This window comes from Saccopteryx leptura, chromosome 2, assembly GCF_036850995.1.
Source record: "Saccopteryx leptura isolate mSacLep1 chromosome 2, mSacLep1_pri_phased_curated, whole genome shotgun sequence".
NCBI classification, from domain to species: domain Eukaryota; kingdom Metazoa; phylum Chordata; class Mammalia; order Chiroptera; family Emballonuridae; genus Saccopteryx; species Saccopteryx leptura.
In genome coordinates, this window is record NC_089504.1 from 355,828,239 (window position 1) to 355,898,877 (window position 70,639).

The following is a 70,639-nucleotide window of genomic DNA, read 5'->3' on the forward strand; positions in this document are numbered from 1 at the left end:
AACAGAAGCTCCAGTTTACTGTCCGCATCCGACAGCTGCATCTGGGATTGCAAGCAGTGGGAAATACATTTACATTTTGCGTGGCGATGCAGCCCACAGAGCCGTGTGTAAACTGTTCCAGGAAGCAAACTTCGATGGACTGGAGGTGCTGCACTATCTACTTTTCTATTCTTTTGTATTTCATTTTCCTAAAGGCAGGTCATGACCCCCTAAAGTGACCCTTCTAGGAGACTGCTATTCATAGTCTGAAAGACAGCACTATTGAGGAAAAAGGTGACTCACAAACTGATTATGATTTGAAGAAAACACACCCTGAGGTCACACTTGCTTTTTTTTAGGTATAATTGACACATTACATTAGCTTCAGCTATACAACATAATTGATGTTTGTACACATTGCACAATGATCACCGCAGTAAGTCTACTTGACATCTGTCATCACACTTAGTTATGAAATTGTGATGAGAACTTTTCAGATCTACTCCCTTTGCAATTCTCAAATATGAAACACAGTATTCTTATTTATAGTTACCATGCCATAATTACATCCCCATGACCTGTTTATTTTATAATAAACTGGAAGTTTGAACCATTGACCTTTGACCTCATTCACTCATTTTACCCAGACCCCCACCCCGTGGCTCTGACAACCACTGATCTATTCTCTGTATCTATGAGTTCAGGTTTACTTTATGTTCTTTTTTTAGATTTCCACATGTAAGTGAGATCGTATGGTATTTGCCATTCTGTCTGATTTGTTTCACTTAGCACAATGCCCTCAAGGTCCACCTATAATGTCACAAATGGCAAGATGTCTTTTTATTTTTATGGCTATGTAATAACTATATTTTATACACACACACACACACACACGTCAATTTTTTTTATCCACTAATCCATCAATTGATAGGTTGTTTCTCTATCTTGGCTATTGTAAATAATGCTGCAATAAACATATGAGTACATGTAGATTTTCAAGTTAAGTGTTTTAGTTTTGAGTAAATACCCAGATGTGGGATTGCTGGGTCACACAGTTTTAATATTTTGAGGAACCCCCACGAGTTTTCCACAGGGGCTGCACCAGTTTACATTCCCACCAATGGTGTGCAAGGTTCCCTTTCCTCCACATCTTCCGTGTTCGTTATTTCTTGCCTTTTTGATAAAATCCATTCTAACAGGTGTGAGGTAAAATCTCAACGAGGTTCTGACTTGCATTTCCCTGACCATTAGTGATGTTGGACATTTTTTTCATGTACTCGTTGGCGTTTGCTAGCTGTCTTGTTTCTCAGCCCCTGGAAAGTGTGCTAGCTCAGAACCCAAGCCACGATGCTATCACTCTGGAGCAATACTTCTCATTACAAATCACTAAATCCGTATTTCGATATACACCACTATCACGCAAATTAAAATCGAATAGCATCTTCATGGGTCCAGCAGCTCCCAGATCTGACAAACTCTGTTTGACTAAACTTGGCAACCCCAGACTCTTCGGTCAAGGCCAGCCTTTGGGTTCCGGAACACTCTCATCTCTCGCAGTACTGTAAAGTAGCACGCTGGTCTGCCACACTCAACTAAATGTAACGAGTCAGCAAGGAAGTTTAGTTCAACATGACTTTATTTAAAAATCTGCAATGCTGAAGGAGGGATCTGACCTTTTGTTAAAAGAAAACAATTTTCACAGTATATATTTAGCTATTTTAGCTTTGTGTGGAATAATAACAGGAAACAAAGTTTCTGTTCAAGATCCTCACTCACACCAACTCACTCAGCCAGATGCTTGAAAACTGACAGCGGGGTAACACACCCCTGGTCAGAACTCACAGCGAGTCCTCTTGCCCAAGTGAAACAGTTCTTCCCCGGCACACACGCCAGCCCCACGTCCCCAGCTCCACACGGGACCCCAAGAATCCTTCACTTTAAAGTGGAGAAAACCGTAAAAGGATGTCTTAGCTCACTGCCTTCAACAAACCCCACTATTTGCTAATTCTTAACAATTACAAGTATTGTAATTGAAACTTGGAAGATGTTCCACATGTAGTAGAACAACTCAAATATAAAAAAATTAGGTCAAGTAACATGCTTTCATGTTTTAAAACGTTACTGAGTAAAACTTACTGAGACAAGATATGCAGCACTTTCTCGTACTTGGAATCATAAACTGCTTCTGATAATGGCTACTTGATGGTCAAAAAATAAAAGAGAAGAAACCATATATACTGGTGAGTAACCGCACCCACGGGGAATGCCATGTTTTAGATTTTGTTACTAAGATTAAACCTTAAAAAAGAAAGACCTAGAAGACAACACACCCATGTTATTTTAACTGACGAGGTAGATCTTTGTCCTATGCCACAAAGTGAAGGTGATTTTTAAAAATGCATATAACTTTCGAATCTTTTTTTTTAAAGTTCAGGTTCTGGTCACCTTCATGAGCAAAGCGTTTATAAACAAGGGCGTGGAGAGGTCACGCTCGGGCCAGCTCGGTACTTGATGAGTTGGTACTCGGAGAGTCAACAATCAGTCTCGGATCAATCAGCTCTCTCCACAAAACAGTGATCTGAGGGAAAAGACACAACAGTCAGTTTAGAGACTTCACTTTGAGGTCGTACAGGTTTTAGTGAGTGAACAAACTCATTCAGTCAAGTAAATTCCCATCTGTGCAGAACGGCTGCAGACCAGGAGTGACAGCAGTCCCAATACACCGAGTTGAAGTAGGGTATAAGAACGTTCACCTCAAACGCAGCTAAATTTGACATCAAGTGTATTGGTTTAAAGCAGGCGTTGCATGGGGGGGGGGGGTGACGGAGGTGGTGACAAGGGTCAGGAGGACTTGCCTAACAAGCTTCTGTGGACACGCAGCCCACAGACCTCTGGGGAGACAGAAGTGCCCAAAAGGGTTGTCCCTAAACTGCAGATGCCCTTCTGTGCAGCTCTCTGGTTCTCACGCTGTGCTGCCTGAAATAGACGGTATTTCCATTTTCCCAAAAGAAAGCAAACTCCACCACTTGGCCATGGGGCTGAGTGATGAGGGCCATCTAGTGTCCAGAAGTGGTGATGACAGGCTTGGCTTCCAGCCTCTGTTTCAAAAAGGCACAGAGAGGAAAGCTTCCAAGGTTTAATTTTCCAACATAGTGGCCAACAATACAATTCAACAACAACAACAACAAATGGTGATGCGTATATTGCAAATAAAGAAGAACAGAAGACTGGGCCACATCTGCTGATACTACCCAGATCCTAAAACTGTGTTTTTGGAGAAATCTTAGAGCCAAATCAAAGCATAAAGTCTGGTCAGGGTTTCTCCATTTCAGAAAAAAATGTGTGTTTCCAATACTGAAACTTACAGGATAATATTCATAACATTTCAAGTACCTATAGATGTGGTAGACTGCAAGTGGCAAAAAGCCTTTGTAAATTGGAGGCTTAGCAAAGGCTAAGTTCTCCCCCTTCCACTTCCATATTGGCTGTGATGCTGAGTATTTGTATCCACTTCACTTGCTTGCTTAAGTTACTGGAAGCAATTTACACGCCCTTCCTCTCACTCTTTGTTCAGATGTTGGTTGATTTCACTTATGCATGGTGGAGCTATTCCTGTTTATGCCTTGAGAGAGTTCCTGTTTTTGCCTCAGATGTGTAACTTTGTATCAAGGACTTCCTTGTTTTGCATATGGCTATATAATAAAGCAAACTGGGGCTATGGGGTGCTGGGATATTGCCATCAGCATTGAAGAGGCCTCCCGATCCCATCCTCTTTTCTTAATGAGTCCGTTTCCTTAATTCTGCACAGTTCTCCCTCAAGACCCAGAATTATGAGCCACACTGGTCCGCAGCGTACAGATACTTTAATAGGAAGCATTTTCTTAAATACAAATTTTCTTTATCTTAATGCTAGCATACCCTAATGAGCTATTGCCAACAACTAGTCTGGCTGCCAAAAACCTCTAAAACATACGCTTCCTAAAATGGCAATTTAAGGCTTTAAACAGCCTGACCTGTGGTGGCACAGTGGACAAAGCATGGACCTGGCACGCTGAGGTTGCTGGTTTGAAACCCAAGGCTTGCCCGGTCCATGCACATACGAGAAGCAACTACAAGGTGACACTTCCCTTTCCTCCCCCCACACCTGTCTCTCTATCCTCAATACAATCTTTAAAAAAAAAAGGATTTTATCAAGGTCAAAAGACGGACTTCTCATTTTGTTTGATTCCTCAAAACTATCTGTGTTTTAAATCAGAATCATGGTGACATCCAAGGGGCAGCAGTGACCACAGGAGACATGGTGGAGGTTTCCGGAGAGAGCTGTTCATGTTCCTGCTCTGGGTGCTGGTCACACGAGTATGTTCGTGTCACCAACATATGTAAGTTCCACCAGTACTTATATGTCCTTTCTGAATCTAAGTCAATAAAAGGCTTTTAAAGTATGCTGGTCTCTTCTACTGAAACCCTTAGGTAACCGTGTACACTATGATTTTATGCAAATCTATACTCTAGGAGTGTTATCTTGTCACGTAGGCTCTTTAAGGTCCAGGAACAGTGCCCTAACTTGACACTTGGCATGTATATACCACCCCGGAGGCAGGACAGACCTCCCCAAGCCCCAGGTCCCTTATGATGTGCATACAGGCAGTTCAGGAAGCTGCGTGACACCTCCCAGACGGACCCCCAGTGACCAGCTGGGAGAGAACAGACGACTAGGCAATCCCAGAAGAGCGGCACGCCTACCCTTGGGTCCTGTGTCACAGCGTACTCCACTACCTCGGCTCCGTTTTCGTTGTGATAAACCAAATCAAATTTCCCAGGCTCCTTCACAGCTGAAACCAGATGGTAGGGGGAGAGAGAACAAGTCATTCCCCAGCAGTGAAGACGTTCCTCGACAGGGAATTCCCCTCATTAGAAAAACCACCACAAACAAACTGCCCACCGGTGTGGAGGCTGGGTACGCACATGCAGGTGTGGAGTGCCCCGTGACAGGAGACCCTGAGAAAACCCTGCACCAGCAGACCTGAATTTCGTGGCCATTTATCAGAGACTATCTTTCATCAAAAAGAAACAAGCTTGATACACTAGCAGTGGCGTTTCCAGAGAAGAACGGATAACCACAAAATAATCCCAAAAGGTAACTGATGTTTCAACAAGGGAAGGTCATCGGAATTCTGCAAAGTACTTTCATCTTGCTCAGTCCTCGGAAATTGCACCTGCGTACTACATGGGGATACAGCAGTCCTCACTTTGCACGGTCGCGCGGGACGATAAAAATGACCGTGCATGCTGAAAGCACGCAAAACAAGCCTAATAATCGACAGGCAAGATTAGGATTGCTTCACGGTCTTTAAAACATTGTGTCCAAACATTAAAACCTCTACTGTATAAGGGAATACAAGTAAAGCTAAGATTTACGTAGCACACTTCAAGACACTAGAAACACTGAGAACTGAAGCGTTCTATTTCTTCGCAGAATCCCGGCAGGGTAGTCTGAACAGTACTCGCCTTCTTGCCCGGCAACAACGAGGCAGAGTGAGCAGCCTTCTGAGGCCCTGCAGAACTGTCCAGGCGGGGTAGTCTGAACAGTACTCGCCTTCTCGCCGGGCAACCACGATGCAGAGTGAGCGCCTTCTGAGGCCTTGCAGAACTGTCCTACTCATTTTAAAGGTTGGATCAGCTTGCAGTATTTTATCCTTTGAGCTTTTAGTGTCATGATATAGCCCTACGAGTTCCTTTTTCACAGTCCTGTGAAATTTTTGGCTGGTATCATTTCTGGGACATTTCATCTTTTTTCGTCACAACTACCCTCCTCTTTTATGTCCAGAAGTCCATCTCAACCACATTATTCATGTTCCCAAGTTTGCTATTCTTTTCTATAGTGTCACTTAAACTTGATTTGGATGTCACTTTTTGCTTCTTTGTTGTGCTTTCATCTTTGTTGGCCGGTTTCCTATTTCAAGTATCTACTTTGTGAATGTCACGTGGGTTATCACCAAGGGACAAGGAAGCAGCAGAATGACACATTTCGTTGCGTGTACGGAAACCGAGAGACAGAAGCACAGTGACCTGCTACCAAGACTTCGCGTGGCCGGTCGCCCACCACGATGGCCATCTGTTACTAATGTGATTTGTGGACTCCAGAACTGCCAGTACTTCAGGCAACCACTCTTGGTAAACATGCCTAGTGTCACTAGGGAGCTGGTGTTATCTAAATAAACCATGGTAACAGAGGTACGTGAACATCAGAACCATGCAAAGCGAGGACTGCTTGTATTTCTACTAGAAAATAAGATACTGCTGTTCCTTAATGCCCCAAGGAAAAAGGCTCTAATGAGATGCCATCACATTCGGTCATCTGACAAGCAATGATCAGGCTACATCCACAGAATTTGACAATGGACAACCTTCTCAACCCAACATTCCTAAGAAGGGGAATTTCTTCAAACAAAATCATAAAGAGACTTTGTTGAAAAACCCTTTTGACTAACTTCTGTATACTGGAGCTTTGATTATTTTACTCACTGCCTTATTTAAACACAAACAAAAACTAATTAATTGTCTTAGGGTCAAAGAAAAAGGGGTCTCTTGGGTGCTGAAGATGGCTCCATAGCTTCTGTCTCAGGTGCTTAAAAAGAGCTCGGTTGCTGAGCAACAGAGCAACACCCTAGATGAGCATGACATCGCCCCCTAGTGGGCTTGTTGCGTGAATCCCAGTTGGGGCAGGGCAAATGCAAGAGTCTGTCTCTCTGCCTCCCCTCCTCTCACTGAATAATAAAAAAAAAAAGGGGGTCTCCCCTGGCCTCTGACCAGGGACCCTACAACACAAGTTAAGTTAAGCCATCTACAGGAAAAACCCTCCCATCCCAGGATTTCAGAACCAGCAATGAATGTGGTGAATCAGGGATAAAGCAGAATAATGTGTGGAGTGTGCATACACAAATACTTTGGACACTATTTTGACCCGACACAAAGATATGTCCATCTGTCAATCTTTTGAAATAGAGCTGAAGAGCTCTCTCTTCCAAGCCTGCTGACTAGCACCGCCTCTTATAAATCATAAGATATACATTAAGTATGTCTGCAATTTCCGCAATTTCCAGTCTTGAGGGTGTGTTTTTTTTAATTATGCAAGAATGCAAAAACTAGCAAGGCAATTTAAGTGCAAAATCTTCCAGATTTTTACCAAATCCCTCCCCATCTCCTATGTAGCTGACCCACCGACACAAACTCAATGGCAAGTGTTTCAGTGACAGAGTCAGCATTCGACTTAGGATTCATAGAAATAATTCTCTTTGAAATCCATTTTCATCGGTTTATGTAATTTTTGTGAAATCACATAATTATAGTAATAAGAACGGCTTGCCCAACGGCTTTGGGAACAAGCCCAAGAACTCTGAGCAGAAAAACTGCCTCCCAGTGGAGCACAGCCCCCCCCCCCCCCCCCCCCCCCCGCCCCTGGTGGCTCTGTGGTGGTGGTGACAGACGCGCTGGAGCCTGCCAGTTAACCATGGAGATCAATGAAGACAGCGGCTCCTATACACACAAGCTATTAGAGAACGATGCAGATATGAAAAGCCTAAACTTTCAAATTCTTTTCTTGAAGACTCACCAGGTAAGGATGAAAGGATTTCTATATCTACTTGCTGGGTCTCTGGATTGTGGCTTAATATTTTTCCTTCCTTTGAAAAATAAAAGTCCCAGTCAAAAATCAACACATGAAACATTATGAATATATAATACTTAAACCACTGAATTATATACTTTAAAATGGTTAAAATGGTAAATTTTATGTTATGTAAATTTTATCCCAATAAAAACTTTTTTTAAAACAAATAAAAAAAGAAAAATAAAAAACCCCACAAAAAACAAATCAGCATGGAGGGGAAGTGAAAGTCCCACACTCCAAGCCAGTATTTCCCCTGATCTTAATCAGCCCGGCGTCAGGCACCACCAAGGAACAGCCTCTGTAGACCAAAGCCTATCCTTACTGAAACTGGTGGATCCTAACTGCTTCCGGCACCCTGCCGCGCCTGTCCCCAGGAGACCTTCTCCTGCCCTGGCTCCTGCCTCCTGATCACATCCGGGTGCTTCCCCCTGCAGCACTGCGGGACGTGAGATCACCCCTCCTCAAGGGAAACTTAAGTAACAAATTCCTTTCAACAGCACTGGCTTCTCTGTGTCCTCACCCAGTCACCTCCATGAATTAAATCCCATGGGTACAGCCTGGCCAGGCAGTGGTGAAGTGGATGGAGCGTCCGACTGGGACGCGGAGACTCATCTGGTTTGAGCAAGACTGACCAGCTTGAACCCAGGGTTGCTGGCTCGAGCAGGGGGTCACTCGGTCTGCTGTAGCCCCCCGCCCCCCAGTCAAGGCACATATGAAAAAGCAATCAATGAGAAATTAAGGTGCCGCAACGAAGAGTTGATGCTTCTCGTACCTCTCTTCCTGTCTGTCTGTCCCTATCTATCCCTCTGTCTCTCTCTCTCTCTCTCTCTCTCTCTCACACACACACACACACACACACAAATCCCATGAGTGTAAATGCAACAGGGTCCAGGGCTGAGATGCACTCTTTGAAGAGAGATCTGACATTCGAAGACAAGCTTCATGAATAAAGCCAGAGATAAACAAGGTAACAGCATTTGTGGTCAAAGCAAATGAGTGGAACCAATTTTCTCTCTCAAAATGGTTTTGAAAGCAATTTCAGAAGTTTTGAAACCACGGGGAAATAAAGGAAGCAGACAGCTTTCCAAGGTAATAACAATGATGGCCAACATCCACTTAATGTGAATTTTAAGAAATTAGTATCATCTAGAATCACAGTCTGTAAAGGTTGTGGGGAGTATCAACTCTGTATTTATTTCCACTTCCTCATATAGCACAGCATTTAATAAGTTATTAATTACATAGGGCAACAAAACATCCTGATTTTCCCAAGACAGGTCTGTTTATATATGTTTCTGTCCAGTATCATTATCAATATGCTATTAATTCTTTTTACTCGCAGTATCCTGATTTATATGATAAAGTATATGATCATTTATAGCAAGGGCTAAGAAGATGAAAAATATCATAGAACACCAAATACCCAGAACAATAACCCACCTCATCCCTTGTGAACTGATTCTTCTTCGGCTCTAGCCTGCTTTTAATTTTATTTGTTTATTTATTTCAGAGACAGAGTAAGAGTCAGAGAGGGATAGACAGGGACAGACAGACAGGAACTGAAAGAGATGAGAAGCATCATCAGCTTTTCGTTGCAACACCTTAGTTGTTCATTGATTGCTCTCTCATATGTGCCTTGACCATGGGCCTTCAGCAGACCGAGTAACCCCTTGCTTGAGTCAGCGACCCTGGGTCTAAGCTGGTGAGCTTTTTGCTCACACCAGATGAGCCTGCACTCAAGCTGGCGACCTCGGGGTCTCGAACCTGGGTCCTCCGCATCCCAGTGCGATGCTCTATCCACTGTGCCACCGCCTGGTCAGGCACTAGCCTGCTTTTGAGGAAAACTTCTTACCAAGAATTTAAGTCTTCTAAGATATGAACTCAGATTAAATCAAATCTCCTTGTATTTTATCTTTAATACTACATTAAAATTATCAAGTATTTATTACCTTTAGAAAATGAACCTACATTCTGTTATTACATCAAAATAAGAAAGTATGCATTTTAACCGGATTTTCAACCACAAGGTGACTGGGTGAAAAAGAGAAGGAAACATAGTATCCGGAACCCACTGGCTGAGTCAAGTCTGTAGTGAACTGGGACACAGCTCATATGCCAAAAGGAAGTCCCAAACAAGTATCGAGTAAACTCCAAGGATAATACTTGCAAATTATGTCGTTAACCGATAATTAAAAAAACAAAAAAAACCATTAGACTATAATAAGCAGTAGTAATTCACAAATATATAAAATATATTCCTATGGCCTGGCCGGTGGTGGCGCAGTGGATAAAGTGTAGACCCAGCACGCTGAGGTCACCGGTTCAAAACCCCAGGCTTGCCCGGTTCGAGGCACATATGAGAACCAACTACTACAAGCTGATGCGTCCTGCTCTTCCGCCCCTTCTCTCTCTCTCTAAAATAAGTAAACAAAAGCTTTAAAGAATAATAAAAAATTAAATAAATATGTTATGATGAATACAATCAAATATTTAATCTGATAGCTATTTATTATTTTCCTTCAAAGTTTAGGATCATGGGGGAAGGGTACTCAGATAAATCTGTGTGTCTAAGCTGATTAGGAAAAATATGAGTATCAAATTGAAATCTCTCATTTTCTTCTATATTCTTCCCAAGCGGAAGGACAGTCTCACTGGGAGACTTCACAGTGATGCTATCACAGCTTACGTTTCGATCATGTTCTCATTTTCTACTCTATGGCATTATTTACTCAAAAAAATCTGCATCACCCACAACAGCAATAGTAAACATGACGTCAGCGTCTTTAATATGCTGCCAATTATTTTTAAATAAAGTCTTACCTTGTAGTCAGAGACATCAGGTGAATAATCAGATGTTAGTTCCAAAAGCTAAAAAAAAGAAAAGAAAAATCCATAAATGCACAGGCTGTGGCCCCTTCCCCCACCCCCGAGAGAACATGCACAGCCCGACCATTAACCTGCAGCAAAGCAGAGGCTCCAAGGCTTGGGGGGTGGGGGTGCTGAGATCTATAGCTCTCTTTTATTGAGCACTTGCTATGTTCCAGGCACCACCAGGCTAAGCCATTTTTATTCATTTAGGAAACAATTGCTGGGCACCTACTACACACTGGAAGAGAGGTGTGTGTGTGTGTGTAAAAAATAGACTTCTAATGAGTAAATTGGAGGGGGAATAATCTTTTTGTTGTAATTGTTGTTTGAAAATATACCTTAAACGCAATCTTTTCCCCCACTTGGGGGGCAGCTGCTAACAGCGGTAACAGACTGTAGTCCTTCTTGAGTGTCTCTACTGGGTTCTGGAAAAAAAGTATCTGTTAGTCACGTGACTCTGTCACTGGTGAGAAAATGTGCCCACGACTTCAGCTCCAGACCCACCACAGGGGGAAGGGGAAGAGGGAGACTCACAAGAAAGACTACTTGCCTGGATGATAGTAGATGAGTTTGTGAGCATTTCATTTAAATGCTGCTGCTTTTGAGAGTCGGTGTTTCTATTCAAAACACAGGGAAGGGCAAGCCCCCGTCCTTGGCCTCTTCCCCGCATGCCTCGGCCCCTAGCTCCCCTCCAAGAAGGAAGGTCCTCTCCTCTACCCCAACCTCTTCCCAAACTGCTGGGGAGAGTCACGTTGGGAGGGCCAGGAGCCTGTCGGCCACCATCCGAGTCAGCATGCTTCCAGCCAGTGGCTTTGGGAACCTGTGATGATGGCCCGGGACCTGGACAACCGCTTCCTGCAAACAGGCCGGCTGTCTCTAAGGGACGTGGGGCCTTCTCCAGGCTGTTCTTTGACACCATGTATTGGTCATCTGACTCTGAACTAGAGTCTGAACTAGAAGATGATGTTCTGGTTGCTTTGTCCTCGATGGGGGTCGAGTTAAAGCCAGTTTTTGTAGCTACTTTGTTTGCAGTTGGGTTTTTTATAGAGGGCCCTTCCTTTGACAACGCAGCTATTATTTTCTCTGAGGACTTTCTGACCTCCAAGGTGACATTGCTGAGATCATCGCTAGTTGATTCCTGATAAGACTCCGACTCGGAGGAGGAGCTGGGACTAGCCTTTGTGTGAATGTCCACGCCCCCTTTCCGTCTGGCTTTAACAAGGCTGTTTCTAGCGGGAGGACCCTTCGGAGGACCACACTTCTGCACAGTCCACTCTTTCGCTGTCTGCGCTTTAGAAGACTTGGGACTCTTTGTCTGTTTTTTATACACGCACTTCTCCTTTTTCTTTGGTGACTTCCTCTCAGTCTCTCTGTCGTCACCGTTGACTATACTACACGTGGCTTTGCTCTTCCTCTTGCTCTTCTTCCTCACACTCTCGTCTGCGACAGCTTTTGGTTCTGGATCCCAGGCGTCCTTCTTGTTGTCTTGCCTCTTCCAATGCTTCCTCGGATTTCTGTAATCGGTTTCTTCATCCTCCTCCAACTTAAATGACCGCTTCTTTGCTTTTCTAGGTAAGAAATGAGTACTGTCACCATTAGTGACTGTTACGGGGTTCTCGGAGACTTCTCTCTCTTCTAATTTAACTCTATCAAAAGAACAAGAGAGAAAACTAGTGAGTAACTATGTCTTCAGGACATTATATATATACTGAGAGAACTGCAAATTGTTGCTGCTGGCAATGAAAAAAATATCAAATCCTTTAAGGACAAAAGACTTCTTTTTGACAAAATGGCTTCTATGGCATTACTTATGGTCAATTCTCAAACAGCACGACCCGCTATTCCTGAAGAGAATAATGTCAGTATGGGACATATTAAGACTGAGACAAAATGCTACGCAGAGACTAAGAAACAGTTCACCTAGGTCTGTTCCCATTCCTTTCAAGGTGTACACTTTCCCTGGCCATGTTCTTTCTTTCTCCACCTGGATCTCTCTCTCTCTCTCTCTCTCTCTCTCTCACACACACACACACACACACACACACACTAAAGATGGAGTAATTGTCCCAAATGACATTCCCTGATGATCTCAAGAAATCTTATGAATCTGCCTGACCAGGTGGTGGCGCAGTGGATAGAGCATCAAACTGGGATGCCGAGGACCCAGGTACGAGACCCTGAGGTCACCAGCTTGAGTGCGGGCTCATCTGGTTTGAGGAAAGCTCACCAGCTTGGACCCAAGGTCGCTGGCTCGAGCAAGAGGTTACTCGGTCTGCTGTAGCCCCGCGGTCAAGGCACATATGAGAAAGCAATCAATGAACAACTAAGGTGCTGCAATGCGCAATGAAAAACTAATGATTGATGCTTCTCATCTCTCCGTTCCTGTCTGTCTGTCCCTGTCTATGACATGCTCTGGGGAAAGGAATATTCAACAAGGGGCAAGCAAGAGGAAGTACCCTGGTTCACGACTCCAGAATTATTTCCCCGCAGCTGGAGCAGAAGCCCTGAATAAGTCCGAGCTAGGAATCCGAATTGAAAATGATCATCACATCTTACCATTTTATTGAGACAAACCAACCACGCACGTGGACGAGTCATACCACCATTGCTGCTTGATCCTCCTCATCTCAGTATCAGTTTTGAAAATTTCCAAAGGCATATTTAAAAACTTTTGTTTCCCAAGTCACAATCCAGAAGGTCCCAACTACCTATTAAGCGAACCACAAAACGCCCCATGAGACCCCGAATGGCACCCATCAGAGGTCTCAGGGGCTATCGCAGGAGCCCTGAGGCTGGACAAGCTGCCCCTCAGGAAGGGAACACGACGGTTCTTCTGCACGGACCCTCGCACCGGACCCTGCGAGCAGCCCGGCCATGCCCGGGTCTCGGGCACGTGCCATCCTGCGCGCAACACAGGGCGACGCGCACCGCGCCGGCCAGGGCGGAGAGGCCCTCGGGCCCTGCCCACCCGCGCAGTCGGGGTTTCCCCGAGCTTGCTCCACGAACCACCTACATCAGAAGCATCCGGGGAGGGATGCCCACTCCCGTGCAGATTCCTGAACCTCAGACCCGAGTATCAGACTCTCTGCGGGTCACGAATGCGCACTTTGACAGCCCCACCTCCCCGCCACTCAGCCTCGCCCCACCCGGGGTCTCCCCAGGCCTGAGGCCTCCCCGCCCCCGGCGTGCCAGGCGCGTCCCCGGGGCCCCGCGACCCTCAGCGCCGCCTCCCACGGCCGCCCGGCGCGCACCTGAGGCAATCGTTGTCTCGTACCAGGCGCGCGCTCTCGCCGTGCGGCAGGAGCCCCCCCTCCAAGTAGAGGCCGAGGGGGGCCCCAGAACTGTAGCCGAAGCGCTGGCGGATGAGACTAATGAGATCCGTGACTACTCGGCATCGGTTCAACTCGACCAGAAGCCAGAAGTCCGTGCAGTGCGGGGTGGCTGGCGGCGGGTAATCGAATTGAAGCCGTAGCCTAACCGTCTCGAAGGCTGCCATCTTGCTCAGTGCTCTACGGAAGCCGAGAGACACTACAGCGCCACCGCGAGGGGGCCCGCCCCCTGGAGCCTGTTAACCTGCGCCACCTATTGGTGGTGAGCGGCTACTACATGCTTCATGGATCGCAAGGCGGAGCGGGGGTTGATTCAATTCAATCCTGTTCACGAGTGGTCTAGGCAAGAGGATGTATAAATAAAATAAATCCCTTTATTCCTTTCCTACTGAGCACTATGTAGGATGCGTATTTAGGCTATTCTATGGATAAACTCTCTGATAAAGCAATTCTCAGCAGTTGTCTTCTAAGATATTAGCTTGTATACGCAGAAGAATTTCTAAAAACTCCCAATAATTTAGTTGACAAAGTTTTTCATCGTAAAGAGTTGTAAGAGATGTCTTTTCTAATGTAGTGTAAATATTAACGTTGAAAAATTAATCACTCTCTCCCTGGCCGGTTGGCCCAGTGGTAGAGCGTCAGCCCAGTGTGTGGAAGTCCCGGGTTCAATTTCCCGCCAGGGCACACAGGAGAAGCGCCCATCTGTTTCTCCACCCCTCCCCCTCTCCTTTCTCTCTGTCTCTCTCTTCCCCTCCCGCAGCCAAAGCTCCATTGGAACAAAAGTTGGCCTGTGCACTGAGGATGGCTCCATGGCCTCTGTCTCAGGTGCTAGAATGGCTCCAGTTGTAACAGAGCGACGCCCCAGATGGGCAGAGCATCGCCCCCTAGTGGGCATGCCGGATGGAACCCGGTCGGGTGCATGTGGGAGTCTGTCTGACTGCCTCCCCACTTCTAACTTCAGAAAAATACAAATAAATAAATAAAATAAAAATTAATCACTCTCATGGCCTGACCAGGCAGTGGTGCAGTGGATAGAGTGTTGGACTGGGATGCAGAGGACCCAGGTTTGAAACTCCAAGGTTGCCGACTTGAGCCCAAAGGTCACTGGTTGGAAGCCCAAAGGTCGCTGGCTTGAGCAAAGAGTCACTCACTCTGGTATAGTCCCCTCTCATCCCCATCAAGGCACCTATGAGAAAGCAATCAGTGAACAACTAAGATGCTACTACAAGAAAGAGTTGAGGCTTCTCATCTCTCTCCATTCCTGTCTGTCTATTTCTATCTGTCCCTCTCTCTGTCAAAAAAAAAAAAAAAAAAAAAATTAATCACTCTCTTAAATGTATCCAGTGGTATTTAAATACCTTAGCAGCTTAATACCTTACCACCATCCACATTAACCTCTAAATCAGAAATTTTACATCATTTGAATCTCCATTCCACATATACATATATATATCCTTTAATTTTCATAAACAAAGATATAAATTATGAACCATTATTTTCCCCATTTTGAAGATAAAAAAAAAAAGTCAGAAAGGTTAAGTAGCTTCTGCAAGATCACTGGTCCAGTCAGTGGCTGATACCTTGCAGTCAAGTCGGCAGTGCTGGGAAAGGCTTCCTTGGGGAGGGACATGTGAACTGCCAGGTTCAGCAGTAACTAGCCAGGTGCCGGGGGGAGGAAAGGTGTGAGAGCGTTCCATGAAGGTGAAAAGCGCACATGCATGTGCAGAGAAAGGCTCATGCAGAGGGGAAATGATGTGGAGACACATGGAGGAGACGGCCATGTACCACCAACCACCTGCACCCAGAATTCACTGGAATGGCCTCTTAGGAGCCCCCCTAACCAATCTCCATGAGCTTTTCAAACCCTTCCCAAAATAAACATAATTTAAAATAATGAACTTTTGCAAGTACAGTATTGAGATGGGTTCCCAATATCTTTTTTCCAAGCCATTTGCCTCCACTAAAGCCCTAGTGTACTTTTTTTTTTTCCTAGTGTACTTTTGACCTGCCCCCAAGAGGACAGGTTTACAACACAAAGAATACAAGCACCCCCCAAGCATCACCTTCTCCTGTTCTGCGGCCACTCCCTCGCCGGAGGAGATTCCACTGGCTCTTCAGCCTTCACTCTTTGGCTGGTCTTTCTCTGCACGGCACCCCTTCTTTTCAGCTGCCTCTATCCTCTCCTCTCCTAGGAGCAAAACAAATTCTTCTCATAGTCTTGCGCAGCACAGTTTAGCAATTTGGGGAAAAGGTTTCCATTAACAGTAATCGTGCCTCTGGTAAACTTCATTGTCTAGGGCAGGGGTCTGGGAACCTTTTTGGCTGAGAGAGCCATGAACGCCAAATATTTTAAAATGTAATTCCGTGAGAGCCATACAATATGTTTAACACTAAATACAAGTAAATGTGTGCATTTTATGTAAGACCAACATTTTTAAAGTACAATAAGTCTCTGAATTCTTTTTAATAACATTGTTATGCTGTTGCTAACCAATGATGAATAAAGTACTTCTTACCATTAATACGACTTCTGGTGCTGCATGGTTTTGCTGATGGCTTTGTAGTCTGGTTGATACGTGGTGAGGTTAAGCTTCATGCAGGCGTTGAGACTTCCATCCATTAAACGTGATCGTAGGTTGGCCTTAATGTTCTTTAGATGTGAGAAAGACTACTCACATGCATACGTAGAGCCAAACATTGTCAGTACAGCAATACTCACATGCTGCAGTGTGTGGTATGTGATGAGAAGTGCGTTCCAAGTTTTGACAATCAGCTGGTCCATGGGTTGAAGGTTTTTCATTTCTCCCCACTTGTGTTTGCTTGCCAACTCTGCTTGCTGTCGTGCAAGTCCTTCCAAATCTTCATTCAGTGACTTGAACTTATTCACCCACATGTCTGAGGCCTTCAGGTCAGCAGCTTATAGCTCAAAATCCCTGATGGAGATACTGGGGATGTAACTCAGGTCGGTGCTGTGCACTGCACACTCATGTGGATGGGTGATGAACTTAAAAAGACAAGTGCGCTCATGAAATTCTCCAAAACACACTTTGAACAACTGCAGATTAGATGTGAAGCCCGCTAGCTGCTGGAGATCAAGATGTTGAGCAGGGTCATTTGCTGTGCATGCATCTTAAACTCTCCCAGTTTTTCAAAGTGTAGTAAACAACCTGTTTCAATGTCAGCGATGAAGAGTTCCAGCTTGTTTTCAAATGCAAACACTGCTTTTGGGATAAGACTGTATTTCCAACGCCTTGCATTTTCACATTGAGCTGGTTCATATGTTTCGTCATGTCCACGAGATAGTAGAACTTCAGGAGCCACTCAGTGTTAGATAACTCAGGATGCTCGACATTTTTCATTTCAAGAGAAGTCCTGATTTTGCTCAGACAAGCCGAAAAATGGCTGAGCACCTTCCCTCTTGATAACCAATGCACATTGCTGTGCAGAAGCAGACCAGGATAATTATTCCCAACTTCATCCAACAGTGTTTTAAACTGGAGATCATTTAAAGCTTGGGCAACAATAAAGTTGACCACCCAAATGACCAGCGACATCACCTCACCAAGCTGCTCGCCACACATCTGAGCACAAAGCACCTCCTGATGTAGGATGCAGTGAAAACTTAGGATGGATCTCTTTTCATGTTCACGAAGAAGCGCTATAAATCCTGTTTTCTCCCACCATGCATGGAGCACCATCAGTACACACTGAAGTAAGTTTATCCATTGGTAGATTTTTCTCGTTAGCGAACTCAGTGAAAGACTTGAATAAATCCTCCCCTCTTGTTTCTTTCATAGGCAAAACAGTAAGACTTTTATCATGGAGTGTGTCACCGACAGCATACCTTGCAATCACGCTGAACTGGGATAAATGGCTTATGTCTGTTGACTCATCCAAAGCAAGAGAAAAGAATGGTGCTGCATTTATGGTCCTTCACTTGTGTTGCTTCAATTTGATTTGCCATCATGATGGTATGATCGTGAACAGTTCTTGCCAACAGAGGCATGTCTTTTATTCGTTTGATTATCTTGTCTTTATCCAAAAAGTCGTCAAAAAAGTTCATTGGCAACATCAAGCATGAATGTTTTGGCATACTCCCCATCTGTGAATGGCTTTCTGTTTCTCACAATTGCTAAAGCACCAGCAAAGCTAGCCAAATTCCAGTCACCTTGTTGGGTCTAAACACGGAATTACTGCTAACTAGCTTGCACTCTGCACAGTAACTCTTGACATGCTTTCTACCAGCTTTCCTCCACTGGATATTTCGATGCAAATGTAGTATGGCGTGTGTCAAAGTGCCACATTATATTTGACCGTTTCATCGATGCAATTTTATCATTGCATATTGGACACACTGCATAACCTGCTCTCTCCACAAAGACAAATTCCTTTGTCCATTCCTGCTGAAAAGTACGATACTCCTCGTCTTTTTTCTTTTAGCCATCTTCTTCTTCAAAAGGGTTTCTGCATTTAGCTAGCTGACTACTTGATTAAAAGGAGGGAAGTTTACTTCCTGACCTCACAACGACCCATGTACATTACGCATTATCCAATAAAAATTTGGTGTCCTGGAGGACAGCTGTGATTGGCTCCAGCCACCTGCAACCATGAACATGAGTGATAGGAAATGAATAGATTGTAATACATGAGAATGTTTTATATTTTTAACGTTATTTTTTTTTATTAAAGATTTGTCTGTGAGCCAGATGTAGTCATCAAAAGAGCCACAGCTGGTCTTTTGGTTCCCGACCCCTGGTCTAGGGTACTGCCATTGCGCAAAGCTATATACAGTTTAGCAATCGTGCTACCTAGCTAATGCTCTATACTCAGTGCTCATCTCCTAACCTCAAGGAACTAATAAGGTATCTTTCCTAAACAATGACCATTCCAAACTTTAAGAGGAACTTAGCTATTAGAATAATCAGGTGTGTGTGTGTGTGTGTGTGTGTGTGTGTGTGTTTGGTTTAGTTCCTGTGATTATAAGCTATATGAAAAAGAGAAATTTAGTCGTTGCCCTCATGAAAGACCAGGTTGTGTTGACACCTTGATTATAATGGAGATTGTAGGGAATTTACTGCTTGTCACACGCCACACTTGTCAACACTTAGAGCCACCAAAGTGATCCATTGTTTGATAATTCTAGCATCACAAGAACATTTTTTTGGGGGGGACTCCCTAACTTGGTTAGCTTTTGCTTATATGGTCAAAAACTTCCACTCTGGAAATAATACTGGCTTAGAAAATAGATGAGACAGTATGTACTTTATGTATATTATGGGGTTTTATGCATTTGGGACCACCCACCACGTTAAGCTGGTGCCCTATTTCTTTTCTCTGGCCCAAATCTCAGTGCCCTCTCCCTTCACCAGGGGGACTCTGCCATTTCCCAAGGCTTCAGATAAAAACATCTGTCCGTTTATGAGGGGGCGGGTGGAGGGTTAGGGATGGGCACAGGACAGAGAGAGGCCTTGTCACACGTTGTTTTTCTGTTTTGCTTTTTTTCATCATGTGCTTTTGGAACAGTATCTGTGGCAGGCAGTTAGACAGACGGGAGCAGAGCAAGGGTGCCGGGCCAGGTACAGGTCACCAGGGTGGAAAGCCCGGCATGCCTAGCAATGGGCACAGCTGGGAGAACAGGGACCCCACCCCTAGGGTAAACTTTCCGCCCCTAGCATATTGCTAGGCATGCAGGTTAGACCCCGTGTTGTGACCTGAATCAAATACACACAGGCCTAGTTGTGTTTCAACTCCAGACCTGAATAAACAGCAAAATCAAACAAGTGACACAGCCAGCAACTCCATGGCTAACATCCGGACAGACGCATTGACTGATGTCCCCCTGCCCGGAACCCGATCAATCAGTTGAGACCACAACCCTGGAAAGACACACCTGGAAAACTGATAAAGTTTCTGTTGGGGTCCTTACCCCCCCCCCCATCCCAGACCTCCAGGTAATTAGCCCTCAGGGCAGAGGATCTGTCTCTCCAGGGAGCACCCAGTGCCTGTCCCCACCCCTTCTCCCAGGGGATGTTCCTGGCCTCTCTCTCTCCTAAGCTCCAAGGGCCCTTCTTTGGCCTCTGTAACTTGTTTCCTGAGCCCATTTCTTCTACAGCTCACATCTTCTACCCGTGTGACTCTCTAAATAAACTTTCTGTTAGGTTGAGTCTTGGTTCTGAATTCTTTCTTAGCCAGAACTCGGTACAGAGGTTGCTGAAACGAGGTCGGGTCCCACTCCGCGGATCTAACACCTGGTGTCTCCTTCACCACCAACGTAGTTAGACGTGTAACGCAAACATCATGTAGCCCAGGCGTATTCTTGTTTCCTGGTTCCCCTAAGATAAACATGACCTTTAGAGAGAGAGACACACACACACACACCCGTCATCCTTTTCCTCTCTTCTTACAAAACTCCCAATACCCTCTTTAAAACGACAGTTGTGGAAGAGAGAAGAACACGAGGGCTCGGAGCGGCAGCAGCAGGGGCAGCCGCGCTGCTGTAGCAGATTTAAAACGACAGTTGTGGAAGAGAGAAGAACACGAGGGGAGCGGCAGCAGCAGGGGGTAGCCGCGCTGCTGTAGCAGATTTAAAACGACAGTTGTGAAAGAGAGAAGAACACGAGGGGAGCGGCAGCAGCAGGGACAGCCGCGCTGCTGTAGCAGATTTAAAACGACAGTTGTGGAAGAGAGAAGAACACGAGGGGAGCGGCAGCGGCAGGGGCAGCCGCGCTGCTGTAGCAGATTTAAAACGACAGTTGTGAAAGAGAGAAGAACACGAGGGGGGCGGCAGCAGCAGGGGCGGCCGCGCTGCTGTAGCAGATCGCCAGCCGGAAGCTCATGCTGGAGGTCGGGGCAAAAGCACCACTGTGCCCCACCCCACTCCTTTCTGCTCCTCCCAGAGCTGTGCTCTGCTGTGTTCCTGTGGGCACTGGCGTCCCCTCTCTTCTTGCAGGTCCCCACTGGATTACTGGCCCTTCAGACATTACAAATATGGGAGGTTCGTGTCTGTGAGCATCCTGCTGAAGGGCATCTGGGACCAATTACTGCTGGAATCTTGACAAGTGCAGCAATTGCTGGAATGTACCAAACAGCAGGAAACGGTACCATTTGAAGCCCTCGCCTTGGGCGCTGGACAGAAGTGTTGTGTAGTGATGTTCTCCTTTTTTTTATGGGTTTTAGCTATTCTATAGCATACACCTTTATGCTATGATGTCAAACCTAAGTTTTATAGAATTCTCAGAATGCTTTACAATATGGAGTGTGGGACGTAGTGTTTTCTTAGTTCTTCGAATGGAAGCAACTTGAATGAAAAAGTATGTGAGAAGCTCAGCCCTTTCTTCAATCGGGAGCTCAGAAATCGAAGATCGTTTTTTAGACTCCCATTGTTCTCACCCAAAACAGATCAAGTTTTGTTGTGTTTTTGTTTTGATATTTAATTTAAGCAGTTTTATAGCTGCAGCTTTACCCAAAGCCAGGTCAACAGTGCTTCTGGGTTAGCAGCCTGTGCACTGAAATGTACAATATTCTGTAAGAAAAGGCAATGTTGCATACTTCAAAGAAACTATGGAAAACATTGGTCTATTTCTGAGCAGAGTATACTGTACTAAAATCTTATTTGATGTAAAAAATAAAATAAAAAATTATGAAATGTTAACATAGAATAATGCTGATGACAAATTATCAAGAGGGAAATAATCCAAAAATTTTTATCGTTGTAGTGAAAAAGATGAAGCAAAAGACTAGCAAAAAAATAATCCCAAAATGTCAAGAATGGTTACATAGAACCTAACATTTTTTCTTAAATTTCCAAAAATGCCCATGGTATATGTAACTTCTTAAGAAAAATAATTAAAAATATCTCTGAAGGGGTAGAGGGAAGGATGTAAAGAGGGACAAATAGAAGGTGACAGAAAATGATTTGACTTTGGGTGACGGACATACAACATATGTAATCAGCAGTTCAAAGGCTATAGAGACGTTTACTTGAAACCTATGTACTCTTATTGATCAATGTCACCCTATTAAAGTTAACTTTCAAAATAAAATTTAAAAATTAAAAAAAAAACCCTCTAAAAATGAAATCCGACAGTTTTCACGGGCCAGCTGGTCCAGGCTTCATCTGATTTGTGGCAGATGCAGCGGTTTTTGAAATGTTAGGGCTTTGCTGGGGAAGGAAGAGATGGGCAGGGCAGGAACGATGGTCCTCACGGTTATTTCTCTGTTGCGTCTCAGTCCTGTCACACAACTTAAGTCAAAAGCATCGAAGGTCTCTTCCCTCCTGCTATGTTCCCAAAACAGCAAAGAATGACCTAGTGGGACTAACAGAACACTCCCCCCACCCCCTCCCCAGGAGTCGTTGCAGGGGTTTTGGTTGACCCATCCGGCAGAGGGCGCTCCGGACACGACCAGTCGCCACTCCGCCCAAGCCCCGCCCCCAGGCTGGCCAAGGCCGCCCCTCCCCCAGGCCAGTCCAGGCTCCGCCTGTCACCGTCACGTGGTGGGGCACCGGGGCCAGCCTATTGCTGATGCTGCAGCGCGGTATTCATCATGGAGCTGGCGCCGCGGACTTGTCTGGTGCCGCCGCTGCTGCTGCTGCTGCTGCTTCTCGGCCCGAGTACGGGTAGGTTCGGGCAAAAGGTGTATCAGTGACCGGTGCCTCCTTCTGTCTCCAGAGTTGAGAGTCTCTTAGTGCGTTTGTGTTTCTTAAAGCCAATCTCTTTTCCTCTGTGCGTTTGAACCTCACCAGGATTTTGATTGTTGTTTCGTTTTTTTAATTGAAAGTACTTTTTCTACCCATCTTTGGCTCCGGGTGGTCTGATGCTCCCTTCTTCCCTAGGTAGAAAGAAGGGTGGTCCTTCCACGCCTAGGTAAAAGCAGTTATGCAAAATGTATGAAGCAGTTATGCAAAATATATGGTTTGTAGAAACTGGTGATCAATCAGGTTCCTACGATCTTAAGGCCACCTCCCTTTTCCTGCCGTCATTAGCTGCTAAGTGGGATTAGGAGGTTTTTGTATTTTGAGCGAAAATACGCAGTTTTAAAGACCCAGAAATATCCTACCTCGAATGGGACGTTGATTGAATCAAGGCCTTTTCCCCTTCTACTTGATCAGAACAGACAAGATCATGCCTCCCCTCACCGAAGTCCTTTTTGGCAACAACAAATTCGTGTTTAAGGGGTGACTTGCAAATTGATTTTCAGTCTCCTCCCTCACCGCCCCCCCCCCCCAGCAAAATATTTCCTGGTCTGAATCAACTGCGAATTCGAACTGGCCACAAACTTGCCTTGTGATCTTAGGCAAGTTGCTTAACAGTTGTTTTTCCCCTTTTGTAAATGGATCATATGCCCTTCAGTGTCTGTCTGGGAAAAGGTGTCAAATATGTGCCCCCACCACCCCAAATTTTAACATGGTCACTGCCAAGGAAGAGAGGAGTGACAGCGGTTAGGTCAAAAGTGACCCAGGCCTCATCTGTCATTGTCAAGGAGATCATACCCTTCCTTGTGTGACTTGTCTATAGACTTGTTTTTGTTTTTTGTATACAGACTCTTCTAGCCACATCTATAATATGCTAGCATTCTCTTTTTCTCCCCAAGCCGCTTTTGGGCTTTCTTAATCGCCAGCTTTATCAGTTACAAACAGACCATCTCCTCATCTATTCCCTTCTCTTCTTGAGACCAGATTTTGTTTTTCTATTTGCTGCAGAGGCTTGAAATTTCAGAAAAGAGGAAGTAAAAGGCAGAAAACTCCAGTGAGCACGGGTAATCCCTAATTTACCCTTTAACTCAGCCTTGTTTCCCCAAAGTGGTATTAAAGAAAAAAAAGATACTGTAACTGGAAAGGTGTGAGCAAAGGTGAAGTAGAAAATGTACTTAACCTGCTCTTTTCTGATACATATTTTGCAGGTGCTAAAAAAGTTAATTAAGGAAATTGGAGTAGTGGCAGTGAAGGACACACACACACACACACACACACACACACACACATACACACACACACAGCTTTTCATACATTTTTTGGCCAAATTGCCTTCCCAGAAAGTTATGCTAGCGTGTTCTCTTGCCAACGGTGCTAAGGGCTAGTCTCCTGTCCCCTTGTGGACATCGAACAAATACCATCTTTGCTTTCTTCTTTTTTTAAAATTTTTTGGTTTATTAAATAAGCAGAGATTTTTTTAGTGACCTCATTATTACCTTAAGTTTCCTGTCCTTGAATATGAGTGATGTTAAACATTCTTTCACATAGTTATCAGACGTTCATATTTCCCTTTTCATAAGTTATTTCCTCAAGACCTTTATCCATTTAACTATCAGGATCTCCCCCCCTTTTTTTAAGTGAAAGGAGGGGAGCTAATAAGACAGACTCACGCATGTACCACAATTGGTATTCCCCCAGCAACCCCTGACTAGGGCCGATGCTCAAATAAACTGAGCTATCCTCAGCGCCTGAGACTGACACACTCAGACCATCCGAGCCATCCTCAGTGCCCAGGGCCGATGCTTGAACCAATTGAGCCATGGCTGCGGGAGGAGAAGAGGGAGAAAAAGGGGAAGAGGGAGACAGATAGAAGTAGATGGGTGTATCCTGTGTGCCCTGACTGGGAATAAAACCCAGGATGTCCATATGCCGGGCTGATGCTCTATCCATTGAGCCAACCAGCCAGGGCCCAGATCTTTCATTTTTAATTGATCTACATGAGTGAAGAAAATTACCCACTTTCATATTTGTCGCAGATCTTTCTTTGTTACTTGCCTTTTCATTTTATTCTTGATGTATAGAAATTCTATTGTACAGAAATGTAACAAGATTCTGTCCTCTGCTCTGTTGATATTTTTCTTTATAGTCTCTCTTTTCTTCATAAATGATTTCTTTTTTTTTTTTTTTAACAGGGATAGAGAATCAGAGAGAGGGGTAGATAGGGACAGACAAACAGGAACGGAGAGAGATGAGAAGCATCAATCATCAGTTTTTTGTTGCGACACCTTAGTTGTTCATTGATTGCTTTCTCATATGTGCCTTGACCGTGGGCCTTCAGCAGACCGAGTAACCCCTTGCTCTAGCCAGCAACCTTGGGTCCAAGCTGGTGAGCTTTTTTTGCTCAAGCCAGATAAGCCCATGCTCAAGCTGGTGACCTCGGGGTCTTGAACCTGGGTCCTCGGCATCCCAGTCCAACGCTCTATCCACTGCACCACTGCCTGGTCAAGCATAAATGATTTCTTTATAATCATTTCCCCATCTAGCAGTCAGAAAAACATTCTACTATATTTTCACATTGTCTTTAATATTTAAACTTTAACCTTGAAATACTTGATCCGCTTCAAATGTATTTGGCTTCACAGTGTTAAGGGAGGACCTACATTTCTATTTAGTTCCTTCAAAAAGTTAACAGTGGCCCTCCCATAATAGAGTGAATCATCCTGGCCCCACTAATTTGTAACACCTCTTAAATCATATATCCAATAAGATATAAAAACCAGCATGTTGCATTTTGAGATTTTTTTTTCCTTTTCCCCCAAAATGTAAATATCTCTTATTAAAAAGTAACAGAATTATAAAAGCGATTCATGTTTACTGTTAAACATAAACATCCCAACATTTCAGAGTGTGGAGGAAAAATGGAAGCTTCCAGCCTCCTATTAAGTTTGGTTTGTGTTTTCATAACTGAGGGGGTTTCTTTCCCCTTATTTTTACAATATACTGTAGTAAGTAGATTGCCTAAAATATAAACCAGATTCTCCCTAGCCTTGTAAGGCCACCGGTACTGGACTTGGGCTCTGTCTAGACATTAGACATCCTCCAGGAAAATCAAACTCTGCTTCTGTTTCAGGGGCCACCGTCGACCTGCCCCCAGCTGAGGGCAAAGAAGTCTGGGACTATGTGGCTGTCCGGAACGGTGCCCACATGTTCTGGTGGCTCTATTATGCCACCAGCCCCTGCAAGAACTTCTCAGAGCTACCCCTGGTTATGTGGCTTCAGGTAAAAGTGGCTTCGATGCTTGGCCAGGTTTGAGGCCAAGGTTCCCCCGCCGAACATGTCCCTTGCTCCAACAGGCTTACAGCTCAGCCAGTGAGGAAGGACTGAGCTGGTCCAGCAGCCAGCGGGGTCTCCTAGGCCTGGGGGCTCGGCGACTCTCTGAAGTAGGCAAAGGCGGTGGTATGCCAGCGAGGGCAGGTCAGAGAGCGAGGGGCTCCAGCCTTTGACTGTGTTGTTTGCTTGCTTGTTTTATTGAGCCAGACAGTGGCAGGAAGGCAGGAGACTTTATCGGGAGCTCCTGAAGACACAGTCGACTCTATCGTGATAGAAAGTGTTTTGAATGATTCCAAAGCAAAGACTGGGGTACCCTGCCTGGCCCCTCCTCTCCCACTTTTCCCAGTCCTATCCCAGACCCTAGCGTCTTGCCCCCTCCCCCAGAAAAACTGATCTTTTGAAAGGACTCAGCCTCATATCTTAGTATTAAATGTTGGGCCTTCCTCTCCCTATTTGTGTGTGCGTCCCGATCTTGAGCTCGGATTGTAGGGCGGAAGGCATGGAACTGGTTAAGAGGTATTTGGGGGCAGGCAGAGGATTCTTTCTTGTATTCCTGAAATATCTGCGCAGAGATGGCCCACACCCACCTGGAAGACCAATCTTGAGGGAGGGGTTGAGGAGCATGGTCTTGCTTTAGTTTAATCTCTGGGCTCCAGGTTGCTCACCAGTAAATAGGGCTCCCTGGCACTCATTTGCGTAGGATGCAAATGTCACTTCCTGCAAAAGTGTCCATAGTCATCAGCAGCCATATGCTGGCGAAAAGGCATCAGGTGTTAGACCTCAGTTTAGCTACCTCGGGACTCGCGTCTGGCTAAGAAAGAATTCAGAGACAAGACTTGAACTATAAGAGAAAGTTTATTTATTATTATTTATATTAGCTTTTTAATCTTAAATAACAGTTTTATTGTTTTTTGTCAGGTATGATTTAATATTTTTCATAAATATTTTAAAACTTTCTTATAACCTCATCTAGTTTTGTGTACTTCTTTTGTTGTTCTTGTTTATTTATTTTAATTTATTGTGTTTGCATAGATTCAAGAGTCCCATTGAATATATCTCACTCCCCCACCCCCATGTCCCCTTTGATGCCCCCTTTGCCCCCTCCCCCCAACGCCCTCCTCCTTCCCTCCAGGATTTGCTGTCCTGTTCTCTTTGTCTCTGTGTTATGTATACATAATGTCACTAATCCTTTTCCCCTCTCTGATCCCATCCTCTCTTCTCCTTTCCTTCTGGTCCCTTTGATTCCGCCTCTGCCTCTATTTTGTTCCTTCGTTCATGTTGTTCAGTAGATTCCTCAGATGAGTGAGGTCATATGATACTTCTCTTTCTCTGCCTGGCTTATTTCACTTAGCCTAATAGTCTCCAGGTCCATCCATGTTGTCGCAAAAGGTGAGATTTCCCTTTTGTTCACAGCTGCGTAGTATTCCGTTGTGTATAAGAGAAAGTTTATTTAGAAAGTTGCAGAGATAGAAGTGAGTCGTAGAAGACACGGGCCCAGGAGAGCAGTTACAGAGGCAGAAGATGGGCCGTTGGAGCTTAGGGGAGAGAGCAAGAGAAATACATGCCTTGAGAGATGAAGAGGGAGGAGAGATAGGGATGCGCTCCGGAAAGCGAGACAGAGAGAGAGAGAAAGACAGAGAGAGAGAGAGAGAGACAGACAGAAAGAGAGCAAGCGCCCCAGGTCCATGAGGACCCTCTGGTGACATGGAGCAAAGACGAGCAGTTTGGCAGGAGTGGCCTTTCCCTCGTAGGGTTATTGGAGCAGCTCCTCTGGTGAGCTGGAGGTGAGGGTGCCCCTCAGCCCCGGGTACAGATAGGAAAGTGCAGCAGAGAGCCCGTGTGGGCAGCCAGGGGACGTCTGTCCATCCCAGAGAGCCCGTGTGGGCAGCCAGGGGACGTCTGTCCATCCCAGAGAGCCCGTATGGGCAGCCGGGGAACGTCTGTCCGTCCCAGAGAGCCCGTGTGGGCAGCCGGGGGGACGTCTGTCCGTCCCGGAGAGCCCGTGTGGGCAGCCGGGGGACATCTGTCCGTCCCAGAGAGCCCGTGTGGGCTGCCGGGGAACGTCTCTCCGTCCCAGAGAGCCCGTATGGGCAGCCGGGGAACGTCTGTCCATCCCAGAGAGCCCGTGTGGGCAGCCGGGGGACGTCTGTCCGTCCCGGAGAGCCCGTGTGGGCAGCCGGGGGACGTCTGTCCATCCCAGCTGGCGCGTTGCTGAGGACAGCCCTGCAGCGGACAGGCCGAGGCGTGCCAGTCACAGGACCTGGGTCATCGATGCCTTCCTGCCCCTGAGAGCTAGGGCAGGACACTTCCCTTCTCTGGCCTCTGGCTTCCTAATCCAGGGGACTTTGTTATAACTTTCCATGAATCAGCAGAACTCCTCCACCCACCGGTGAAAGCTGACAGAGGGGCAGACGCAGGAGTGCAGAGCTCTGTCAGGGTGGAGGGGCGCCCAGTCTCACCACTCGCCCTCCCTTGGTCACACACAGCCTCAGGCACTGGCTGCATTTTCAGGAATACAATTTGAAAAGCACTGAGTGTAGAAGCTGCAAACCTTCCTTGTGGTTGATGATGGCAGAGCAGGGTTTTATTTGAGTAGCTTGCCAAAATTTAAAAATCAAGACATTTCCTTCCTTTTTTGCAAAAATCAAGATGTAGCAACTTGGGGTCTGAACTCACTGTCCCATAGCTGAGTGGCGGTGGTCCCCTTGCAGACAGGGAAGGAGCTTCTGGTCCTTGGCCAGCGCTGGTTTCTCTGCATGGTCGCAGCCCAGTGTGTATCCTTGGCTGGGTTCACCCTGGGAGCTGAGATACTGGTGGAGGGCTGTCCACTGGCTAACCAACCTGCTCTTCATTTCCTCGGAGGCCCAAGGGAGGAGAAGAAAGATGAGTAAGGAAGAAATAATTACTAGTTTACATTAAAAGGGGATTTTTTTTTAACAGCCTGCTGGGGAAACATGCATTGACTCCTATGGGCGGGTCTTTGAGAATCCAGGGCACGTTGTCTGAGTGGAGTAGGGAGCTATTTTAGGGATACTTTCAAGCCATTTCAGCTTGCCGGTTGTCTCACTGACACATTTACCGTATTTCAGAGTCACTGGATAGCCCCCGGCCATGACAGCACCCCATTTCCAAGGTTCTAGACAAAGAACTTGTAGTAGGATGCTCTCAAGTAGAAGTATCCCTCAGCCTATTTCTCGCTGCCCAGGCCTGGGACTGGCGTGGTCGTCTCCTGGTGCCACAGTGGTGTATTAAAAGCAGAGTGGGGGGCCTGACTGATGGTGGTGCAGAGGATAGAGCGTCGACCTGGGATGCTGAGGTCCCAGGTTCAAAACCCCAGGGTGGCCGGCTTGAGCTCAGGGTCACCAGTTTGAGCTTGTGGTCATCAGTGTGACCTTGAGCCCAAGGTCACTGGCTTGAGTAAGGGGTCACTGGATCGGCTGGAGCCCCCCGGTCAAGGCACATATGAGAAGTAGTCAATGAACAACTAAACTGCTGCAACTACGAGTCAATGCTTCTCATTTCTCTCCTTTCCTGTCTGTCTGCTTATCTCTCTCACCCCAAAACAAAATAAATAAATAATAAAATCAGAGTGGGGGAAGAGTGTTCTAGTGGAGAGTCACAAGTCCCTGGTCCAGTCCTGGTAGAGCTGCTAATTGCCATGTCGCCTCCCTGGGCATTATTGCTTCTCTTCCACGGGGGAGCTGGTCAAGGTGATCTGAAGGTTGGTGGCACAATGGCAGGCCAGGATTCAAGTTTGGAGAATCAGAGGTAGGAAAGTCCCCTCTGGGGGCTCTTGGCTCAGGTCTGTTCCTATTCGAAAGACTCCAGCAGTCACCAGGGGACTGACTCAGTGCAGAAGTCCCTGGTTCAGCAGATCTGTTGTGCCTTTCTGTGGGATGGACACAGCCATCACTAAAGCCTAAATCATTTATGGTGAGTGTGATCATCATTGTAGTGACGAACATTTTCTCAGGGTGCATTTCTTTTTTTTTTTTTTACAGAGGCAGAGATAGACAGGGACAGACAGACAGGAATGGAGAAAGATGAGAAGCATCAATCATCAGTTTCTCGTTGCGCGTTGCGACTTTTTAGTTGTTCATTGATTGCTTTCTCACATGTGCCTTGACCGCGGGCCTTCAGCAGACTGAGTAACCCCCTGCTGGAGCCAGCGACCTTGGGTCTAAGCTGGTGAGCTCTTTGCTCAAGCCAGATGAGCCTGCGCTCAAGCTGGCAACCTCAGGGTCTCTAACCTGGCTGGGTCCTTCCACATCCCAGTCCGACGCTCTATCCACTGCGCCACCACCTGGTCAGGCAGGGTGCATTTCTTTTTAAAGAGAGTGGGGAGAGAGAGAGAAGGGGGTGAGGAGCAGGAAGCATCAACTCCCATATGTGCCTTGACCAGGCAAGCCCAGGGTTTCAAACCGGCGACCTCAGCGTTCCAGTCGACGCTTTATCCACTGCGCCTCCACAGGCCAGGCAGGCAACGGTGAATTTTTGTTTCTTTTCTTTTCCACAGGGTGGTCCAGGCGGATCCAGCACTGGATTTGGAAACTTTGAGGAAATTGGGCCGCTTGACTGTGACCTCAAACCACGAAGAACTACCTGGGTAGGGTGAGGCTGGCCCCAGCTGACCCCGCCCTGTGGCCACTGGAAGTCTGAGCCCACCTGGCCCCCATGCTGGGCGGGGTCACAGGGTTCGCAGTTCAGCCCTCCCCTCCCCCCCCTTCTCCCACGGTCTCTCTTGCCTTTCGTGACCATTTTCCCCACTTGTCACGGAAACCTGTTCTAGCGGACACCCTGGTCCTTGTCGTTCCCCACGGTTTGGCCGTCTCTGCAGTCTGACTCCAGGGTCCCCGCCTTTGGCCACAAGCTCCCATCCTTTCCCCTTCCCCCTCTCCCCCACCCCAGCCTCATGACTTCTTCAAGACTTGGAGCCCCTTGTCCTCTGACCTCCTGATGTCTCTCTGGTCTCCGTCTCCACCCCTTTTCCTCGTCCCCAGCTGCATTTTCTCCCCTAGCCCCTCTCTGCTCAGTGCCCCGCCCCACCCCCTAGCTCCCTATCCTTCCTTTACAACCTTGTCAGACCCAGCCGTGGGTCAGCCCCACTGGCCACCTGCTCGGCCCTGACCCCCGGGCTGCTGAAAACTGGAGGGCAAAACCACACTGTGCTAAAAACGAATTCTTAAACATGGCTTTACTGAAATATAGTTCAGCCCTGGCCAGATAGCTCCGTGGGTTAGCGCAGCGTCCAAATATGCAGTGGATGTGGGTTCAATCCCCAGTCAGGGGTTTTCTGTGGGTGTCTCTCTCCTTTCCCCTCTCTTTAAGGTCAATTTTTTAAAAATTTAGAGAAAGAAATATAATTCTTATACATACGATTCATCGCTTTAAAGTATAAAATTCAGTGGCTCTTAGTCTATTCACTTTACATCCATTTGGGAACGTGTTCGTCACCCTCCTACTCAGAAAGGCTTGTGCCCTTAGCTGTTTCCCGCCAGTCCCTCCTCAGGCAGCCACTGATCTCCCTTCTGTCTCTAGATTTGCCTGCTTTAGACATTTTGTAAGAAAGGAATCATAGAATCTGTGGCCTTTGGTGCCTGACTTCTTTCACTTAGCACAATGTTTACAGAGTTCAGCCAGGTACCATATGTCAGCACTTCCTTCCCTTTTAAGACTGAAAAAGATTTCATTGTGTAGATTCGCCACATTTTGTGTATCCCTTCATCTGGTGAGGGACACTTGGGTTGTTCCCACCTTTTGCTATTGTACATAGTGCAGGGAACACTGGTGTGCAAATATCTGAGCTCAGTGTTTAATTTTGGGGGAGATACATGTCTACGAATGGAATTCCTGGATCAGGTGGTAGCACTGTGTTTAATACCCGGATGTTGTTAATGTTCTTCACCCCTCCCTGCTCGTGGCTGCTTTCAAAGTGTCCTTTTCCTGCATGCTGTTTGAGTGAAACTCTCCAATGCACATAATTTCTTTCTTTCTTTCTTTCTTTTTTTTTTTTTTTTGTGTGTGGCAGAGACAGAGTCAGAGAGACAGACAGATAGGGACAGAGAGACAGCAGGAAGGGAGAGAGACGAGAAACATCAATTCTTCATTGCGGTTCCTTAGTTGTTCATTGATTGCTTTCTCATATGTGCCTTGACCACGGGCCTTCAGCAGACCGAGGGACCCCTCGCTCGAGCCAGTGACCTTGGGTCCAAGCTGGTGAGCCTTGTTCGAACTAGATGAGTCTGCGCTCAAGCTGGCGACCTCGGGGTCTCGAACCTGGGTCCTCTACATCCCAGCCCGATGCTGTATCCACTGCGCCACTACCTGGTCAGGCTGCACATAATTTCTTAGTTTAGCATCTTGCATTTACTGCAAAGATCAGACCCAGATTCCTGGGCATAAGCTGACTTCTGCTTCCCTCCAGCCACGTCTCCCAGCATCTGTCCATGGGCATCTGCCTTCGGGCCTCTGCTTGGCCAGTTTCTTGGCTTGGACTCCATTCCTGTGTCCATCCACTCACAACCTAGCTTGCCATATTCACATCCACTAGTCTTTTTGGGGGTGGGGGTGGGGAGAGAGATGAGAAGCATCAACTCATAGTTGTGGCACTTTAAGTGTTCATCGATTGCTTCTCATATGTACCTTGCTTGACCAGGGTGCTCCAGCTGATCCAGTGACCCCTTGCTCAAGCCAGTGACCATGGGATCATGTCGATGGTCCCATGCTCAAGCCGGTGACCCCCACGCTTAAGCTGGTGAGCCAGCGCTCAAGCCCGATGAGTTCGTGCTCAAGCTGGCGACCTCAGGGTTTTGAACCTGGGACCTCAGCATCCCAGGTTGATGCTCTCTTCACTGCGCCACCACCAGCCAGGCACATTTACTGTTCTTTAAATCTCAGTGCAGGATCACCTCTTCTTTAATGTCCCTTGTGAGTCCGTTGATTCTCGTTTGTCTCCACACTAGCCTTCCTTTTACTTACTCTTGCCTTAGGGTCTTTGCACATGCTGTTCCTCAGCCTGGAACACCCTGTACTCTCTTGCAACTGAAACGCCACTTCCACTTGCCGTAGCAGAGTGCCTCACTGGCGTGTCCCCAAGCCTCCCGGTAATATGACTGGGCAGAGAACCTGCGTGAGGAGTGAGCTGGGCCTCAGTCCTTGTACTGCCAGTAGCTGTCCAAGTTTGTGACCTTGGACAAGTGCTGGGCCCTTTCTGGGCTTTTGTTTCCTGATCAGTAAAGGACAGGGCTAGCCTGTGTCATCCCTGGGAATCCTTCCTGATGTAAAACTCTGTAACTCTAAGCTTCTCTGGAGAAGAGATTAGAGTAAGTCTGTTTTCATGGTGTACCGGGAAGTCAGGCCAGTGTGGACACTGGTTTGGCTTGGAGAGCACTGGTGTGTGGAATTCGGACCTTGGAGGTGTGGTCAGCTCTTGTGCAGCCTGTCTGACGGTTCCACCCGCACTTATGTACTACATTTAGGACATTAGTGTCGTGCAAAAAGTGATAGCCTAGGGATGCTCTGATCGCCAGGTAAATGTCAATCTTTCATTCTCTTTGCCAAAGTAGTCTGTGTTCCTGTCCCTTACTTTTTCTAATTATTTTATTTAGAAATTAAATTTAGTGAAATTAAATATAATGGGGTGACTGATCAGAAAGAGTACATAGGTTTCAGGTGAACATCTCTGTAGCATGTGAACTGTTGATTGCATTATTTTTTTTAAAGAATTTTTATTTAATTTTGTTTTATTGATTGCTTTTTAGATAGAGAAGGAGGGCGGGGGGGGGGGAGGGGGAGAAGCGGGAAGCATCAACTCTTCGTAGTTGCTTCCTATATGTGCCTTGACCGAGGAGGCCCAGGGTTTCAAACCGGCGACCTCAGCGTTCCAGGTCCAGGCTTTATCCACTGCGCCACCACAGGTCAGGCGGTTGCGTTATTTTTTCAACTCCCTTTAGCAGCGGGATCGTAAGCACACAGACAGCCTCACGTGTGTGGTTTGTGTTGAGCTCATACATGAGGATCAAAAGCTCATCGGTGATTGGCTGTCTGACTGTAACGTTTGGATTTCCTCCGTGGCATGTAGCTCCAGTCCGCCAGCCTCCTGTTTGTGGACAACCCCGTGGGCACCGGGTTCAGCTACGTGGACAAGAACGGCACCTATGCCAAAGACCTTGCCACCGTGGCATCAGACATGATGGTCCTCCTGAGGGACTTCTTCAGTTGCCGCCAGGAGTTCCAGGTGAGCAGAGCCTCAGGAACAGCTAAGCAAGGGGTCAACAGTGAGAACACGGCTTCCACCAGAATAAAGTTCTCCAAGACGTCAGTGCCCGGCTGACTTCAGAGAGATCAGCTTGTGGATTGCGGGCTTCTGTTTCTGTCATCATTAAAGGTGGTTTTCCGCTGCAGGAATACTCCAGCCAGTATTCTAATCAGACATAATCAGGTATGGGGAGGGAGAAAGTCAGTGCACGCAGGTGTGTCTGGCGGTTACATGCAGTAGAAATGTGAGATTAACCCGTGTGATTCAGGATGATTCCTTCTTTGTAAACTCTTTTTCTTGCCAGACGGTCCCGTTCTACATTTTCTCAGAGTCCTATGGAGGAAAAATGGCTGCTGGCATCGCTCTGGAACTTCACAAGGTAACAAGCAGGGTGACTTTGTTGTTTTGGTTTCGGACAGACTGATAGTGTTAATTTTTATACTCACCTGATATTGAATATACTTTGAATAGGACCTTGTACATACAGAGTAAAAGCAAATCTGTCATAGTAACCATGAAAAGCTTCCAAAACAACAGTCAAGGTAAGAGTTTTTGTTAGTCTGTATCAGAATAGGTCAGGTTTCAGAAAACCAGCCCACAGAGCAAATCCCAGCCCACCAGCTGCTTGTTCACAACCCAGGAGTTAATAATGGCTTTTACATTTTCAAGTGGTGCTGGTGGTGGGAATGAAAAGAAGAATAATATTTCGTGACACACGAAAATTATATAAAACTCAAATTTCGGCACCCACAAAAAATGTTTTATTAGAATTTTTATTTAAGTGCATACTGCCTATGACTGCTTAAACAGTACAATGGCAGAAGTGAATAATTGCAACATCAGACTGTTTGTTCTACAAACCCTAAAATATTTCATATCTGGCCCTTTATTCTAAAATAATTGCCAAACTCTGATGTAGGTGACGTTGTACACATCACTTTGCATCCAGTCAGAAGGCGTATAACATTTAGATCTGGTGGGATCACCCCACTGAACTCATACATCCACGCCCACCCCTGGATAGAAAATTATCTGAGTGGTGTCATTTTCACACCATATGGATTTCCAGCCCCTTAATCCATCTTTCACCGAATGGCTTTACCATCAGTTTTTTTGTTTTGTTTTGTTTTTTTGTATTTTTCTGAAGCTGGAAGTGGGGAGAGACAGTCAGACAGACTCCCGCATGCGCCCGACCGGGATCCACCCGGCACGCCCACCAGGGGCGATGCTCTGCCCCTCCAGGGCGTCGCTCTGTCGCGACCAGAGCCACTCTAGCGCCTGGGGCAGAGGCCAAGGAGCCATCCCCAGCGCCCGGGCCATCTTTGCTCCAATGGAGCCTGGGCTGCAGGAGGGGAAGAGAGAGACAGAGAGGAAGGAGAGGGGGAGGGGTGGAGAAGCAAATGGGCGCTTCTCCTGTGTGCCCTGGCCGGGAATTGAACCCAGGACCTCTGCATGCCAGGCCGATGCTCTACCACTGAGCCAGCTGGCCAGGGCCTACCATCAGTTTTTAATCCTTATGCAAGTCATTAATTTCCTTAGGTGTTTTGGGACAATGTTCTTCTGTTGTTTTGTTCACCTCTATCAGCTATTTCATTATAAAGTGGAACTTTCCCTCATTGCCAGGGACTATTTAGGTAACTTGAAATAATTTCCTTCTGAAAAAACCTGAAAAAATGCATAATTCTTTCTCTTCAGTGACCAGTGTTCAAAGTCAGGATATCATTGTTTTCTTATGTTAGATCTCCGAATAGCTTGTACAGGCCCATGATTCAAAATTTCAAAAACGTAGGAGGTATACTGTAACAATTCCCTCTCTTGCCTCTGTCCCCTCCCCTAAGGATACCTCTGTTACGAGTGTCTTCTGTATCTTTCCAAGGGTATGTCATGCCTGTAAAAGCTAACTCACATATATTTTTTCTGGCTTTTATACAAATGATAGTATATACTACACACTATTCTATATGTTTCTTTTTAACTTGACAATGTACCTTAGAGATGTTTTCATATCAGTTCATAGAATGCCTCCTGGTTTTTTTAAGTGGCATCATATACCATGGAAATAGCCATAATTCATTCAGCCTATCCCACGATGTTCAGATTCTTGCTCATTTTCTGCTACTGTATTTACTGTTAAGTGGGAAAAAGGGGCAAAGGAGCACAAGCTCCTAGTCCTAAGGCATCGTGCCACCCTGAGGACTTCCCAGCCCTTCAGTGACTAGAGCGTGGACAGCGAGGATTGTACCCAAGAAGCCCACTCAGCACCTTCTGACAGATCAGACCTCAGGGTAGAGGAGGCACAGCAATGTCCCTTCTAAATAGGTCGGGGCTGCACCAGACCCCACACACATCCTGCCGACAGCCTTGTGAAGAGAGTAGGAGAAGCTCACAGTCCCCACTCACTTTGCACATGGTATCAGGAAAGAGTTACTGTTCTCTGGTGGGTATCGGAAGTCTTCGGAGACCTGGGGGGTCTCGGGGAAGCAGAAGTTTTCTGTGCTCGTGAAAGCAGTGTATGAAGACTGGGCTCCTTCGTGTTCAGTAAGGGGTGGAGTCCCCCGAGTCCCCTTGGCCAGGATGTCTCTTGGCTTCTCCTCTTTCAGGCCATTCAGCAAGGGACCATCAAGTGCAACTTTTCTGGGGTTGCTTTGGGTGACTCCTGGATCTCCCCTGTTGGTGAGTACAGAATTTTTAGACATTACTTCCTTCCCCCACCCTTCCACGGACTTTGTTCTATGTTATCCAGGTTAAAGAACAGGGTGATGGAATTTTTCTGGGTCCTTGGAGAAGTTAACACACACTGTGTGTGCCCCAGGGCTATCTAGAAAATTTGGGGAAGAGAACTCATTACACGTACCCACTGTGGGTTCTGATGGACTGAACCGAATTCTCTTACTTGGTTCTCATAACAGAAGAACCCAGTGTTACAGTTGAACATTCTAAAGGCTCGGAGAGGTGATGGAATCTGCCCTCTGACATGCAGAACGAGTGGCCTGCTCGGGACTCAAACCCGGGTCTGTTTGTCCTCTTGTCCCTCCACCAGCCTGACGTTGGCGTGAGCGTGTGGGGTGAAGTGGCCATCTGCTGCTCATGTTGCTGATAAGACGAGTTCACCATCAGGTCCTGCACCTCTGGTTCACGGTTTCACAACTTGAGCATCAGCATCCTTGTTGAGAGTACAAATCAAGTTGTTTATGGTGCCAACATCCAGGTTTTGACCTCAGACTTCCAAAATAGTCACCTTAGTGGGTTAGCTCCAACACAGAATTCCAAATTTCAGCACGATTGACATATTGAGTCAAATAATTCTTTGTTGTAGGGGGGCTGTCCTGTGCATTATAGGATGTTAGCAGCATTTCTGTCCTTTTTTTTTTTTTTAATTGATAGAGAGAAAGACAGTAAGGGAGAGATGAGAAGCATCAACTCATAGTTGCAGCTCCCTAGTTATTCATTGGTTGCTTTTTCATATGTGCTTTGACTGGGGGCTCCACTCCAGCCGAGCCAGTGACCCCTTGCTCAAGCCAGCAACTTTGGGCTTCAAGCCAGCGACCATGGTGTCATGTCTGACCCCACTCTCAAGCCAGAGACCCAGTGCTCAGGCTGGTGAGCTCACGCTCAAGCCGGCAACCTCAGGGTTTCGAACCTGGGTCCTCAGCATCCCAGGCTGATGCTCTGTCCACTCCACCACCGCCTGGTCTAGGGTCTCTGTCCTTTAGATGCCAATATTTCCACTCCAGTATAACAACCAAAAAAATTTCCAGACATTGCCAGATGTCCCTCGGGGGACAAAAGTACCCCTGTTCAGAACCACTGCTCTAACCTAGCAGAAGCTGGCTTGTCACAGGCAAAACCAAACTAGAAAATCAGAAATCAGAAGCGAGTCCCTGCGGAGGAGGGAGGGGAGTGAGCTGGAAAGGGACACGAGGGAGCTTTCCAGGCTGTCTGTGCTCTGCCGCTCGACTGAGGTGGTCGCCACGGGGGAGGATCCGTGTGCACAGAGCCGTGTCCCTCACGGACTCAGGGTATGCGGGTGCTGCTTGGAGTGGTGATCTCCCGCCCTCATTCTTGGCATCTCCAGGGAGTAGTAGCACACTCGAGAACCCGATGAGTCATCGCTGGGAGAGGGCTGCTGCTTGTTTGTCCGTCCTGGACGCAGCTCCTGGAGCATCACAGGGCGGCAGGTCTCTGGGTCAGAGGCACGAGGGTCCAGCAGGTGTCTTGACAGATGCCTCCCTCAGAATGACAGCCCTGGCCCCACGCTTCCTGCTGGGCTCTCGTCACAGTTTCCTAACAACACGAAGCACTTTGCACGCGTTACCTTCATTTAATCTTTGCACCAGCTGCATGGATAGATGCTGTGATTCTCCCGATTCTGGAGATGGTGAGCCTCAGAGGTGGAACTCAGCTGGGTGGAGCAATTTTTTCTTGAGTCCTACAGCTAAAGCCAAGACCCAAATCCAAGCAGCAGCCACTGGAATCCGTGCACTTCACCATTACCCTGCACTGCCTCCGGAAGGCCAGGAGGTTCAACCTCATGACTCTGCCAGTGCTCTTCGTCTCGTCCAAAATCTTTTCCACCTTGCCATGACCCAGCTCCCTGTCCAGATCCATTTCAGCATCACCCCTCCATCCCGGAAGTACTCCCTTTTGAGGGAGAAGTACTATTAACGTCATGAGCAATTAATAATTGCTTACCAGGTAATAGGTCTTGTGTTTGGTGCTGGGAAGGCTATACATGCGTGCTCCTTATAACAGTGGTCCTCCCAACCCCCGGGCCGCGGACCGGTACCAGTCCGTGGGCCATTTGGTACTGGTCCGCAGAGAAAGAATAAATAACTTACATTATTTCTGTTTTATTTATATTTAAGTCTGAACGATGTTTTATTTTTAAAAAATGACCAGATTTCCTCTGTTACATCCGTCTTAGACTCACTCTTGACGCTTGTCTCAGTCACGTGGTACATTTATCCGTCCCACCCTAAAGGCCGGTCCGTGAAAATATTTTCTGACATTAAACCGGTCCGTGGCCCAAAAAAGGTTGGGGACCACTGCCTTATAGGATCTGCACTGTTCAGTATGGTAGCCATAGAACTCTTTGTGACTATTGACATTTAATTTCATTAAAATATAATAAAATCTTTCATCTTTCAGTTGCACTAGCCACATTTCAAGTGCACAGTAGTCACACGTGGCTGTTGACTTTTCTTTTGGGCCACAGAGATAGAGAACATTTCCATCATTGCAGGAAATTCTATAGACATCTCAGGCCTACGTCAGAGGTCACAAACTATGGCCTACAAGGCAAATCTGCCTTGCCACATGATAAATAGGTTCTTTATTGGGACAGTCACACCCATTTATTTGCATATTGTTTGGAGGCCGCCCCAGCGAAGTTGAGTAGTTGCAACAGAGACCTGCAAAGCCAAGAGTATTATTGGCTGGCTGTCCCTTTCGAGAAAAGGTTTGTCAGTCTCTGGTCGAGGTCAAGCAGGGAGTGGGGTGCACTGGAGAATTCGCAGACAGTTTTGTATTTCAAGAAACCAGGGCACTGGCTTAGAGGTTAACTGGAGTGGTAATGGGTAGGTTGGTTCAGAAGGCCCTGGAATGCCTGCATTTCTCAGGGTGTACTCAAGAATACCAGTCCACTGAGATGCTGTCCAAAGGGCTCTGTGGTCAGCTAAGTTTTGGAAGCGTTAAATACCACTCTGCTCCTCAGGGTTTCACAGGCACATCCAAGATTCTGAGAAGTCCTGCAGCAAAGAAATATGTTATAGTTCACCTAACCCCAAAGATGTCTCACCCAATAGTTTTCTCTTTTAACACCTAGATTAAAATTCTGCAGAACTGAGGTTATTTGAAACATACTTTGAGATGCTCTCAGCCTTAGGTTGCCATGGAAGGCTTTCAGGTGAAGGAGGGACGTATTTCAATGTACTTTAACACTTGTGGCCCTGGCCATTTTGTTGGCTGGCACATCTCAAAGGCGCCAGCCTAACATCGCATGTGGGAACAGTGAACCTGTCTGAACCAAGCCCCACTATTCTCATTGAGGGCAGGCATTGTCTTCTTTCTTTCTTTCTTTTTTTTTAGAGAAAGTCAGAGAGAGGGATAGATAGGAAAGACAGGAACGGAGAGAGATGAGAAGCATTAATCAGTTTTTCGTTGCGACACCTTAGTTGTTCATTGATTGCTTTCTCATATGTGCCTTCAGCAGACCAAGTAACCCCTTGCTTGAGTCAGCGACCTTGGGTCTAAGCTGGTGAGCTTTTGCTCAAACCAGATGAGCCCGCGCTCAAGCTGGCGACCTCGGGGTCTCGAACCTGGGTCCTCCGCATCCCAGGCCGACGCTCTATCCACTGCACCACCACCTGGTCAGGCCATTGTCTTCTATTTGTATCCTAAAAAGGTCCTAACTGGCTTCAGGCCCTTTGTAAATTCTCAATTTGTGGATTAGAAATGGTTTGATTGCCCTGGCTGGATAGCTCGAGCATCGTCCCAATACACAAAGGTTGCTGGTTCAATCCCTGGCCAGGGCACATACAAAAACAGATTGATGTGTGTGGTGTGTGTGTGTGTGTGTGTGTGTGTGTGTGTCTTTCTCTCTCTCTTTCTCTCTCTTTTAAATCAGTCAATAAGAATATACTACATATAGTTTAAAAAAAGAAATGAATTAATAGATAGTATAGCCACAGACACCTGAATTATGAAATCATTAGTCTTCTTCCTTAATTGGCAACTTGGCAGAAACTAGTGTCCCCACATTGGAGATGCAAGCAGGAAGTCAAGCAGAACTGAGGGCGGGGAAATATTTTAAGCTGTCAAAGCCTCAAAGTCGGCATGAGCACAGCCTGTTGGTGGGGATGCCATCGTTGGCTGTGACTCACTCGCTGGGCCCAATTAATGCACCAAATTAATAGTTAAAAGACATCAGCCCTGACTCAACATAGGCCCCCACACCCTCGTCCCGCCTCCCAGCCATGGAGACACCCTCTCCTTTCCTGCACGGGCCCTGCTGAGTGAAGGAACCCTGTGATCGTGAAGCCGCCGGGTTTCTGCTGTGGGAGGGAGGCTAGTTAGGTGGTTCCTTGGAAGGATGGAGCCGTGACAGACTTATTTGTCCCTGTCTGGTTTCCCTTAGATTCGGTGCTCTCCTGGGGACCGTACCTGTACAGCATGGTAAGTTGGCGGGGCCTCACCTCGGTACCCTCCGCGGTCAGTAGCAGCCCGGTCAGCGTCTTCCGGCTCTGTCCTCAGGAAGGACAAAGCTAGCCGAGTGTGCCCGCATGGTGGACATTGCCCTTCTAGGGACTTCTAGTCCATAGCCAATTGGAGACCCTGAGCAAATAGCTGGCCTCAGGGACAGATGGAAGGAAATACCAGCATAGTTATCCCATTTTTCCGGGTACAGGAAACACAGTTTTTTAAAATGCCCCCAACATTTTAGTACAGAAATGTTCAACTATGCAGAAAAGTTGGAAGGTCAGCGTGAATACCCGTAGACCCACCACCGAGACTCGGCCAACGTTTCTGCTCTATTTCCTCCTTTATAAGTAGATGAGTTGTAACAGACATTTCGTATAATATTATAAACCCCCCTTTTCGGTCGCCCGTCCCGTCCCTCCCTGGAGCAAAGTCAGGTTTGTGTTTCTTAAGCAAAGTGGCCTTTTGTGTTCTTGGTTTGCGTTCCAGTCTCTTCTCGATGACCAAGGTCTGGCAGAGGTGTCTCAGGTGGCAGAGCAAGTCCTGGACGCCATAAATAAGGGGCGCTACAAAGAGGCCACCCAGCTGTGGGGCCAAGCAGAGACGGTCATTGAACAGGTAACAGGCTGCACTCTCGGGGGGCCTGCCCAGTGGTGTCTTCCCCACGGAGGGAGAGCCCCTCAGTGGTGTTGTCAGGCTTGGGGTCTATCCAGGGACTCCAGGAGTCGTGCTACATGACAATCTGACGTGTCTGAGCAGTGACAGGGTCAGAAAGCCACCCAGGCCTGTAAGACTTGCTTGTCCCTTGATTGAAGGTGCGAGCTCTATGTAGAAGCAGTATGTCTTGTAGAGGTGAGTGTGGGGATCCCCGGTAAGCAGCATTCTGTCCCCAGTGAGCCAGAAGGCAGAAAGCACTGGCCGCAGACTCTCGTGTGGGGACCCTGTGCAGCTCACACTCCCTGTAAACGAACCCACGGGCACGTGCTTTCCTCAGAGCTCCACTCCTATGCGGGAGCGGCTCGGCTCGTTACCCCCAGGAGGCGGGCTAACTGCACTGCCCTGCTGCCTTTCTTTCTGGGCCGAGCAGATTTGCAAAGATCAAGCTGTGCTTGGATAAGATGGAGGGCCAGGTGCCTTGCTGCTTTGCAGCGTCGCTAGTGGAGAAGTCCAGAAAACAAACAGCCAAATATACTATATTTCAGAACACGGACGGGGTGAACTTCTACAACATCTTAACTAAAAGTGCTCCCATGGCCACAATGAAGTCAAGCCTCGAATTCACCCAGAGCCACCTAGGTGAGTGAACTGGGAAGTTGCTGGACCCTGTCTCATCCTCTGGGTGAGAGGAAACCAATTTCTTTTCACTGCTTTATGTTATTGATTTGTTTTAAATGACTGTTGACATTCAATATTTTATTAGTTACCAGGTATACCTCACAGTGACTCAACATTTGTACCCCTTAGAAAGTGATCGCCCACAGTAAGCCTAGTAACCATCTGTCACCAGACTAAAAAGCTTTACTGATGGATAAGTTACATTCCATAAAATTCACCCGTTTGAAGTGTATATTCAGTGGCTTTTAGTACATTCACGGAGTTGTGCGATCGTCCCCGCAGTCCAGTTCCCAAATGTTTCCCAGAAGGACCCCACAGGTCTGTTTGCCGGTGACTCAGCCCCAGGCAACCATGACTGTTCCCTTGTCGGCAAACTGCAGCTCGTGAGCCACATGCGGCTCTTTGGCCCCTTGAGTGTGGCTCTTCCACAAAACACCACATGCGGGCACTACCTTGGTAAGGAATGTACCTACCTAGATAGTTTAAGTTTAAAAAATTTGGCTCTCAAAAGAAATTTCAATCGTTATACTGTTGATATTTGGCTCTGTTGACTAATGAGTTTGCTGACCACTGGTTGCCTCTTCAGAGCATCACATAGAAATGGCATCATGCAATAGGTAGTCTTTTGAACATCTGGCTTCTTTCACGGAGCACAGTGTGCCTGAAGCTTGGCGACCAGCTTCTGCACACTCAATTACGTCAGTCCTCCCGCAGGCTGGCCTGAGCTGTCTCTCAGCCGCCCCAGCTTCATTGTGAGTGCCTAGGGCGGCATCCACCCCCTGGAAGAGACATCCAAAGGCTGCGGGGGTCCTGGAGCAGTGGTTTTCCACCTATTTACACTTGGGGACCGGTGAAAATAGGAGAATTATTTTGGGGACTGCTAAGGCAGAGATAAATCACCCTGAGCATAAGCGAATTCGACTAAGATCATTGTACAATCTTCACATAGCATCGGGGCGGGGGGTTAACTCTCAGACCCACACGAAATTTCTGGCGGACCGGTCGGTGACCCAGTTTTTGAAAACCTCTGCTCTGGATTCCACTTCTCAGCTGATGACCCCTTTGGCCACGCCGGATAATCCCCATGGCCCCAAAGTACTTAAAATGCAGCGATCGACACTAGTAAAACTCCACTTTCAACGTGTTTCTGACCTTGCTCCTCCATCCGGCGTGAGTCGGGGGGACACGGTTCATTTTTCAGCCGAAAGCCTCGCTCCTACGCCCGGCAGTCCCAGCAGCTTGGAAGAGAGGTCCTCTTGGTCTCGTTTCCACTCCTTTGACTCACCGTGTACCAGTTTATTTCAGTTCACCTCTACTATCGCCACGTGAGACACCTGTATCGGGACAACTTAAGTCAGCTCATGAATGGCCCCATCAGAACGAAGCTCAAAATCATTCCTGAGGATTGCTCCTGGGGAGGTAACTTCTGTGACCTACTTTTTCAAGTGCCACTTGTAGAGTTGGGGGAGCTTGGTGACGAAAGGTGCACATTCAAAGACCTGCATTTGTAGGATGGGTTTTGCTGATGGTGATTATGTTGCAGGTAGAACGGTATTATTAGCCACATTGTGTAGAGGAGCAAACAGGTAGCGACGCTAAATACCATGCCAGGTTTGGGTCAGAGAAGGGGGTCGGTTGGGGGAGAAATGGAGTGCTCGGTTATAAGTCGATAATTGTTGAAGTCACAGGTGGGTGAGTGGGGTCATTGCACTCTTTGCTTGTGTATCAGTTTGGAGGTTGTCATAATAGCAGACTGAGATTTAGAAAAGCCATGCCCAAGGCCACAGTGGGTGACAGGTGTGACTGCCAGGCAAAGGTCCTTTCGGACATGTGTGACCAGCTCTCTGGCCGGCCTTCCCAGGCCTCCTGGTGCTCAATGTGGACCAGGTGTCTACTGCATTGTGGCCTGAAGGCCATAGGGAGGAAAATTGAGGTCCACAGAGACCAAGGCCAAGTAGAAGTCTTGGGTAAGTTCCTGTTAGTTCTATGGAAAAGCCAGGAGCCAAGGGGTACACCGAGGCTCCCGGAGGGGAGACGACTCCAAGCTGAGGGGGTCTCGTTTGTGTGTGACGTAGTGCAGAGTTAGGGTCTGGGTGGTTTCTAGGGTGGGCCCTTGACAGCTGCTGGGAGGCTGAGGCTTGGCCCTGGCCTCGGATTCCTCAGGGGACACGGGCCGTCCTCCCAGCCTGCCGTCCGCAGCGTCTCATCCTAGACCCGGTGTCTCCATTTCCCCTTCATCCCTCAGAGTTTTCTAGAAGTGAAAGAAAAATTAGATCAATTAAAAGAGCGTGTGTCCGAGCTGCCAGGGCAGGGGACAACTGTGGGAGCTGTGACAATGACAGAGCCGAGAAGAGAGGGGAGCTGTCACAGGAGGCCACGTCCTGCTCAGACTCCTAAGGGCTCATTTTCAGCTCAACTCCTTCATTTTCTCTTTACAGGGGTGTTTCCAGCCCTGCTTCCCCGTGATAGGGACCCTCCCTCCCTGCCCCGTGGGACTGGACGGGCCAGGTGACGCTTTCTTTTCAGATGATGACTAATAGAAAACTCTCTTTGGCTCCCGATGTGTCTTTTTATGGTTCGGAAAGGATCGAGTGTCCTTGGCCAATACCCCAGTGTCTTGAGTTCCCGTTTGTGGTTATGCCCACGCACTACGTAGTCCACCGGGCCTGCGTTCGGATCCCAGCTTGCCACCGACCAGCTGTTTCGACTGGACGCGTTTCTTAGCCTCTCTGAGCCTCGTGTTCTTGAAGCATTGTGCAGGTTAAGAGACTTGCTCCCCAGGGTAGTGATGGAGGGGGAATGAGATGTTGCTTGTAAAGTTCTTCCTTAGCACAGTGACTGGCAAATACAAATCAAGGGAGCCGCTCTTGTTGTTACTGTTGTGTAGTAGTGTGATGATGAAGGTGATGACGATGTTGTTTAGCACGATGGTGATGACATTGTTTAGTGTTATGATGATGCTGATCCTGTTTAGTATGATGATACTGTTTAGTGTTATGATGATGATGATATCGTTTAGTATGATGATGATATCGTTTAGTGTTATGATGATGCTGATACTGTTTAGTGTTATGATGATGATGTCTAGTATGGTGATGATATTTTTTAGTATGATGATGATGGTGGTGGTGGTGGTGGTGGTGGTGGTGGTGGTCAGGAGTCCAGTGGAAATGCTGTACTGACCCTCTCCTCTTGCCTGGGGCTCGTCCTCCACGGGGCTTTACTGAGGGCCAGCTATGAACCAGTCTGGGTCTGGTTTGGTTTATTACCAAGGTAGCCCCACCTGTTCAGAACTTAAAACTCGGCCCTAGTGTCACTAGGCAAAGGGGAAGGACTGACTCTGGCCCCTGTTTCCTTGGGCAGTGGCCCCCTCGAGGTGTCAGTTCCTCATTAGAAATGCCTTTGCCGGTGTCACCGCACGTGTGTGACCGGAGCGCACGTGCTGTCCACGCCGTCCCTCTGCCTGACCAGCTTGGGGCACGGGGCCCCGGCGGCGGTCCCTGCTGTGAGGCACCTGTGCCGTCAGGCTCTGCCAGGGGCTGCCCGGGGCCTGCACGTGGGAGCCCGAGCCCGGCGGCAGTCCCTGCTGTGAGGCACCTGTGCCGTCAGGCTCTGCCAGGGGCTGCACGGGGCCTGCACGTGGGAGCCCGAGCCCGGCGGCGGTCCCTGCTGTGAGGCACCTGTGCCGTCAGGCTCTGCCAGGGGCTGCACGGGGCCTGCACGTGGGAGCCCGAGCCCGGCGGCGGTCCCTGCTGTGAGGCACCTGTGCCGTCAGGCTCTGCCAGGGGCTGCCCGGGGCCTGCACGTGGGAGCCCGAGCCCGGCGGCAGTCCCTGCTGTGAGGCACCTGTGCCGTCAGGCTCTGCCAGGGGCTGCACGGGGCCTGCACGTGGGAGCCCGAGCCCGGCGGCAGTCCCTGCTGTGAGGCACCTGTGCCATCAGGCTCTGCCAGGGGCTGCCCGGGGCCTGCACGTGGGAGCCCGAGCCCGGCGGCGGTCCCTGCTGTGAGGCACCTGTGCCGTCAGGCTCTGCCAGGGGCTGCCCGGGGCCTGCACGTGGGAGCCCGAGCCCCGGCGGCTCTGGGCTGAGAGGCGCCTCTCGTCCTGGCAGATTCCAAGCCGCCACCTCTTTCTCCTTCCCCACGTGCAGGCCAGGCGAACAACGTCTTCCTGAACATGGAGGAGGACTTCATGAAGCCAGCCGTCAGCATTGTGGACGAGCTGCTGGACGCCGGGGTCAACGTGACCGTGTATAACGGACAGCTCGACCTCATCGTGGACACCATGGGTAGGGACACTCTGAGGGGCACGTGGAGGCCGTGTCGTGGGTTGAGCTGGGAGGGACCCGGCCTCAGCCACCTCAGTGTTGGGGCTGGTGACACTGGATTACTAGGAAGAAGGCCATTTTCTGTTATATCCATCCACCCCTGACCTTGACTCTTGCAAACAAGGGTGGCGCTCCCTGCGGCTGTGACCTCTCAGAGAACCATAGGTCTGTCCAGCTTTTGGGGCCTTTGAGTATAATTAAAGATAAGAACACCACCTACCCCCACCACAAACATAAAAAGAAGACATTTTTCAGACCATTGGATAGATGGACATTTAATTGAGGGAAAACCTTGCAAGGTGAATTCAGACTAAACCCCAACGGCGCTGAAAACCTTAGGACCCAGGGGAAAAGGGTCTTTGCAGAATCCCTGTCGCATGGCTGTCACCACATGCCCGCTTCTGGGTTCAGGAGGGCCAAGTGGAAGGACAGAGGCAGGTTCTCAGAACCAGCAGGCAGTCGAGGCATGTGGTCTGGTGGGTGTGATGTGTTAATTAATGTCAGCAGGGTTGAATATTTTTGTGACTTGTAAGCCAAGGGCACTAAGGATGACATGAAAAGGTTCTGCATTTCTTCCATAAACCGCTGGGGTAATGCACACATTCATCTCCTAACCCGGAGATTTCCCTGTCCTCCTGACAGCCCGGTCACCTCCAGAGGCCCCTGATTTCCTTCCTACGGAGCATACAGCAGGAGGAGAGTTAAAGGCAAAAACTGGTTGGGCTTCACAGCTCTTAGGTTTGTCTCTGTCAGCCTGGGTATCATTGGGAGCCAGCTAAAAATGCAGAAGCTCAGGCCCCACCCAGACCTACTGAATCAGAATTGACATTGTTGCAAGGATAAGTATTTTTTTTTTCTCTTTAAAAAAAAAAAAAGTTATTAAATTTACTGGGATGCCATTGCTTAATAAGTTTATATAGATTTCAAACATATAATTCTGTAATACATCATCTGTATATTGTATTGTATTTTCACCGCCCAAAGTCATGTCTCCTTCCATCTATATATATATATATATATATATTTTTTTTTTTTACTCTCTTAATCCTTTCTACCTCTCTCCACCCTCTATTCCTTCTGGTAACCACCATTCTGTTGTTTGAGGTTTTTTATTTGTTTTTCTTGTTTGTTTATTTGTTGCTTTCAGTTTCTTATCCACATATGAGTGAAATCATATGGTTCTGGACTTTTCCCATCTGACTTATTTCACACAGCCTGATATTGTCAGATTCATCCCTGTTGTCACAAACGGCAGTGGTTTTTTTTTTTTTTTATGGCTGAGTAGTATTCCGTTGTGTATATGCACCACATCTTCTTTATCCAGTCACCTATCAAAGGACACTTCTGTTGTTTCCACGTCTTGGACACCACGAATACTGCTGCAGTGAACATAGGATGTGCACGTCTCTTTACAAATAAATGTTTTCAAATCCTGGGAGGTAGAGACCCAGAAGAGGGATTGCTGGGTCCTATGGTAGCTCTGTTCTTAATTTTTGAAGGGACCTCCAGACTGTCTTCCTTAGGGGCTGTACCAGTTTATATTCCCACCAGCCGTGAGTGAGGGTTCCTCTGGCTCCACAACCCCTTCACGTGTTTTTACTTGTCCCGTTGATAACAACCATTCTGACAGGTGTGAGGTGATAGCTCACTGTGGTTTTGCCTTTCACACGGGTGAGTTTTATGCACATTACTATACTTTGGGGAAAGCCAAGTTATAGGACATAAATTTCTTTTCCTCCTCTCCCCAGCAGTTAACCCCAGGTCCTTCTTTGTGCCCCTCACCAGGTCAGGAGGCCTGGGTGCGGCAGCTGAAGTGGTCGGAACTGTCCAAATTCAATCAGCTCAAGTGGAGGCCCCTGTACAGCGACCCTAAATCTTCTGAAACATCTGCTTTTGTCAAGAGCCACAAGAACCTGGCTTTCTACTGGATCCTCAGAGCGGGACACATGGTGAGACAGTCTGCTTTTGTTCCAGACCCTCACTCGTCCTGAGTGGGAAGCCACAGGTAGTTGGTCGTGCGTGGGTGCACGGCCCGCGTTGGTCTCACCGGAGCACTTGGGGCTTGGGAGTGTCTCGAGATCTCCTAACAAAATTCTGCCGTTGGCGCCTCATTCCTTTGAGTCTAGAAATTATTGCAAAGAGTAAGTCCTCCTGAGGGAGTTCGCTGGGCTCTCTGACCTTTTTACTCTCCAGGTTGAATGAATATAATGCTACTTTGCTCCTAATGGTTTGTTCTGAATAAACCAAATTGTCTCAGGGGAAGAAGGGAGACACCTTCCTTCCTTGACATTTTCAGGAAGCGAAACCAAAGCTCAGTGCTCCGGACAGCTGGGTGCCGGACAGCTGAGTCCCGGGTGCAGGACGGCTGAGTCCCCTAGTCCCGGGTGCGGGAGAGCCGAGTCCCAGGTGCGGGAAAACCGAGTCCCGGGTGTGGGAAAGCCGAGTCCCCGGTGAGGGAAAGCCGAGTCCCCGGTGAGGGAAAGCTGAGTTCCCAGTGGGTGAGGGAAGGCTGAGTCCCGGGTGCAGGAGAGCCGAGTCTCCGAGTCCTGGGTGCAGGAAAGCCAAGTCCCCAGTGCGGGAAAGCCAAGTCCCTGGTGCGGGACGGCTGAGTCCCAGGGGGTGCGGGAGGCCGAGTCCCGGGGGGTGCGGGAGGCCGAGTCCCGGGGGGTGCGGGAGGCCGAGTCCCGGGGGGTGCGGGAGGCCGAGTCCCGGGGGGTGCGGCACAGCTGAGTCCCCGCTGCAGAAAAGCTGGTGCACGGTGGGGAGTGTCTTCGAGCAGGGGGCTCTGGGGGCCCCCGGGTTTCCGTTAGGAGGAGGCTTTGCCTGCAAGCACAGGCAGGGAGGCTGGCAGACTCCCGCATTTGCAAGGCGAGCGCACTGTTTTCCTCAGGCTGTATGTTGACTGAGGGGGTTTCTGTGGGCGGAAGGAGGTGATGGAGAGCTGAGTCCACTACACACAGGCACCCGCACACCCGCCAAGAGGCCGGGGGAGGAACCCCGGAGGTCAGGAGGGCCCGGGTGCTTCCGTCACGGTTATGCTCTGGTCTGGGCATGTAAACACAGGGTCTCTCTTCTCCGCAGGACTGTGGCTTCCTGTCCAGTATTAGTTGAGAGGGACAGTAAGGTGTCGTCCGGCCTTTCCTGCCCCCTTGGCTCCATTGCGCTCAGGACACAATCTCTATAGAAAATCTTTCGAGTCCACCGATAAGTGAAAGCATATGCTATTTGCAGAGACGACATACTCTGAACCTCTCTGACCCTCGGTTTCCTTTTAAGAACTTTCCAGATCCTGAAAGTTTCCTTTATTGATTGAACAAGCGTTTGAGTGTCTTGTGACTGCTAGACACTGTGCCAGGTATTGGGCTACGTGGAGGGTGCCCCGTCTCTGTCCTCAAGGGCATGAGGCTCAGGCAGAGGCCCTAACGACACGGGGTGAGAAATGCTAAGACAGGGGCTGGCCCAGGGCAGAGGGCCCGGCCCAGGCTTGGGGTCCCCAAAGACGGAGCCCCACCTAATGGGCAAGAGCTAGCCAGGTACAGGGCAGAATGCAGGAGCGAGGAGTGCAGCCAAGGCCTCGGGAGGGACACTGGGCAGAGACGAGAGTGGGAAGGGAGGCTTCACACCATGAGAAGGACCCCCAGGCGAGAGGCGGGTTTAACGGCGGGCGCACCGGGCACGCGCACCAGCCCTGACTTCTGAAGGGCCTCGCAAAACCCCAACTTTATACTTTTTTCTAATGACACCATGTTTGGTTTCATATGTGCAATTTCAACATTAATAGTACTTAATACTTTTTATTTATTTAAAAATATGTTTAACATGTATTTTTATTTTCCCCCGTCTCTCTCTTTTTCTTAAGGGGCCCAATACTTTCTTCTGCGCCCCGGGGCCTCAACCGACCTTAATCTGCCTCTGCCCCAGACCTTTCTTGATAGCAATGGGATGCCATTGAAATGTTTTAAGCAAAGACGTAAAATTACTAGGTTTGTCTATAAAAGAGTATGCCAGCAGCAGAAGGCATGGGACAAGACTGGGGTAGAGCACCAATCTCGGAGGCTTGTACAAATCCAGAAGGGAGGGAGGTAGAGGCCTTAAGGCAGAGAGGGCAGGACTTGGTAGCTGCCCACAGAACAGCTCAGAAGGCAACCGAATGTATAAAGCGCGTGTATGTGTGAATCTGGAGTCAAATGTTTGTCCTTGCAGACGGAGACTGGGGAGTCAAGTACGGAGAAGGCAGGGGGCCGAGCCCTGGGGACACCAGTATTCAGGAGATAGGAGGCAGAAGAAGGACCCACAAAGGAGACTTGAGAAAGAAGCAGCCAGGAACTAGGAGGGAGACCCAGGACGGGTGGCATCCCCCGAGCAGAGAGGAGCCGCTGGTGTCGGCGGCCGTCATGGCAAACATTGTTAGTGAACGGCAGGCTCTGAAGCCCGCACGGCAAGGCTGGTTGGAGTGAACGAATGAGCAATGAGGGAGAGAAGACGACTCCCTTAGGAAACAGGAAGGAAGAAACGATCTGAAGAGAGAATGAACAAGACGACTCCCTTAGGAAACAGGAAGGAAGAAACGATCTGAAGAGAGAATGAACAAGGCTGCAGGACAGGGTTCAAAGCGCATTTAGTTCATGGCTCTCACTATCTCAGTACCTTCAGGGGCGAGAACACACTGTGTCTTAGAGCACAGAGCTATTACGAGAGGGGTCCCTGCGGAGGCAGGTGGGAGGGGAGAGAGGGGGGAGCCAACCACAGGCTGGCGCCGAGTTGGAGTTCAGACCCATTTCCTCTTGGTTTGTCACAGAAAGAACAAGAGATCAGTTGGGGGCAGCCTTAAAATAGCTCTTCAAGGCTGCTATTAAATCATAACCCCAACCACTTCCCCTTCAGTACACTAAATGTCATTTTGGTAAGCCCCACCATGCCTGTGTGGCCTGGCTTGGCAGGAGAATCCGGGACAGTGATATGCCACAGAGAACCCGGATCCGTGGAGTTTCAGACCTCGGAGACATTTACTCTCTGCCCCAGTCTTTGTAGAGGAGAAACTGAGGCCTCTGCCCCTCCCCCCTTTGGCGTGTGGGAAGGAGATTTATTTTTTTAAAACAGGAATGATTAGGCCTGACCTGTGGTGGCACAGTGGATAAAGCGTCGACCTGGAAATGCTGAGGTCGCCGTTCGAAACCCTGGGCTTGCCTGGTCAAGGCACATATGGGAGTTGATGCTTTCAGCTCCTCCCCCCTGTCTCTCTCTTCTCTCTCTCTCTCTCTCTCTCCCTCTCTCCTCTCTAAAATGAATAAATAAAATAAAAAATAAATAAAAAAACACACAAAAAACAAGAATTATTAATAAAACTCTAAGGGAGAAACAAAACAGAGCTGAATACAGTATAAAAATGGGGGTGCCACCCACACAGAGGGTCTTACTTGCTTGTTTGTATCTGTTTATGGTTTTGCTGTTAGCTTCCCTCTTGGGCCGTTTTTCTACTCTGGTCCCAGCCTGGGGGGCTTCCTATGCAGAGAATCCTATAAAATGTTTAGAATCTCCTCTCTTCCTTGAATAGTCTGGTGCCTAGTACCATAAGCACAGCCCCTGTGAACCAATCAGCGGGTCAGCCCCACACGGAGAAAGCGCTGTCCTCTACGCAGACTTCACGCCCCTGCCAGCCAACACCATTGCGGCCCAGAAGAGCCTCTGTCGGGGATGCCCGGGTTGCTGTCACAGAGAGGGTGCTCTTACTGGGAACCGGGTCTCAGATGTCACCCCTGAGCACCAGCCCCAGGAACAGACCCGGAGCACTAACTCGGATACTGTTTGGTTCTAGGTTCCTTCCGACCAAGGGGACATGGCTCTGAAGATGATGAAGCTGGTGACCGGGCAGGAATAGGACGGCCTGGGCTGGAGGGGCACCACTCGGCCTTGGGGCACGAGAGCTGGAGCGAGCGCCCCAAAGCTGTAGGATGCTCCGTTCTTCCCCTCGCATCGGACCTGGGCTGTGAATCGTGAAGGTTCCTGTCGGTTCCCGCAGAGGACGAACTCACTCCCTCTGTGGTGACTTAGAAATCATTTCTGCTCCTGAAAAAAACTGAAGATATTTTTAAATGGATTTCTTTTAATCAAAATGAAGGCATTGAACTACATTAACTTTTTCTTATTATGAAAGCAAATTATGTGATTTATATTTAAAAAGTGGGAGCGGAAGGGAGGGACCCTGGCAGAGTAGATCAGTTGGTTAGAGCATCATCCCAATACACCAAGGTTGCAGGTTCGATCCCTAGTCAGAGCACATGCAAGAATCAACCAATGAATGCATAAAATAAGTAAAATTACAGATCACTGTTTCTCTAGTGTGTGTCTCTCTCTCTCTCTCTCTAAAGTCAATAAGTAAAAAAAAATTTTTATTGAGGAGGGGACTACAAAGAACAAAATAAAACACACACATATGCCCTCCCCTGGGATATGCACTCTACCACTCTAGTGAATATCCTTGGCAGTATTTTTTTTTTCTATACATGTGTATTTTTTTTTTTTTGAAAAAATTGAGTCATTATTTTACTGTCTACTTTGTTCATACATCAGAATGTCATAAACACCTTTTCATGTCAATAAATGTTCTGTAACATTTTTAATGGCTGCCGAGAATTCCATTTTGCTGATGTACCATTGTTGATGTACTAAATGTCCAATTGTTTCCTATAAGCAATTTTTAGTTTCTTGCTATTCTACACGGTGCTCTGGTGATTCACCCTGACAGTTTTATTTTTATGCATATCCTTATTATTTTCTTACAATAATTAAATTCCTAAAAGCGTAATTGTTTCATCAAACAATTCCAGTGTCTCTTTAACATTAAAATGAAGAATTTTTATTTGTGGCTTAAGGTCTGCGCGAGGGATCTGATAGCTTCTCTGATGCCCTGAAAAGATCACTACCTCCTGTAGTTGTGAGACTGGGATTCTGAAAAGCAGAGTTTTCAGAACTCAGGGAAGGAGTTAATATTCAATAGCAAGTTACACCTCCGTGATCTGCCCCTCCGGGCTGAGACCAAAACAGGCTTCCTTGGGCAGAGGTGTTGCACACATTCCCTGTGGTTTGCCATTGGAGAGAAAGCATCTTTGCTCTTGGATGGAAGAACACAAGAAGCCTGGTCTGGCTCCCCCTTAACTACACCAGTGCTGCGTTTGCTGGGTCCCAAGACTGACCTGGCTGAAGCTATTGCTGAGTGCCCAATCTGCCAACAGAAGAGACAACACTGAGCCCCTCAGATGGCACCATTGCCCACCGAGACCAGCCAGCTACCTGGTGGTAGGTTGAGTACACTGGACCACGTTCCTTATGGAAGAGGCAGCGAGCTGTTCTTACTGGACGTGACACTTGCTCTGGACGTGGGTTTGTCTTTTCTGCCCTCACGCTTCTGCCAGACTACCATCTGTGTCATTGCGGCACTTTCGTTGTTCATTGATTGCTTTCTTATATGTACCTTGACTGGGGGGCTCCAGCCGAGCCAGTGACTCCTTGCTCAAGCCAGCAACCTTGGGCTTCAGGCCAGCGACCATGGGGTCATGTCTATGATCCCATGCTCAAGCCGGCGACCTCAGGGTTTTGAGCCTGGGTCCTCAGCGTCCCAGTTCGATGCTCTATCCACTGCGCCACCACCTGGTCAGGAGGAAAGTAATCTTAACCGGTCAATCTAAATTTTCCTAAAGAAAGTTGAGGTAATCTGCCTGATAAGATCACTGCCTTCCCCGAAGGGAAGGTAACCTTGCCTGAAAGGGTCCTTTTGTTTTGGTAATAACTTTCTTGTCCTCCCCAGTTTCTGCCCACAAAACCCGTCTGTACTGTACAGCTCCTCTGGAGTACTCTACCTGCGAGATGGGATGCTGCCCAACATTCACGACTCGTTCAATGAAGCCAATCAGATCTTCAAACTTACCCAGTGGATTTATTTCTTCAATAGCTGTATAAGACCCAGACACATGGCACATTATTCCTTAGGAAATAGCTCGCCTGGTGGATCGGATGAAAGCCACTGTAAGGTCTGTTTACTCTGCAAAGGGGAACTGTCTGACTCCCTGTAAATACCAAACGGACACCTCACATGCAGCAGCTGATATGCTCCGTATATAAGCCATGTGGGACTGGCTTTACGATGACCGGGGTTATCCACCTGCTGAATATGCCCTGTAAAGCCAGTAGCCACGGCCACCATCACAGCCGCCTGGCCCATGCAAGATCGCATTTGATTTGGACAGACAGTAATGAAACAACGGAGCCAAGAACTGGTGGGCTATTAGCTTTAATCCTCACTTGCACCCAGCGGGTGAGAAATACACACAGTGGGAAAACACTTCCCTTTCCATTCAGGGCTCCCAAAGCCACTGACTTATCCGAGTTTCCTAGAATCAAAGGTTTGTACCTCACCAGCCTTATTCACCTCTGTTCCCCATCTCCTTCTCTTTACACAAACTCTGCACAAACTGGCTTCTCCTTCAGCACTCCGCCATCTTGGCTGCTTCTCCTCTCCGCCACGTGGCATTTCTCTGCTCTCCTGCAGCATGGGCTCCTCTGCCCCATTTTATAGTGTAGAAATCAAAACCTTTAATCCAATATACAAACAAGGAAGTCTCTGATACAAAGTCACTTATCTGAGGCATAATGGGATTCCTCATGAGAGTGCACCACCCCACATCATGCAACAGTCAAGAGTGTGGGGAAAAGCTTAGTCTTAAAATTAAGCCTTAGGCTATAAGGACCCTGCCAGCTTACAGCCTGTCCCCCACACCCAATGCAAACTATAAGCGAGCAAACATATACATCATATTTACAAACTTATTTGACCAACATGCCCGTTACTCAGGTCATGGTAAAGGCTGTGGTTAAGGTGACCACTTTTTCACAGGCACCCTCTGTAACCTTAATACTGCAAAATCAGCAATAATCCCAGAAGCATATTGAACTTGTTATCTCAGCTTCCTCTCATGGGTTTTACAGATTCTCACAAAAACATTAATTAATTAACAAGCAAGTGAGGAGAAGCAAGGGGGAGAGTCAAAGAACTCATCCCAGCAAGGCAGAAATCTTTAGAAACAAGAGCAATTGACAGATTGACGTGAAGGTCGTAATACAGCACTACTGAAGGATGGTTGGAGCGTCATCTCTACATGTGGAGGTTGCTGGTTCGATCCCCAGTCAGGGCATATACAGAAACAAATCGTTATCTCTCTCTCTCTCATTAATAAACAAATTAAAACACACACACACACACACACACACACACACACACACACACACTGCCCTAGAGTATATGGCATAGAAATAGAATTTTTAACCTTGGCCAAATGGGTCAGTTGGTTGGAGCATCATCCTGAAGCTTGGAGGCTCAGAGGTTGCGGGTTTGATCTCTGGTCAGAGCACATACAAGAACAGATCAATGTCCTTCTCTTTCTCTTTATTCCTATCTTGCTAAAATAGGAAAAAGAAAAATAGAATTTTTAACTGGACACATAGCCATTTGGGAGACAAGGAACTACATTTCCCAGCCTCCCTTGCAGCTAAGTGTGACCATGTGACTAAGTTCTAACCAGTGGAATATAAGCAGATGTCTTCCCCTGGCAGCTGCTAGAGCCCTTCCTCAATGGGTACCTTTGCCCTCTCCCCCCCCCCCCTTTTTTCATTTTACGGCTAGAATGTGAATACCACCAGTTGCGGTAAAGAGCATACAAATCAAAGCAAAGACATGGTAAGGAGAGTAGCTGCAAGAAGCCAGGGTCCCTGAGAACACTGAAGAGTGGAGCCACCATCTTTCATCACCATTTCAAGATCAACTTCTATCTTAAGCTACTGGTGGTTTGGGTTTTCCATGTACAGCCAAACGGAAGTCTAACTAAATACAGTGTGGATTTAGAAACTAGGAGCGGCGTTGGTACACTCTTCTTCATAAACCCAGGGAAGCTGAGAATTACTCCCATGAGAAAAAAACATTTCAAATGTAGTTTTAGACCATGCCGTTAGGTCTGGTTTTTTAAGTATTCTTGATCTTAACACTAAAGGAAACTTTGGTGTCAGCAGTAGAGGAAATTCCAAGTAAAATGCTAAGGTTCAGGACATCCACCTTCCAATTTAGTTGCCTCAAGTGCAAAGAAAAAGAAGGGAGTTGGGTCAAGGTAAAAGCCTCCCAGTTCATCTTGTTTTCAGAGATTACCAGCCCTACTCCAGGAATGATTAAAAGGCTCTCTTGAGAGAATTGCAACTAAAATTAAAGCGGCATCTGGCATCTCTCTGAACACAGAAGAATAACCTGTTTTAATTTGCTAAAGTTCAAGTCAAGCCCTGAGAAAGAAACCACTGAGAATATATTTTAAAATAAAAATGCCAATCTAAAAAGGAAAAGCAAAATGCCAAGTCAAAAGAAAGTATTTGGCCCCGGCTGGTGGCTCAGTGGATAGAGTGTCAGCTTGGTGTATGGACATCCCAGGTTTGATTTCAGGTCAGGGCACACAGGAAAAGCAACCATCTGTTTCTCTCCCCCTCACTCTCCCCCTCTCCCTTTTTCCCCTCCAGCAGCCAGTAGCGCTATTGGTTTGAGCAGATCATGGCCCCAGGCACTGAGGATAGCTCGATTGGTCTGAGTACATCAGCCTCAGGTGCTAAAAACAGCTTGGTACTTGATTGTCGGCCCCAGACAGAGTTGCTGGGTGGATCCAGATCAGGGCACATGTGGGAGTTTGCCTCACTATCTCCCCTATTCTCACCTTAAAAAAAAAAGGATTTGGCCCTGGCCGGTTGGCGCAGCAGTAGAGCGTCAGCCTGGCGTGCAATAGTCCGGGTTTGATTCCCGGCCAGGGCACACAGGAGAGGCGCCCATTTGCTTCTCCACCCCTCCCCCTCTCCTTCCTCTCTGTCTCTCTCTTCCCCTCCCGCAGCCGAGGCTCCATTGGAGCAAAAGATGGCCCGGGCGCTGGGCATGGCTCTGTGGCCTCTGCCTCAGGCGCTAGAATGGCTCTGGACACAACAGAGTGACGCCCCAGAGGGGCAGAGCATCGCCCCCTGGTGGGCATGCCAGGTGGATCCCAGTCGGGCGCATGTGGGAGTCTGTCTGACTGCCTCCCCGTTTCCAGCTTCGGAAAAATGAAAAAAAAAAAAAAAAAAGGATTTTTGTTACATTAAATCAAAGCCGGTGAAAACAGACACTTCAAAGCTCAGAGCTACAATATGTTAGGACTGGGGAATCAGGTTTAATTTGTTCCTCAAGAAGTGGTTATTTTGGAAAGCAGCGAAGGGAGTGCAATATTTTGCTGTGATGTTTACCTGCAATCTGGGCACATGACCTTTCCGGCCCTTACATTCTGTCAGCAGTCAAAATCAGGGTCAGACCCGAAAGCGAACAGCTGATTCCAGGTGACTGTTTCCAGAATTAAATATCATCATCAATGACACAGCTTAGTTTGATGTTCTTTGGTGTACAGAACCCTACCGGGCCCTGGCCTGGTAGCTCATTTGGTGAAAGCATCATCCTAATACGCCAAGATTGTGAGTTTGAACCCCAGTCAGGGCCCATGCAAGAATCAACCAATAAATGCATAAATCAGTGGAACAACAAATCGATCTCTCTCTCTCCCTCAAATCAATAAACAAAACTAAAAAAAAAAAAAAAAAGAACTTTCCGGGGACCAGATTTCCCCTTTTATCACCCTCTCTGCCAAACCACGGGTCTGACCAGTTTCTGCAAGGTCCCCCCACCCATGCCCCCCCAATTCACCCTGGGTTGAAGCTTCAGGTGCGTGCACAGTTATCTTCAAGGGAGCTGAAGAGGACCATCCCGTTTGTGATTACACAGGGCAAGATGTTAACCCAAGCAAGCATCCTCGTTCCAATCTGCACACCTCTGGACCACTCCAGTGGTTGTTGCTCACCTGAGCAAGGCAAGCAAATGAAGTTGAGAGCTGTTTTAGCAAAAGCCCAACAGAGGTAGCAGATCTGTCTCAGAAGATGTCATGCAGTCCGTCCCAAAGCCAATGCGATCGGAAAGAAGCAAGCAACCATTCTCAGCCATTCTATCATTATGACAAATAGCTCATCTTCAGCAGGTCAAATTAGCCATTTACATACAGACGTTCAGAGGTTTCTGATGTGATGTCTTTTTCAGAATAGCTATTTCATCTCCAGGGTAAATGAGAGGGTTGTAAAACTTGACAGTGAAGTCTACACTCCGGGGGGGTGGGTGGGTGGAGTTCTGTATTTAATTAATCAGAGGTGGGTTTAGACATTTTATTACAGTGCATCCCACCAGGGTAACAGCTCATTATTACCTTTGTGCTTTTTTTTTTTTAAAGCACACCTTCAAGGCCACCTTCCTGCTTGCACAGAGCCCGGGAGGTTTTCTACGTTCCTTTCTCACTTTTCCTTTAAGAAACAGTCTTTAGTCATTTCAGCTGGTCAAGTTCCAAGTGCCCTCTGGACTAATTGGCAAGAAGCGAGAATTTTCCAATTTGGAAGAGAAAGAGCCTGTTCTCCAGGGAAGGTTCTCCAAGGTAATTGCTTTCTCCGAGATCACTGCCTTTGGCATCCTTAACCAGAGACAAATCTCTCTCGCTGTTACGGGGAGGAGCTAGAAACCCACAGAGGACAAAACAGGAGCTCTGGACAGACTTGCCGAGACCTTTGAAACCAGTGACCTTTCGAAAGAGAAACTGGGGGAAAGGCCAGTGCAGGCAAAGGCTGCTGAACCCTCCCCCGCCTTCCCCCAGGGCAGGCACGAGGGCTGGCTACACAGTCCCATTGTCTCTCTCTCTCTCTCTCCAAGGAGCGTCAGGGAAGGGGTGTGTTGGTAGAGGGAGCTAACATAGTATCCAGGAGAGAATGACACTTATGTGGCATAAATAATTTATCGAGCCACCTGGGCTGCTGGGTGGCAGCAAAGGAAGTGCTGAATAAGAAAAGATGGTGGCTTCGCTGGGCAAGACTCCAAGAGCGATCTGTGTGTGTCTGTGGGGTGAGTGGAGGGCGGTGGGGTGGGGGGGGGGGAGACATGGAGAAGAGGGAAGTCCTCCTGGGGCCACCACCTACCACCCCCGGTGAGGGATGTGGGGGAAAGGCGAAGGGGGGTGACAAACAGTTGGGGGCTGGCTAGAAGGAAGCACTGAAGATCAAAATGGAATTGTTTTCTGTGCGTTACTGGCTGTAGATGCCCCCCACCTAATCCCCTCCCCCAGCTCCGCTGTTAAATCTTCGCTCCTGTTGGACGCAGGAGACAGGGAAGCCGGGCCAGGTTGTGACACTGTTGTCCCTCATTGTGTTCATGTGACAGTCCTGGAAGGTGGCAGAAAGGAGACGGCCGCCAAAGTTGTCTTGGGGTGCAGAGGTGGAGGCTCGAAGTCCCCAAGGTGAGGTCACCGGTGGATTTAACACTGTGGGACGCCACAGTGATGATCAGAGTAGACATGTCTCTCCTCCTGCTCCTGGGCAGGGCTTTAGTGCTGTTGGAATCCATGCCTAAAGCTGCTGGACCCATTTCAGGTAGGGAAAGGATAGCACAGTGCATAAATGCATGGGTTTTGGAGTCAGACCCCCTGGGTTTGAATCCTGGCTGGGCCATTTGCTAGTTGTATGACCCTGGAGAAGTTACTCAGAGTCTCGGGACCGCAGCCTCCTCATTTGCGAAAAACAAGACAATGATAGTACCTTCTTTATAGAGTTATTGGGGGGAGTAAATGAGATTATGGACCTAAGAGTTTTAGCACAATGTTAGTCTTATAACAACACAAAATTATAGCACAATTTTATCTTATAACAACAAAATAAATACCAGGACCGTGTCACGAACAGCCCTGAAGTTCAGCAGCGCTGAGGCTATCCTCGCCACCTCTCTGGTCCACAGAAAAAGTTCAGGTCCCGGAGCCGAACATCTTCATTCCAATCCCAGCTCTGCCCCTCTGACCGTGTCCCTTAACCTCCCTGTGAAGGGAGTGAAGAACACCTCGTCCATGCTCGGGTGGCTGGGAGGCTGAACTACCATGAGAGGTACCCGGCCAGGACCTGTCCATCCGGTCTGATCAGAAAACGGTCCGGTGGCTTCCCTGCCCCGCCCGACTCTGCTTAATTGCACACTATTCTAGACAGCTCCGGGGACTTACCCCATGCAGTTAAGCTGGAGGGCACCTCACTCGGTGGGAACTGTCCCCTATGCTCTCTGGGAACCCCGCTGGCCTCACCTGAGGATCTTGCTGGCTGGGCTGGCTGAAATATGACTGGGTCATTTCAGTGATCCGGGCTGTTTTGAGAACTATTGGGGCAATAAATTGAATCGAACGGAATAAACTCAGTCAATCACATTTATATATGAGCCAAACGTGTTCCTTTTTTCCTCCAGCTTTGGGCGGGTCTCCATGGCTAGCTGCCCCTCCCCCCCAGCCCCCAGGGACCTCCCAAAGACTCTGTCATTGAATGCCACCACCTGTAATGGTTACTCCTTCTAGGATGCCCCTCTGAGCTCCTCCAGAGGCTTGATTTCCTCGCCTTGTGTTGCTTGGGAACCAAAGATGGTTGGTTTGGCTGTTCAAAGAAAGAGCAACCACAGAGAGTTAAGGACTTGGGAGCATATATATCCCTATATATATATATATGGATTAGAAATGCTTTGAAAATACCCTAGAACAGGGGTCGGGAAACTTTTTGGCTGAGAGAGCCATGAACGCCACATATTTTAAAATGTAATTCCGGCCTGACCAGGCGGTGGCGCAGTGGATAGAGTGTTGGACTGGGATGCGGAAGGACCCAGGTTCGAGACCCCGAGGTCACCAGCTTGAGCACGGGCTCATCTGGCTTGAGCAAAGCTCACCAGCTTGGATCCAAGGTCACTGGCTCCAGCAAGGGGTTACTCGGTTTGCTGAAGGCCCACGGTCAAGGCACATATGAGAAAGCAATCAATGAACAACTAAGGTGTCGCAATGAAAAACTGATGATTGATGCTTCTCATCTCTCTCCGTTCCTGTCTGTCTGTCCCTATCTGTCCCTCTCTCTGACTCTCTGTCCCTGTAAATAAATAAATAAAATTAAAATGTAATTCCGTGAGAGCCATACAACGACCTGTGTATGTTATACAATTATCCAATAAAAATTTGGTGTTGTCCCGGAGGACAGCTGTGATTGGCTCCAGCCACCCGCAACCATGAACATGAGCGGTAGGAAATAAATGGATTGCAATACATGAAAATGTTTTATATTTTTAATGTTATTATTCTTTTTATTAAAGATTTGTCTGTGAGCCAGATGCAGTCATCAAAAGAGCCACATCTGGCTCGCAAGCCATAGGTTCCCAACCCCTGCCCTAGAAGAAAGAACACATGTGAAGTCTCATAGTGGTTTCTCTCAACGTGGGACAACATGGTTTTATTTTTTTTAATCTGGACTTTCTAATCTTTTCTACAATGACAAGGTATGGCTTTTGCAATAGGGGGGAAATAATTGTTAAAAATAAAAGTGACATTCTTAGCTAGAAAATTCATCCACCAGACACTTACTAAACCTATACTGTGGCCAGCACAGGGCTTGGCACTAAATCAGCCCGAGATAAGATCCCTGCACTCCAAGAAATTGCAAGGCACTGACGGAAACCTTTACCAAACAAAGAAATACATCATGACAAACATGGATGGCTGCAATGAAAAGAATGACCCGGGTGCTGTGGTTGAGAGTAATGGGCAGAGGCTGTGAGTGCTGGGACCTAATTTAGACGGCAGGTACCGTGAGGAAGAAAAGGAGAATTCTCTACACAGAAAGTGCCTGAGGGATGGTTCTAAAACAAGAAGGAGCTTGAAATGGGCAGGAGCGTTTGGGGAGTGGAGGTGAGATTGTGAAAGGAGCGGGCCAACCCTGACGGTCTTTATTCTAAATGCCAGGGGAAGCCAATTAGGAGGCTCTTGAAAGAGAAGGGGCTGGGTGATGCTGGTGGAGATGGAAAGTGGGTGGATGTAGCGCATTTTTTTTTTTAAAGGGAGAACAAATAGGTAAAACATGATGTTGGACTGGAAGCAGGGAATAAGAGAGAGGGAGGCACCATGGATGACTGCACGTTCTCCGGCTTGGATTTATTTACCAAAGAGAGGCAGACTGTGGGAGGAACAGGCTAGGACCTGTTGAATTTCAGATGGCTGGATTTATTCCAAGGGTGGCATTCAGAGGTGGCTTGGCTCTCTGATGTGAGAAAGCCCAATGCAAACAAGGCAAACAATTCAAGTTGCTTTGGCATGGCTTAACAGCCTGATGAAATTTTATTTATTTGTAGAACTGTTAAGGGTCTGAAAGGGTCATGTGGAATTTCACATGTAGAATTTCATTGTACTTTATTTTATGGGCAACAGAATGTGCAATGGTGGCACTTGGTAGTTGGGGTTTTATGAAGATGACAAGGTATAGTCCTCATGAATGTCAAAGGTCTACTAGAGGTACAACAATGTATTCAACTAATTTCCAGGAAAAGCTCATGGAAAATGACTGGATGGTGCGGAATCTGCAGACAGACAGTAGCTCTCTTTCATCTGGCACTGACTCTACTGCGCATTCTGTCACACACTCTATAAATATCCCGTGTGAGCCTCACATTTTTTATCATCCATCTTATATTGAGACAAAAAGGCTCAGAAGGGTTAAGTAATGTGGTCACAGAGCTAGCAAGAGGCAGCGTCTGCATATGTCTGAGCTGACTAGAAAGCTTGGGCTTCTATGAAGCAGATGTTGTCTTTGGTTACAGAATGGATGACCTGGGAAGCATCGGCTAAGACGGGGTTGACAATGGAAAGGTTGCCCCGGGTGGATAGCTCAGTAGGTTAGATCATCTTCCCAAAGCACAGAGGTTGCCAGTTCAATCCCCCATCAGGACACACACAGGAGCAGATAGATGTTTCTGTCTGTCTGTCTATCTGTCTCTCTCTCTCTCTCCCTTCCTCTTTCACTAAAATCAAGAAATAAAAATTATTTAAGAAAGCCTGACCAGGCGGTGGCGCAGTGGATAGAGCATCTGACTGGGATGCGGAAGACCCAGGTTCGAGACCCCGAGGTTGCCAGCTTGAGCGCAGGCTCATCTGGTTTGAGCAAAAAGCTCACCAGCTTGAGCCCAAGGTCGCTGGCTCCAGCAAGGGGTTACTCGGTCTGCTGAAGGCTCGCGGTCAAGGCACATATGAGAAAGCAATCAATGAACAACTAAGGTGTAGCAACGCGCAATGAAAAACTAATGATTGATGCTTCTCATCTCTCCGTTTCTGTCTGTCCCTGTCTATCCCTCTCTCTGACTCTCTCTCTCTGTCTCTGTAAAAAATAAAAAAAAAAATTATTTAAGAAATGGAAAGATTTACTGGGGAGTGATACCCAGGGACAGATAAGACTCCCAACATGGAGTCCTGAGGCAAAGACTGCCTGCCCCTTAGAGGGGCCATGCGCTGGGCAGAGATGCCTAAGTGCTTGCCCCAGTATCTCGGCTCCGCCACTGGCTGGGGAGAGCACTCCAAGAGGAGCCTGAGCTCAGCTTGAAAGCTAGGCTGAGCACCAAAGGCTGTCAATGAACTGCACGTGTATTTGGGCAGGAGTCTATCTTTAAAGGGGACCGCAATAGCACATCTCACCTGCCACGTGCTCTAAAAATTGCCAGCACTCCTTTCATCCAAGAAAAGGCAGTGCATTGATTATCCATGGCCGTGTAACAAATTGTCCCCAAATCTGGTCACTTAAAGCAACAAACATTTGTCATCTCACAGTTTCTGTGGGTCAAGAACCTTGGTGGCCCTGAGCTGGGAGCCTCTGGCTGAAGGTTTTGCATGAAGTTGTAGTCAAGCTGTAGCTGGGCTGCTTGTCTCATCTGAAGGCTCAACTGGAGGAGGAGTCCACTTCCAAGCTCACCTACCCAGTGGTTGGCAGGCTGTGGTCCCTCATCACACGGACTTTTCCACAGGACAATGAGAGCAGCTGAGCAACACAAGAGACAGTAAGAAAGATGACTGTAATTAGAAGTCATGGCCTTTTATAATTTAACCTAGAAAGTGACATCCCATCCCATCTGCTTCATTCTCTCTGTTAGAAGCAAGTAAATTAGTCCAGTCCATACTCAGGGGTACACAAGTACAAACGTACTGGGAGGTGGGGGTCATTGGTGGACAGTTTGTTTGTTTTAGAAAAAGAGAGATACAGAGACAGAGAAGCAGAGAGAGACAGACAGGAAGGGAGAGAGACAAGGAGCATCAGCTCGTAGTTGCGGTACTTTAGTTGTTCATTGATTGCTTTCTCATACGTGCCTTGACCGGGGGGGCCCCAGCCAAGCCAGTGACCCCTTGCTCCAGCCAGCAACTTTGGGCTTCAAGTCAGTGACCTTTGGGCTCAAGCCAGTGACCATGGGGTCATGTCTATGATCCTATGCTCCAGCAGGAACCTTGGAGTTTTGAACCTGGGTCCTCAGCATCCCAGGTCGATGCTGCATCCACTGGTCAGACAAAGGTATTATTATATAGTGTGCAATATGTGAAACCATGTCAACACAATAAATTAAAAATAGAAATAAAAGTAAGAGTAAAGGCTTGTTTGGCAATGCACAAATAGCAGTAACACCAAAGAGAAGAGCAAGGAAATTATCTCTACAAGTTAGGATGATGGCTATCTCTGGAGGAGAAGGGAAATATGATGGGGGGGGGTGTCCACAGGGACTTCTGGGCAGCTGAGTGCTCTTCTGGACGTGGTTGGTGGTCATGGGGTATCCAGTTTATACTGATGCATTAAACTGTACATACGTGTTTTCTTTACTCCTCTGTATGTGTGACCTATCCCACAATAAATGAAATTACACTGAAAACAGTTGTGCTGAGTGGGGCGCTGTTGGCCAGGGGCGGGCGCCTGTGACGGCAGGTGCAGAGCCTCAGGTCCTTCTGCCTTCGACAAGCCTCCCACGCTGTTTGACTTGCAGCCTGGCTTGCCAGGATGTTCCTGAGGCGTGTTGCACCCAAATAAACTTGGAGGAAGACAGTGCTTGGTGAGATCATATTGCCATTTGATACAACGTGTCTGAGCAAGTTGGTGTTTTTATTTTTTTTTTCTATTCCTGAAAGGGCTGCTGAAGAATGAAACCGGATTCACATTGTAACAACGGCCACTTAGATCTTTACAACCCAAAGAACAACTTTGTAGGAAAGTGCTAGGAACAGCTCACTCCCGGGTTCCCCAAAGTCACCAGGCTTTGACCTATTCCCTCTCAGAACCTGGCGAGAAAGCAGAGGGGACTTGGGTTCTGCAAAGTCAGACCAGCTGGAAATGCGAGCAAGGGATTCTGGAGCCAGTCTCTGTCTACTAGGAGGAATGGAGAGGGTGGTGGCTGGGGTGGGGAACAGGAAATGTCCTTTCTCTTTGGGGACTTTGAGCTCATTGTACCCGTCCCACCTTGGTCAGATGGAGCTTTGCTTTCTGAGTGAGCAGCTGCCTAGACTCCTCAAGTTCATGACACAACTCTATAGACTTAGGGGTATTTACCTGTGCCCAAGACAGGCTCACATGGAGCTGAGGTGTGTTTTAGGGCCCAGAAGAGTATCCTCCCTCTCTCAATGGGGGAGCGGGGTGGGGGGAGGTAGGGTTACCAGGACCGAGTACTGAAGGCCAGTTAAATCTGAATTTTATCTGAAATTCAAATCCAACTATCTAACTAAGCATAGTGTATTTTTATTTCCTAAATTTGGCAACCTTGGGAGAGGACCCTCAGCACAGAGCAAAGGGGACAGAGTGGGTAGGGGCAGGCTTCTCCTGAGCTGCTGGCATCCATAAGCCGGTCTTCTCTGCTCACCAGCTCCGCTCCTCTCTCTCCACAGCCCTGGGGGTCATCGCCCAGTACACGGGCTGAGCACCTGCCCCGCACCAGAGAAGTTATAACGTTAAGGAATTATTGTTGATTATGTTGTATCATAAGAGCACTGTCATCATTTTTTTTTTTTTTTTTTTTTGTATTTTTCTGAAGCTGGAAATGGGGAGAGACAGTCAGACAGACTCCCGCATGCGCTGGACCGGGATCCACCCGGCACGCCCACCAGGGGCGACGCTCTGCCCACCAGGGGGCGATGCTCTGCCCCTCCGACGTCGCTCTGCCGCGACCAGAGCCACTCTAGCGCCTGGGGCAGAGGCCAAGGAGCCATCCCCAGCGCCCGGGCTATCTTTGCTCCAATGGAGCCTTGGCTGCGGGAGGGGAGGAGAGAGACAGAGAGGAAGGGGGGGGGGTGGAGAAGCAAATGGGCGCTTCTCCTATGTGCCCTGGCCGGGAATCGAACCTGGTCCCCTGCACGCCAGGCCGACGCTCTACCGCTGAGCCAACCGGCAAGGGCCACTGTCATCATTTTTAAAGGAGGTTTTATCTCTTAGAGATGTACACTAAAAGATTTATAGGTTAAAATAAGCTATCTGCCATTTGCTTCAAAATAATATCAGGAGGGAATACATTCTATTTTAAAAAGGCAGATCACCCTGACCTGAATAGCTCAGTTGGTTGGAGCGTCGTCCTGATACGCCAAGGTTGCAGGTTCGAACCCCAGTCAGGGCACGTGCAGGAGTCAACCAATGAATGCATAGATGGATGGAACAACAAAATGGTGTTTCTCTCTCTCCCTTCCTTTCTCTCTAAGATCAATAAGTAAAGAAAAGATGGATACTTAAAAAAAAAAAAAAAAAAAGAGCAGCTCAGAGTTGATAGTTGCCTGAGACTGGAAGCACGAGAACTGGGCGGCAAGGGGGCAAGAGAAAATTTGGAGGATGATAAAAATGCTCTTTATTTTGATTATGGCAGTGGTTTCAAGGTGTATTTACCAGTGAAATCTCATCAAATTGAATGCTTAAATAAATGCAGCTTATGGTACATAATAAAGGCATATATTTAATAAAGGCATACCTTAATAAAAGTGCTAGTTTAAAAACTACAATATGGAAGGAGAAGTGAGTGGGGGTGTGGATGAGGCAGGCTAGCAACGGGGTCCTGGTTCGTGTGGTGGGTGATGCTTATGCCTAAGGTTCAGTACACTGACCATCTGCTCTTTGAACTGTCCCCGTTTAAAATTCTCCATAATAAAAAGTTTTTCAAAAGATAAGACATATAAGAAAAAGAGAAGAAGATTTCAAATGGGGTGTTTTGAAATTTCTCAATAAGGAAGAGTTGTTTTTCAAAAAAAATTGAAATGAGATTTGCTTGAGATAAATGAATGACTAGAAAAAGATTATTATTATCTGACAGGATTCTATGTTCAGTTTTCCTCTGAGTGACTGCAAATTCTCATTCCACATAAATGAAAAAAAAAAAAAAAAAAGAAACTCCAAAAAAGTAGGACTACCAAATGGTATAGCCTCTCTGGAAGACAACTGGGCATTTTCTTCCAAAGCTACACAGTCTTTCCATAGGACCCAGCAATCATACTTCGTGGTATCAACCCAGACGAGCTGGGAACTTATGTCTACACACAAACCTACACACAAACGTTTGTCGTGGGTTTATTCGTAACTACCCAAACTGGGAAGCAACCAAGATGTCTTTTTTTTTAAATCTTATTTTTATTCATTTTAATGCAGTGACTTTGATAAATCAGGGTACATATGTTCTGAGAAAACATCTCCAGATTATTTTGACATTTGATTATGTTGCATACCCCTCACCCAAAGTCAAATTGTCTTCCTTCACCTTCTATCTGGCACACAGAAAACCAGATAGAACCAAGATGTCTTTTAACAGGTGAAAGGATAAAGAAATTGTGTTATATCCAGACAATGAACTATGATGCAGCTGAAAAACATAAATGAACCATCAAGTGGGAAAAGACATGGCGGAAACTTAAATGCATTTTGCTAAATGTAAAGGAGTCAGTTTTAAAAGGCTACATATATCCTGTACGGTTCTAACTACATGACAATCCGGAAAAGGCAGAAAGATGGAAGACAGTTAAAAGATCAGTGGTTGTCAGGGGTTTAGGGAGGTGAGAAGGGAGGGACAAAGTGCAGGGGGTTTTAGGACAGTGAAGCTGTCATGTCTGGTACTGTGCGTGACATTATGCACCTGCCGAAACCCATAGAACTGTGTGACACAAAGTATGAGGCTTAATGTAAACAATGAGCCTCAGTTAATAATAATGGATAGGCCCGGCTGGATAGCTTGGTTGGTAAGAGCATTGTCTCAAAGCACAGAGGTTGCTGGTTCAATCCTCGGTCAGGGCACTTACAGGAACAGATCTATGTTCCTGTCTCTCTGTCTCTCTCTTCCTTCCTCTCTTACCCAAACCAATAGAGAACAAAAATTAAAGAAAAAAAAAAAAAAGAATTGACAGACCTGAGTATTTGCAGGTTCTTTCTCTAAAAAAAATAAATAATGTATCAATATTGATTCATTAATTGTAACAACTGTGTCACACTAATACTAGATGTTCAGGAGAGGGGAAAGTGTCTGTGAGGAGAGGAGGCATATGGGAATTCTCTGTACTTTCTGCCTAACTTCTCTGTAAACCTAAAACTCCAGATAAAAATAAAGTCCGCCTCTTGGTTTTTAAAAGGTAAAGCAAACCGGAAAAGGGAAGAAAAAACAAATCCAAATTAGATGCTTTGGAATTTCTGCATAGAGAGTTGCTAAGGAAAACCACTGAAAATGAGATTTGGCTGAGGTGACTGAATGACTGGAAGAAAATGTTTACCATCTAGAAGGGTTTTATGTTCAGATTTCCTCTGAGTGCAAGTTCTCACAGCACGTTAGCGAAAAAGCCGAAGTCTTAAAAAAGTAAAAAAGACAAAGACGCAGGATCACATTACCATGGAAATGTGCCTTCCAATCTTCCTGGGTTTTCCCCAACAGGGTATTGTCAGTCACCGTTGGCTACCTGTTTTCTAGTTCCAGGGGAGGCTGGCTCTTAGTCACAGAGGATGGGCTGTGCAAGGAAGCCCTCTGGAAATCTGATGAAGCAGAACTTTGAAATATTAATCCAGCCACACTTGCAACCTGGGCATTGCTTCCATTCCATGGAGGTTGGGATACTATGTTGTTAGAACCCCCCCCCCCCCAACACACACACACATGCACAGAGGGGTGGCCTATGTTTTCATTGCCTCCTAACTGTTAGGAACCAGCTTTCCCGCCAAGAGTCTGGGAGGACACACCCTGTTTCCAGCTCTGGCTAGATGTGAAAGTAAAAGGTTGTGGCTGGGAACTGTCAGGAGGAAGAACAGGTTGTGCTTAACTCAAGGGTGCTCCCAAGTGGCTGTGGACCAGCAGTGGTCCCCTGCTGAGAGAGGCAAGCTGCGTGAGCCAAATGGTAAGCACGCAAGTGTCAGCCCTGGATACAGAATCCTTGGCTGTAACTTCCATTAGTGAGCTGGGCATGCCAGCATCACAGGGGAGACCAGGAGCTTGGCACAAAAGCATCATTATGCTTGATCAAAAATTGGACACTAATATCATTTTATAAGAACACTATGTATCATATAAGAACACTGTCTCTGTTGAATACTATTTTTGTTTTGCTGTTTATTCAGACTTTTAAAAATGAATTCTAGTAGTCACATATATATGGTTCCTGTGCAAGCGATCTTGATGTTTCATTTCCTCAAGAACCTAAAGTGTTTCCAGACACAAACACATAATTGACCAAAACTGAGCTTGAGGATTAGTTTGTAAGACTGTTG

General features: G+C 47.4%; 2 protein-coding genes across 3 annotated transcripts; one reads left to right on the top strand and one right to left on the bottom strand.

The window, feature by feature from the left end:
- Nucleotides 1-1,670: 1,670 nt before the first annotated feature.
- On the bottom strand, nucleotides 1,671-14,018 carry COIL (coilin). 2 transcript variants are annotated; one of them, XM_066364636.1, is made up of 7 exons: nucleotides 13,768-14,018; nucleotides 11,067-12,084; nucleotides 10,855-10,941; nucleotides 10,469-10,516; nucleotides 7,592-7,661; nucleotides 4,723-4,811; nucleotides 1,671-2,557 (listed from the first exon to the last, which is right to left on the bottom strand). In XM_066364636.1, the coding sequence occupies exons 1-7, from the start codon at nucleotides 14,010-14,012 to the stop codon at nucleotides 2,465-2,467; spliced, it is 1,650 nt and encodes a 549-aa protein (XP_066220733.1). In that variant the 5' UTR covers nucleotides 14,013-14,018; the 3' UTR covers nucleotides 1,671-2,464. The 2 variants fall into 2 exon arrangements, with proteins under 2 accessions (XP_066220733.1, XP_066220732.1); XM_066364635.1 differs by having other exon boundaries at nucleotides 11,067-12,162.
- An 8,289-nt stretch (nucleotides 14,019-22,307) lies between these two features.
- SCPEP1 (serine carboxypeptidase 1) lies at nucleotides 22,308-53,603 on the top strand. Its single transcript, XM_066364638.1, has 13 exons — nucleotides 22,308-22,462; nucleotides 25,668-25,816; nucleotides 30,384-30,473; nucleotides 33,948-34,103; nucleotides 34,429-34,503; nucleotides 36,725-36,797; nucleotides 41,260-41,297; nucleotides 41,811-41,939; nucleotides 42,524-42,617; nucleotides 43,962-44,075; nucleotides 46,805-46,942; nucleotides 48,767-48,930; nucleotides 52,797-53,603. Exons 1-13 carry the CDS (start codon nucleotides 22,390-22,392, stop codon nucleotides 52,857-52,859), a joined length of 1,356 nt encoding a protein of 451 aa, XP_066220735.1. The 5' UTR covers nucleotides 22,308-22,389; the 3' UTR covers nucleotides 52,860-53,603.
- The last annotated feature ends 17,036 nt before the right edge of the window (nucleotides 53,604-70,639 follow it).

What these genes read in the sequence shown, in the direction of transcription:
- COIL (XM_066364635.1), bottom strand. Translation starts at nt 14,012, where the DNA reads ATGGCAGCCTTCGAGACGGTTAGGCTACGGCTTCAATTCGATTACCCG. An exon ending in ACTCATCTACTATCATCCAG is followed by an intron (nt 10,942 to 11,066) that starts GCAAGTAGTCTT and finishes CTTTTTTTCCAG; the next exon opens with AACCCAGTAGAGACACTCAA. An exon ending in CTGTGACACAGGACCCAAGG is followed by an intron (nt 2,558 to 4,722) that starts GTAGGCGTGCCG and finishes CTTTTCCCTCAG; the next exon opens with ATCACTGTTTTGTGGAGAGA.
- SCPEP1 (XM_066364638.1), top strand. Translation starts at nt 22,390, where the DNA reads ATGGAGCTGGCGCCGCGGACTTGTCTGGTGCCGCCGCTGCTGCTGCTG. An exon ending in ATTCACCCAGAGCCACCTAG is followed by an intron (nt 42,618 to 43,961) that starts GTGAGTGAACTG and finishes AGTTTATTTCAG; the next exon opens with TTCACCTCTACTATCGCCAC. An exon ending in CCTCATCGTGGACACCATGG is followed by an intron (nt 46,943 to 48,766) that starts GTAGGGACACTC and finishes GCCCCTCACCAG; the next exon opens with GTCAGGAGGCCTGGGTGCGG.